This window comes from Scatophagus argus, chromosome 12 (genome assembly GCF_020382885.2).
Source record: "Scatophagus argus isolate fScaArg1 chromosome 12, fScaArg1.pri, whole genome shotgun sequence".
Taxonomy (NCBI): domain Eukaryota; kingdom Metazoa; phylum Chordata; class Actinopteri; family Scatophagidae; genus Scatophagus; species Scatophagus argus.
The window spans coordinates 15,086,475-15,158,397 of record NC_058504.1 but is presented as its reverse complement, the minus strand read 5'-3'; the positions used below and the strand labels follow the sequence as shown (position 1 = coordinate 15,158,397).

Below are 71,923 nucleotides of genomic sequence, written 5' to 3'. Positions count from 1 at the left end.
TAAAAGCAGCCGACCATTTGCCCTCTTCAGTAATAGAGGAGCAGGTGTCATAAGAACTCTGTCAAATTAGCCCACTCTGGTACAGGAGTTCTTGAGCTGACACAGTAGGAAGTCATGTTGAAGTAGAGCTCTCCTCTGTCTATGTCTTAACTCTTGAGGCTCACACCGAGTGCCATTTAAACATGCCTAAGAAAGACTTTTTGATGGGGTGGGGTCAAAGAGACTATTTTGTTCAATGATGTTGAATTTACTCTGTAAATGATTTTTTTTTTTTCCTCAAATGTTTTTAACCCTCAAGTGCGGTTATGGCCAAAGTTGAATATATTTTTTTGTAATAGCTTATGTTTATTTGATCAGTAAGATGTTTGTAATAGTTTGTGTACTCACATTTGATAAACCAGAACACCATAATGCACCCGTTGTCAACTGCATTGTGGCCTTACATTTAAAGTCAGTAGACTGTGACCACTCCATAAATAAGCAAAGCATATAATACCAGAATATGTTTTAACTGGCTTGTGCTAGGCTATATACATTTATTTTTCTATATTTTCTTCATTAGTAGAATATTATTTCATCTTGGAGAAAGCACAGTGTCATAGTTGCATAGTTAATATTTAAGTTAAGTAACAACTGTTAATCTGCAATTTGGAAGGAAGGCTTTTTATTTGGTCAGGTGCCTTATCCAAACCAAAGACCTTACCAGTGCTTCTTTGTCAAACCCAAAGGTTTTCATTATAGTGATGCAAGTATCATCAGACCCTTTAGATGCAGGTTTAACTAACACTGGGTTTCGTGTCATCTTCAGAAGCTTTCTGCCTTAGTTCCTGCCAGTAAAAACACTCCTTTTGCAGCCCTCTTTGTAAGACACAGGTGCTAAACTGACATCTTGCGCGGCAAGTCTGTGTGCATTTGTGAAACGGCACATGAAATGGAGTGCTCGTGGCCCACGGCTCTTGACAGATTGTGGTTTACATCCCTGCATTGCATGTTGCAGTGAGGGCAAGGCACAAGCACAACTTGCACATATGGTTAGCAAGAGCTGCGTTGGTGGAACGTGCCTTGTCACATCTGAAGACTTTTATACATTTTAGAAAATATTTTTTCTTTTTTTAAAGTAATGATTGGTTGCTAATTTGTGCCAGTAATACCAGCAACCCTTTTACTATAGTTATTTTCATTTACTCACTCGAGTGGGGTGTGTTACAAATCAGCCTAGATTGTGGCCCATGTAAAGTCTAAAATAACTGAAGCGCAACAGGAGCAGGAGATTATGTGTAACAACAGTGATGCGGTTTTAGATCTGCTAAAGGATGTGTTAAAATTTCCCAGATAGATATGTGGAGGGTTGAATGTAAGTGAAAATGTCAAACTGTCAACTGTGGTGAGTTTGTTGTTGTTTTTTTTTTTTTTGTCCTGATTTCACTCAGATAATGCTGTTGAAGTGGAACATACACCTGTGGGCTCTCTGTCTGCACCTCAGAGCTGTATGCTACCGTGTGCGTGGTACTACGCCTTTACACTGGGAACTTGATTTGTAGAAATCTGTAATTGTTTTATATATAACAAAAGCATATTTGTATAAATGAACTAACAGTGAAATGATTTTAAATTATGCCAAATAAAATGGTGGTTAAAACCAGACACTGCTTTATGATGATTGTTTTCCTTGTGGTTTTGTGATTTGACATAAGAGTTCCGCCCATCATCAGCACATTCCTGCACAGCTATGATCTAACAGTTGATGAATTAAGTCATAATCACATGTACAACACAAATGAGTCAAATTTCCACACGGCTACTTGTGTTCTTGGTTACAGGAAACTACTACCTACTTTCTTCCTGTAGCACACATTGTTACATGGTTTTTAATTTTTTTTTTTTTTTTTTTTTATCATATTAAAGCTACTTCAATTACCATGTCCGAACACTAGATGGACACAGCCCTCTAACTCAGCACCATCTATCCAGAATGAGTGCCATTCTTCAGGGACTGATTTTTTTTTTCTGTACATTTGAAGTTAATGGTCTATACCCATCTGGTTTTCAGGGCCATCATTCAACTTAGCAGACACCCACAATTTCAATGAGTTGCAGGGGCTTAAAATTCTTCGTGCTGCTTACTCTGAAAAATTCCCTTGACCTTTATGGATGGTGGCTCTGACAAATGACAGATGTGTTGAACTCCACCGAAGACTCATTACAATATCACTGCAGCATCATTTAGAGGCCATTTCCTCTGTGATCTGTCTAGATGTTTAACAACCACAACAATGCTGAAGATGTGTTTGCACCCTGTAAAAGTTTTGTTACAGCCTGTGTCAAGACTGGACATATTGTTTCAGTGAACTCTGCCGAGAATGAATTGTAAAGTCGTTCAGGAAAACAGTGCTTGGACTAGTGTGATGTTTAAATGAAATGAGAAATCATGAGCGAGTGTTGCTGTCTACAATATGCTTAACTAAGGTAGGTGGCTTAATGAGACACGGGTCGCTTGAGGTGACCCGTTAGGTAAGAGGACTACAAAAGGAATGATGTGTACATCTGACTCATGGACACATTTCTCAAAATCTCTTTCTCCATATTCCTTCCTTTTTCTTTGTAGTGTTTAAATAGGCATGGATCTCTCTTCGCACGTGAACAAGTAGTGAGCTTGATCTCAGCATTGATGATTTGAAACAAGCCTGGATTTTCCAATTCTTTAAAGAAGGATGAAAATCGTGTACAGGATCAACAAGACCTTAGGTCCAAAACCTACAAAAGTAAAGACAGAAAACACCCATGCATGAGAAAATACACAAAAAAGTCAGTTTAGTGTGGGATAGTCTGTGTACCAAGGCATAAATTCAATAAAAGCTTTCTGACTATGAGAAAACTCAACAAGAAAGAAATGGCATATAACTATGGGTTATGATGGGAATCTGCCATTTAAATACTAAAACAAATAACATGCACTTGCAGACTAGGTCAAAGAATTAATTAAATGTATATTGTCAAGTTTGAATATGATTGATCAATCGAGGTGTAATTCTCACTGCTCAAGCAGAGTAAAGGTGATCTAATAGGCTATGGCTATCAAGGCTTATCAGTTGAAATTGGTTTTATAATTAATAATGCTGACTCATAATGATTACATTGGAGAGAACCCCAGCTTTTGAATATAAACACCATTGATGACATTTGCTCATAAGAATTCAGGAATACACATGAAGTTATACTCATGTCTATGAGTCTGTTGCCCTATTGCGTTCTGTAAGGCCTCCATAGGTGAAAACCTCATTTAAGTACTAATAAAGATTTTAACTTTTCATGCATGTCACCTTAATTTCAAAATAAGAGCACACAGTGGTCAATTTAATATTATCCAAAAAGAGCTAATCAAGCAAGACCCCAGACGTGTGCTTACTTTACTGTATATGATGTAAATGCAGGTATATTTTATGCTGCATAGTCACACAGCCAAACCCCACGCTTTAGTGGAGCAGGAGGTGAGATCTTCACCAGCAGATAGCCCTTCAGTGAGTCATCAGTGTGGAGAGAGTGGGAGTACTGTCCTCCGCCGGGACCTTGATCTCAGCGCTGTCTAACTCTCCTCAGTCTCCCTTGTTCCTTTCCTCTCTCTCACTGTCCGTTTGATGATGTGCTGGGTAAAGCCAAAAGGCCAGGCAGCTCCAGGCACTTTTCAGTCAAGGAACTGGGGAGATTCCTCTTCTTCTCCTTGTCTAAAGATGAAAAAGCAAAAGGCCTTGATCTAATAGGCGGCCCGCAGCTAGACCGAGACTGAGAAAGCTGCAGTTCTGCATTCAAATCAGAGTGTTCCAGGCAGCAGTAGGAGAGGAAAAATGAGATTGCAAAGGAACACAGGGGGGAGTGAAGGCCGTTGGCTGTGTTAGCAACAAAATAGGATTCGTCAGAGACGAGAAGAAAGACTGTGGTGGTGAGACAGTAATGAAAAGACAGAAAATGGGCATGTATCGAGTAGAGGGCACAAGTTATTTCAAAAGTTAATTGAAGTAAAGAGGATGGGTGAGAGGAAGAAAGACTGATGGTTAGAGAAAGAAGGAGCAAGGTGACCTGACATATGACACCTCCATGGGTTCTTTCACACACCTGATGGAGGCAGACTGAAAGGACACCCATCGACACCTTTTACTTTAATTTCTATGTAACGATGCTATAGCATAACATAACATAACATAACATAACATAACATAACATAACATAACATAACATAACATAACATAACATAACAGTCAGCCTGACTGGCTATACAATTTGGGCTCCTAAAAGCTAAAAAGGAATATAACATTGTTATTTCATTCTTTATTTTAACTTAATAGCATTAAATAAGAATGCTGTATGGCTTTTAGCAAAGACCTTTGAATTGGCATTTACTGCCAGTCAAATTAGTGGGGATCTCTTTGCCAACATGCTGCAGGGGTACGTAAGTCTCATCTATGGCACATAACCCCATGAAACTACAACTTGTTGTTTTTACTCCTCAGTTCCTGTACAGATTTGACAAACAAGATATTAAACACAAATTATTGAGCTTTAGAGGTTCTTACATGCAGGTTTTGTTATCTTTGGCCAAAGCTGGGATAGCTCTTTTCCTGTCATGATAAGCTAAGCTATGTTAGCCAGCTGCTGGCCAGAATATTGAAGGCACACATATGAGAGTTGTATTAATCTTCTCATCTAACTTTCACAAATGCGAAAAAGCATGTTTTCTAAAATGTTGAAATGTTTCTTTAAATGAACAGTTTATTTTATTATTATTACTATTTTTATTTTGCTTATTACTCACAGCTCTGGGGATGAAGTGGAAACAGCCCAAATGGAAACCTGTAGGCACTGAACTATTACGGGAGTGTAAAGAGAGAAGCAAACACAGGAGCAGAACACAGAGAAGAAAAGAACAGGCACCAAGCTCTACTCCAGTATTAATTATGTAGGTTTGCAGCTTGGAGGTGGGAAACAGCTGCCTGCGAATCAGTGAATTTACACCACTGAGAACAGAGAGTCCTCAAGTGCCCTCCTCATATTCTGGGCAATCAAACTCCTCTTCTGAGTGCCTCTGAGGAAACAAACCAAACAAACCAATGAGACCAGACTGATACGATGTCCTGTGTTATGTGACCACCCATTGTTGATGCTCCACAAGAGGCTGTTCACACGCTGTCATTCACTGATGTCTGTATCACCACAGTGGGGAGAGGCCAGATGGCACAGGGTGCCAAAGCAACTCAAATATGGCTTTTTTCAGAAGCACGCTCACACCACTGCAGTGGAGTGATGAAGTGAGAAAAGGGAAGAGAAAAAAAAGGAAAGATCATAGTGGGACAAGCTGTGGTTGAATGTAAGCGAAAGTGATTGATGAGATGACTTTGAGCTTTGTGGGTTTTCATTAAGATTGGACCTGACGTATAACAGACCAGACACAGAGAGACCTTTGCCCCTTCCAATTACCGGCTATAACTTTGGTTTTATGCTCTGTCTGAGCTGTCATAACATTCCAGTGACAAGACAGCATGAAACCAAACATTGTTAACTCAAAACAAGCCACATTTTTCACATTCCTCTCCATTTCCCCCTCGTTTCTTTCATCCACTCCCTGCCTTCATTTTGCTTTCTGGTGTGCATCAGTGTCAGAGATCACCTGGGATCCATCAGCAAGAGAGGGGAACCTTTTGACAAACTTGTCAATCAAGGCAGCCAACAAAAGGTCACACAGCAATTTAGGCCAGCCCAAATGCTGGCATCTCTGAATGCATATGCAACCTTCAGCCCCGATGAGTGTGCAACCTGAGGGATGGAGTCTTGATGCTTCATTTCAACAACATGTATTTCTGCCATAGAGTGAGAGAGAGAGTTGCTGTTTGTGGGACTGTGGCCTCTGTGTGTGTCGAGACAGAACATCCTGTGCTGCCTTGCTCTCCTGCAGCGCTGTGCCTGCTTTGATCTCGCTCTTTTAGTCTTTGAGGAGCAGGTTTTGCCGTTCTGCCCACATCGGAGTAGATTGTGTGGCCTAACCAGGTGGAAAATGCTTTCGAGAGGAGAAGGGAGCAATTTTTCTACCTATCTGGACTTGGGGTTTTCTGTGGTCAGAGGCAATCTCTTTTCATTATGGATCTCTGCTCTTTGAAATGTACATCTGTCATCAGTTCAGTTTCATTTGTTAGGGTTTTGTTGTCATAGAGGATGATGGTGTTACAGAACTTGCAGGTGCTGTGAGCTGTAAAGGAAAGGGTCCTAACAGTCCCAAGTGATAATCCAGTTGTCTTTAGTCCCATGTGAGGAAAAGGGGATTGAGTTCTCCATGTGCGTGTGTGTGTTTGTGTCTGAGATGTTTATGGATTACGGAGAGGTCAGCCTTTGGTGTTGAGCCTCTTCTGGTCAGCTAACACGTCATTGGCGTAGGGACTGTTGTACTTGGCTCTCAGTATATAAACCTCACAGCCTGCTGATAGTGCAATGTGGACTCTGCATCTCTACAAAAAGACAAAATGAAGTATGAGCTGCTGATAACAATCCACCCCCCCCCCACACACCCAAAAAAAGAAAAAAAAGAAAAACAAAATGGTTTCCCTCAAGGAATAATATCCAGTGTGGTCTTGTCGTGTTGAGAAATAGCAGTTAGTGTTTCAACTGTGACTATCATTAGTGTATTTTTAAGCTGCGATTAGGTAGCCAGTGAAAATTAGTTCTGATAAGAGGAAAAATATAACTTTCTCAGGGGTAGCAGCTTCTTTTAAAGTAAGTGAGAAGTTTAGATTTTTTTTTCCTCCCTTCCTTTATTCTTGCTCCCTTTGTTCTTATCTCTTTGTTTATGTCTCCAATGGATGCATTTACAGTTGGCTTTGTTCACTGTGTTCATGTCTGGTTGTGATTTTATCACGGAAGCCCAAAGGATCCAGACATGAGTGGATATTTTTATCCTCCTTGGTAGAATCAGCATTCATATTTTGAGAAGTGTGGGGGATCCGAACTATAGACTAAATAAGTCAAAGTACAGCTGACATACGTATAAGACAAAGACAAAAGAAAGCTTCTGAAAAGCTAATTGACATTTTGAGTGTTTTTTTTTCACTGTTATTTTGAAGATGAGGAATAAACATTGAAATCCAACTTTTGGACAAGTCCACAAATAAATTCCACAACAGCAGAGAAAAATTCATGTGCTGCTGCAAATCATGTGACATGATATAAAGGTCCGGTCCAGAACAATTATCTTACACAGAGCTAGAAAGTTTAGTCAGAATTAAGCTATCCAAATGAGTACTTGACTTAGACTAAAGACTTGACTTGATTTGAGATAATCTCCCTGCAATAAAACATATGTAAAAAAGGAAGAGAAAAAACGTTTTAAATAACAGCTTTGATGAGAAAATCTTCATATTTTAATGGTCAGCATTCAGGGATTTGTAATTTGTAAATAAAGACTTTGACTTGGACATACCTGAAAATACTTTTAAACTGCTCTGATCTTTGAAAAGGTGCAGTATGAGCCTCATGTCAAAAGTATGAGGTCACCCAAACTTTACTACCAAATGTGTTGAACGCAAACCAGCTTCAGAGGATTTGCTCTCATTCAACCATAAGAGCATTAGTGAGGTCCACCATTACTGTTGTGTTATAAGACCTGGCTTGCAGTTTCAGGCCCAGTTCATCCCAGAAGTGTTGCATTAGGTTAAAGTCAAGGCTTAGTTCAGCTTGCCTCAAAACCTTTTTTAAGGGTTTTGTGAACAAGGGAATTTGAAACATGGTATAGGAACATACAGTCTCATGAAACACGGTACCTAAATAAAATATTCTACTATTATCCAAACCAAGCTGGTTGTGGTTTCATCACTAAAAAAAAAAAAAAAGGAAAAAATCTCATATCTTGGGCATGTTTGTTCTGATGTTTTTTTCTGTACACAGATACTAAAATTTTATGCATAATGTCATGCTTCCTATGCATATTTTTGAACATAATGTACTCCGATGTCGTTATCTTTGCACAAAATTGGTTTAGATGAGCTCAGTTTAATGTGCATCGATTTTGTCAGTGTTGATGTGTGTGCCTGAAGTTGTGTGTAGATGGTATATGTCTGAGGTCTGTAATAGATGGTTTGCTTTTATAACATCTGACATACTGAGACTGACAGCTTTTTCTGTGACCATGGAAACAGGAAATTAGCCCGTTCATTACGGCTGAAGCACCAGGAAGAGGGGTTACAGCAACAAGGCTACGGTAATCTGCACGCTGACACTCGCATCCTGAGGAGCGTAACTGAGGAGAGGAGAAAAATACAAAGATGAGAGATAACACTTCACATATTGACATTTCAGTGCACTTACAGCACTTTTCCCTTAAACCAAAATTTGTATCATTACCCTCAGTTCAACCCTTGGTACAAATCACAGCTCCATTCCTGATTGAGCTTCTCCTCCTCTATTTGCGATCTTGTTGGCTAGACAAGTGAGACGTCTCCTCCAGATGTGGTATCTGCAGCTTAGTGGTGTGCATTTAGGCTCCCTCGATGGCTTGGGAAGCAAGCTGTGTACAGTAATTGAAGCTGGCTCCCCGTGGGACTCTGTACTAATCACGCATAAAATAGACCTCCTCCCCAACTCTGCCACCACCGCCAGGCAGAGTGTGTTTGACCCCTGCCTGTCATCTCTGTGTGGCCCCATAATGACGGTCAGGATGACTGTGTACACTCAAACACACACACGGACAATCATATAGTAAAGAAAAAAAAAAGAGGCCTCATTAAAGCACACAAAAATACCACTGTACATACTGTGTAATGTAATTACAGTACAGGATCATGCAATGTAAATGTTTGAATGTGCTCAGACACAGACATGTTGTTTGTGTATGCATCACTGCACACAGATGTACATGCGCACATAAGGTCAGCCACACATTTACCCTCACAGCATTTCTGCAATGCCCTCCGGGGCTCCTTTTTCCCACAGTTTTAATTTCACAGCTGAGGAGAGGAGACAACTCTGTCTGCTTGGCACAAAGCACATTGGTAAAGGAACAAGATTTGTACTGAATAAAACATCTAGTGAGAATCCCTAATGCCCAAAATGCTGAGCTGAATGTAAGCCTTCGAAGTAAAAAGTGGACCACAACAGAAAGCAATCTGCTAACATTGTTTAAATCAGTTTCATAGCATTGAAGCCATGGGCACTGTGACTTCTGCTCTCATGTGCTTTTAAGGTACTATAAATGTATATGTATATAAATGTAGGATGTTTCATTTCATAGATATTCTATAACGAAGATGACTCAAAGTCAGCATAAAGTAATGCACACTTGGAGTTGCAGCTGCTGTCACCAAAATAAAGTGAAGAAAGCTTAATAACTTTTCCTCTATATGTTCTGTGTTTTGGGATAAGCAGTCATCAACAATTAAATTTAGAGCAGAAATCACATCATATAGTGCCTGGTGCTGGGTTCCTTCCTTTAAAGGAGCACTTAGACCTAGAAGTAAGTCTTCAAGGTGAATAACTTGACCACCTCTTCGAAAAAGATTGCATTCACACTTAAAAATAGCCTGTATTCTTTGATGAGACATTATACTAATCTCTGTTCATCAGAGAGTGGTATTTGTCTGCACATCTTTGATAAAGTTGTGCAAAATGCAATGCAGTGTGTGTCGAACAGTGTGGATGAAACTATCATGAGGCCTACAGTGTGATGAGGGGAGATGTAGTTCCAGATGACTGTAATTATGGGCTCAGTGTTGCCTCTCTCCAACACCAAAATAGATTTCTGATTCACCAGCCCACGCAGTGTCCACACATGTACAGACACGCACTCACAATCACACACGCACTCAACGTGCAGCCACACAAACAAACATGCACACACTTCCCTACTAATCAACTCTGATGGAACACAATTAATATCCAATTCCGCCAGCCTTTGTTTTTGGCAGTGGATTTAAAAAGAAATGAGGAGCTCCTGAGGGAGTCGACTCATGAAAACTAATATTTGTGGTGACATTGTCTGCTTGAGGTCAGGGTTAAAAGACTAAAGAGCTCAGGTCTCAGTAGTCTTTGTGAGGGAACAACACTGACTGGGTGCAGCACAAAATGTAGAGTATAAGAAAGATAGCACAAAACACCCTTGAAGGTTTTTATTAGGATGTGAGAGGTCTTTAGTATGCTGGAGGGCTCAGGTGTTGGGCGACACAGAATATTCCAATCTTAAGCTTCCCGTCTGGCTCTCGATGACACACCAATGGATAGCCAGGCGATTCATTCCCCCTGCTAGTCTTCAATCAATAGCAGAAGCAGCAGGGGAGGGAGAGGTATGTTGGCTTCTCTCTGTTTCCCCTTTAAATCAGACTTACTATGCAGGGATGGAAGACAACCCTTTCATCCTTTATCTTGCTGGAAAGACAAGCCCAAGGAATGCCTCAAGGCAAACTGTGTGCTCTGCACTCTCCTGCTGGGCTGCCTCAGCGATAAACTGTGTCTTTGTAGCCTGCAGTAGAGTTATGTATGTGTCAGTATTTGGCCACTGTGGTTAGACATCAAGACAGACTGGTTTGAGTGTGAAGGACAACGAAGATATGAGCTGTTTAAAAGGCCTCGATGGCTGTTGAAGTCCTCCTGTTCAACTTCAAGGGTGTCCTGACAGTTGAATAGTTGCTGAGGTATAACTTCACTTTTCTCTAATGAGAGCACCATAAGGTTTACTGAGGACAATGAATCAGAAAGAAGGATGAAAACCTTTGGATTTTAATCAGCAGTCTTAGCAGTTTTAGTTATGCAGGCAGCATAGCTCTTGGGCTGACATGCTGCTCTGTTAGTCATTCGGTTAGTTCAGCACCTCAGTCCAGACTGACTTCTAAAACTAAGACCTAACGTAGCATCATATTTCAGCAGAAATGTTGCAGCAGACTTTTACTCTTTGTGGTTTGCAAGCATTACATTTTGGGTGGTGTTCTATTTTTTTCCGCACCCCAAAGGGAGATATTAGAGAAAATGCAAAAATAGTTTGTTACAAAAAAGCATAGATTCTCTATTTCACACTCTCAACAAGGCTAATTCAGCGAAACTTTGGTCTAGTTTTAAAGCCAAGCCTTTAGTTCTTCTTCAATAACTCTGTCTGCTTTAACACCCACTTTTTACTTTAACATCCTGCTCCTTCCTTTCCCTTTTGCCAGAGAGAGATGGATGGCCACAGATCAGGATGGAGGTGGCTGCCTTGGACAGCTTGATGGGGAGTGTGAGTAAGCCATCACTCTTGTAATGAGGTGTTGGGACAGAAACTAGGTTGAGTGGGCAATGAGGATCAAGAGTGTGGGTAAAGGTGGTGGTGGTGGGGAGGATCCTCTGATGAGGTCAGCCTGAAGGTCTGAATGGAGATGTGTGACGGGACAAGTAAGCGCATAAACACTGTGGTATTAGTGGGAGACAGAAATGCAGAAATGCTACAGGGGACTTGGTAACAGATAACAGGTTATTTGGGTGTCTACTCTATCGATGTGTGTTTAACACAAGGTGGGGGAGGGTAGGCAGGGGGCAACAGTTAATGCAGGAACCCTTCCCAGGCGAGCGACTTAAGGGCAAAACCTGTTGGTGTTATTGTGTGGATATTTCAGAGTCTTCAGGGCCTGCTGCGATGGGAAGGGTAATGAGAGCAGTTCCAGTGTGGAGATGTTTGTTTGGGGCATCAAGAAATATCTAATTAATGTCATCCCAGTGGCCCTGGTGAGGCCTGACCTTCTGTTCAAAGCCCGGAGCTGCCTCCACTATCTCACCCTGGCTGGGCTGCCATCAGTGAGGCTTGAATTATTGATAAGACTGAGAGGAGAAGCAGGAGAAAACTGGGGGGTATGGATTAGGATTCCTCCATTGCATGTGCATGTGGGTTGGTTTGCGTGTGTGCAAGAAAATGAGCTCACAGGAAGTTGAACAATCTATAAAGAGAAGGAGGCTAGATGAGACTAACCCTGAGAGCGGGTGTCTACATGGGGAGGAGTATCCTAAATGACATGCATTCTTGAGGGATCAAGTTTAGAGGTGACGGGAGTGAGGAGGATGGAGGTGGAGTAGAGCAACAGGAGTGTGATGAGTGAGGCCAGAGGATGAAACATGCATCCTAGATGAAAACAGGAAATGACAGGAAGAGACGAACAGAGGAAAAAAGACATGGGAGAAGACACGAGAAAGAGAAAAAAAAATTATGAAACATTTGTCTAAACATTAAGGAATGTGCTTGCGTGAAATGCAGCACAGTCAGACTCAACAGGACGGAGAGTGGAAAAGGGGACGTTGGAGGGTGTGCTGCGACTCCTAAATCAGGCTGATGCTTTTCCCAAATGCACCGCTGTTATTTTGCTACAGCTGGGGCTCGCTCACAGGAAACAGATGGAGATAATAAAGCCGGGAGTTGGGTGGACTCTGCGATCCCACTGGGCTGTCTGCAAGCAGCCACACTCCATCCCAGCCCTGACACACATAAAGCCTGCTGAGGACTGAGTAGGGCAGGAATGGCCGATGGGCAAGGTGACGAGCGAGGCAGGGATTCAATCTAGAGGAAACAGGCAGTGTTTAAGATTTAAGGTCTAAAAATGATTAAAGAATGGACTCTAAAAGTAATAAGGCCTGCGTGTGAAATATCAACAATGAAGTCACAGAGAACAGGGACTAGAAACTTGGCTCAGGGTGGGTTTTCAGTTGCAGACATTTTGTTGCATAAATCAATGTACTGCACATGTTGAATCTCGACTTGTAACGGAATAGTTTGACATTTTGAGAAAATCTGCTTATTGACTTTCTTGCCGAGAGTTAGATGAAAAGATTGATGCTATTCTTGTATTGGTAAACATGTAGCTGAAAACAGCAGCCAGTTATTTTAAATAAGCATGAAGACAAAATGGGGGACACAAGTCATGTGGACCTGGTATGCAACAAAATCCACCTATCACCACATCTAAAACTCATCTTGTTGTATATGGACTATGTCTTGACCTTCAGGAAATCTCATGGTATCAAAGCTTCAGGGTGCCCTTTTTGCACTAAAGTTTTTGTACACATTAAACAAGTGAAATATTCTGTGCCAATTAGTGAATTTTAGCAGTGCTGGTACCTTTGGACAGAGGCAAAGTAGTCGCTTTACACTATTTGTAGGCTTTTTACCACAGTTAGCCCAAGTAACAAAATCTAACTAAAGATTACCAATTAACACATTGTTTGTTCTATACATAAACACAAGTGTAAAGGTGCTTCGTTGCAGTTTTACAGTGGGCTGTGTGTGTCAGGGTGTCAGAATAGTTCTTAGCAGTGACGCCAGGAAGTTTCTGGGCAGAATCAAGAAATGTTTTTTCACTTTAGTCTTTGTATTAGTCAAACAAGACATAGCAGGTTAAGTAGTGAACTTTAATGGGGCTGTTAAGTGGATTTTGTTACCTTTGAAAATGAGTTACTCTTTCTTTTGGTTAATTAAACCAAAGCCTCAAGCACTATTTTACACAATAAATTCATCATCTGGTCTCAAGAAGTCAGATGCACCAATAATTTGACAGTAAACAACACTGCGTTGAGTTACCTTGAAATCGCACAGATTGCATGAAATCTCTTCAGACTAGAAACCTGAACACGTATGCATAAATTTGAAAGACTAATTAGCCTTTGGTGATTAGCTCCTGCTCTTGCTTTTATCCTTCTCTTTTAATCCCAACCCACCCCTACACCTACGCTCTTTCCGAGCTAAGTCATTAACGGCAAACCTCCCGTGGGAACTGAAGCTACCTGCGTTGAACAAAAACAAATACTAGCTTGTTTCATGCATGAGCCGTCGGAGCCCCTGGGACTGGCAGAGTATGAAGTCAGGAGGCGGTAGCTCTCGCTAATGTATTTTTAATCACTTGTGTACACTTTATATTTTCCCGTCCAGACAGGAGACAGATGCAGTCAGTCCTTGTGTCACCTTCCTATTATCCAACATCATTAAGAAGTATTTTTGGAAATGATCTAGTTGGGAAATAAGCTGTGTTGTTTTCCTGGTTTATGCTAGGTTTTCTGCAGAAACACAAATGGAGGAAACGTTGCTGTCAAAGTGCTGTCATATATTTCTGAGTGCCAAAAAAACTGCACCCTTGGAGTCACTGAGCCTGGCACCAGGATAGAAAAAGGAAAGGACAGTTGTCAGCTGTTCATCCACATGCACTGTCTACTGAGCAAAGAAACGTTAACTTGGCGCGAAGGGAGAAACTTTGCCACCTCAGTAAGATCAGGGGCAATCAGATCCCATTAGTATTATATGCCACTAACTCCCGACACACACGCACAAATCATAGTGCTGCTATCTTTCTTTTAATTCAATAAACCAAGCTTGTGTTTACAGAAGCTTTTATTCTGTCCAAAGCAATTTTTTTGTCTGTCTCTGCAACCTCTAGGCTTATTTTGTTTGGCCAGGCAAAGGCAATTTCACTATATGCACATCTCTCAATATGTAAACATTCTCAGAATACGCAGTTCTGACATCCTGTTTTTGTCTCACCTTCTCCCTCCCTCTCTATCTATGGGGTTTACAAGCACTAATATTCTCTGATCTCCGATTCAAGGTTCAACCTGCGGCTCTTAGTAAAAGAAAAAGACAGAGAGAAGAGATGCGTAGCAGAGAAGCACTCAAAGAGTAGTGAGATGACAAAGATGTCGGAGCAGGCTTGAGATTTTGCAGAAGCAGCAGCAACAGCAGGCGATGAGCCAGATGTGACAGTCTGTATTTTGTCTTCCCTGACAGAGTGAGAGTGATGGCTGCTTTGATCCAGCACAGGATCTGACATATTCTCAGCTTGTATTTGAACACTCAACACATCCCCACCGGCATGCAAAAAGCTCCCAAACACGTTAGTGTTCATAAGCAAGGACAGAACTGCATAGAGCTTCAAACAAAAGTCCCACAAAGCCACCTGTCATGGGGAGGATGTGATGTGATGTGATGTTATTACAAATTGTTCCATTAACTCTCATCTTCTCTGGGGTAGAAGCAGTGAGATTTCTTGACTCAAGGCAAAGCTGCACCAGGAAAAATAGTTTCCGTCCTTCTGTATGGGAAATTTACTGCAGCATGTTCACATCACAATGTTTTGCTAACACTCCACCTGCACCAAAGTAAATGTTGTCATTGCACTAAATGGGCTGGCATGCATGTTCATATGGAGGAGAGCTCCCATGCGGAAATCCACAGTTAAACAGCGAAAAGGGCCTCTGTGTCTCTGTAAACACTGGATATGCGCTTCAGCCTCCGGTTAGATTTGGGAGCTGCTTTCACCTTCTGTTTGTCTCCCGGCTGACAGGCAGTGTAAACTCTTCCAGCCTGTGTGTAAAACAAGAATTGGTCCACTTTTTCCAGAGAGGCGACCCTATAACTTCAGGTCACACACTAGCCCTTCATCTATGACATGGATTTAAGAAAGACTGAACATGGGCTCTGATGCATTTACTGTCTGACACTCTACTGTGTGCTGTCATGTAATAATATGCATGTCTACGCATACATGTTTGTATTCCTGTGAGTGCCCTCTGGTCTGCAGAATACTGACAATGCACACTATCAGTGGTAAAATGTAGAATACATTAATTCCAGGTACTGTACTTAAGTACTATTATAAGGGGTACTTAACTACTACTACTACCACATCAGGTTAAAATTTTTGTCTCTTACTTTTTAAAAAATGATTTTAAAAATATTTTTAATACTTTCTATCATCGGTAACCATTTTGACATTGATGAAGATGTTATTTCTGCTGTGGATCATTCCCTTGAGATCCAAGACATCGACATCTACAAAGAAGAGATCCTGATGCTCCATGACTGCTAAGTGTGAATATATAGCAGCTATGTCGACATGTAATTGTGCTAGTTTTTCTATAGTCGATTCCTTTATCGTGGGCCATGAATGTATCATTGATCGTTAATCATTAATAGACCTAAAATTCTGTATAATGAGCTTTTTTTTTTTTTTAGTAATTATGTTTTACTGATAGTTGGTACTTTTACTTAAGAATGTTTTTTAATTCAAGATATTATAGTGCTACTTTTACTAAACAGGAAGATGAGAAAATGCCCTCCATCACTGGTATCCATGCCGTTTTTAAATTTGTCTGTGGGTTGTTGTTGCTGCGCCATTAATCTGATTAATCTTGTCTTGAATCTTTTTTTTCTCTTTCCAGGAAGCGAAGGTACATTCTGCTCATATAGATACACAGAATTACAAAGACATCATTTTCATTTTAACAGCCGCTGTGAGACTTGTTTGTCTAAATAAAAGCATTAAAGGTGATTTGACACTATAGTCTCTCAGTTATAAAACCCAGCTTTTCCATTTATCTCTTTGTGTATTGGATCGTCATATGAAGACATACAACCTTTGGGCATCTTAAGTACCTCTTATGAGCAGCATTTGCCTCATAAAGAATCAAATTAGGCTGCTGATGCACGCACGGCTGATCCCTCACCCTTGGGGCTTGAACCAAAGAAAATGTTGCATGGATTTAGTCTGGATAGTGTTTATCCACCTATCTGTTTGGATTACCGAACAGCACAGAGGATAATACTCATATATGGTCTCCTGTTGTGTAGAACAGTGCTCAGAATAAGTTGTGTCTGTGTGTATGCTCAGCCCATGTGTGCCGTACAGAGGAATACATATGTAATCCGCCCACACCAGAAGCAGCAGTGAAGAGACAGTTTGATCATGGAGTCTGTCTGAGTACAACATGTTGAAGAGGGAGAAGTGCTATGGGATGAGATTTGTGCCACATGGGAGTAAAATTTAAAATGATGTTGTCTAGATTCAACTGAAATCAAACAATGCCATCCGACCAAGATTTTAACAATAAAATAAAATAAACCAATTTACAAACAATCAAAACATTTTTTAGACTTAGAGAACCTTCTGATGATTATACCTACATGGGGATTTGGATTTGAGGAAAAACAGTTGCTCTGTGTTATAATCAGGCTGAGGCCAAATTTGTTCCTCTAATTTAAAAAAATGTACACAATTAAATAAGTTTTAAATTTAGCTTGAGAGTGAATATACATTGCATCCGGAAAGTATTCACACCGTTTCACTGTTTACACATTTTATATTCACATTCCAAAATAGATTAAATTCATTTTTCCCCCTCAAAATTCGACACAAAATACTCCATAATGACAAAGTGAAACAAGTTTGCTTGAATTTTTCTGCAAATTTATTTAAAACAAAAAATCAAAAATATAACATTCACACCCTGTGATCAATACTTGTTGAAGCCCCTTTGGCAACAATTATAGCCTCAAATCTTTTTGTGTATGATCCTATAAGCTTGACACACTTATTTTTGGGCAGTTTCTCCCACTCTTCAAAGCAGAACCTCTCAAGCTCCATCAGGTTGGATGGGGAGCGTCAGTGCAAAGCCATTTTCAGATCTCTCCAGAGATGCTGAATAGGGTTCAAGTCTGGGCCACTCAAGGACATTCACAGAGTTGTCCTGAAGCCACTCCTCTGTGATGTTGGCTGTATGCTTAGGGTTGTTGTCCTGTTGGAAGATAAACTTTTGCACCAGGCTGAGGTCCAGTGCACAGTGCCTGGTGTCCTCCAGACATGACGCTTGTCATTCATGCCAAAGAGTTCAATCTTTGTTTCATCAGACCAGAGAATTTTGTTTCTTGTGTTCTGAGAGTCCTTCAGGTGCCTTTTGTCAAACTCCAGATGGGCTTTCTTATGCATTTTACTGAGGAGTGGCTTCCGTCTGGCCACTCTACCATACAGGCCTGAGTGGTGGACTGCTGCAGAAATGGCTGTCCTTCTTGAAGATTCTCCCCTCTCCACAAAGCAACGCTGGAGCTCTGTTAGAGTGACCACCTCCCTGACTAAAACCCTTATACCCCAATCACTCAGTGTAGTTGGGTGGCCAGTTCTAAGAAGAGTCCTGGTGGTTCCTTTAATGTGGTAGAAATCTTTCTGTGCCCTTCCCCCAGATCTGTGTCTAGACACAATCCTGTCTCAGTGGTCTACAGACAATTCCTTTGACTTCATGGCTTGGTTTGTGCTCTGACGTGCACTGTCAACTGTGAGGGCTTATATAGACTGGGGTGTGCCTTTCCAAATCATGCCCAATCAGCTGAATTTACCACAGGTGGACTCAACTCAAGTTGTAGAAGCCTCTGAAGGATGATCAATGGAAACAGGATGCACCTGAGCTTAATTTTGAGTGTCATGGCAAAGGGTGTGAATACTTATGTACATGTTACATTTTTTATTTTTCATTTTTAATAAATTTGCAAAAGATTCAAGCAAACTTGTTTCATTTTGTCATTATGTGGTATTTTGTGTAGAAATTTGAGGGAGAAATTTAATTTAATCCATTTTGGAATGAGACTGTAACATAACAAAATGTGGAAAAAGCAAAGCGGTGTGAATACTTTCCGGATGCACTGTATACCATCTGTCAACATTCAGCTTAGTGGTCTCTTTACTGATTCAAGTCCCATTTCTCAGACACAGGAGAGACTAACTCATTATAGTTTCATGCAGTTTGGAAATGTCTTTTAATGAATTATGTAATTAAAAAAAACTTTTTGCTTTCTCTTGCTCTCTTTTCTCATGGGAATATACTTTCTAGAGAAGCTGTGATATGTGTATTATCATTTAACCACAATTAATCCTTTACAATATAAATACATAGTATACTTTGCTGTATTTAGTGTCAGATGTAAGATCCAGTGTCTCACATTTGATGACTATATATTTAGGTTATGGCTCTTGTTCACATTTCTGCTGCTCTGACTAAATACTACATATTCATTTTTTTTTAATTTTCCCCCCAAAATTATTATGTAGTATATTCTAACGTGAATAAATAATTGTTTTTGTTTGTTTGAACTTTACAGTGATCCCTGACTGAAAGTGAAGAACCATCACTGGTTTATGAACCACACAGTTCAGATAATGTTGTGACACCAGTAATGGAAGCATCCTGCTCCCAGCGTGTGCGCTGCACAGCTTGCAGATCTTTTCCTGTTTTGACTTTTCCTGTCTCTGCTCTCTTCCTGTTGAGCACAGCTCATCTGCTGTGTGTTTGTCTACGACGTCTGTGAGATGTTACATTTGCAGAAGTTGGCAGGTGTTGCCTGGAAATAGAAAGAGGCGGGACAGCTATTGATTTTTTCCATGAGCTGGTGCATGTGCATGAAAAAAGTGCAAAAGGGAGAATGGCCAGATGTGCTCATTGCAGCTCATTGGAGCAGAAGCTTTTGTCCTGCAGTTAATCAGTTTCTCTCAAGCTGCTTCTCTAACCTCCAACCCATTCTAACTACACCGAGGTGTGTAGTTTTCTGTAGTTAGTTAACACGATCTGTAGGATTGTAAATATGATTAAACTTGGAGTTCTGCATCACCAAGATGTTTCATTACGGTTGTCAGCTTGTGTTTGTGGGTCTGGGAATTTACTGTTTTGAGACAGAACCTTTGAATTCCTCCATTGTTGTTGCAAAGTTATTAATTCCTGGATAAAATCCTCCTGATGAAAATATTCCTGTCTCCCAGCAGCCTCTCTAGGATACAGAGAGCAAGTTAACAGCCGCCATAGCAGCAACAGCAGCATGAAAGTGTGTGTGTGTGTGTGTTGTTTGTGTGAATTGATTCAGCATTGCTGGCAGTGCAGTGTGGTTGTGTGATGAATCGCTGTAATTTGCACAGCCTGCAGTAGAGGTGATGCCACAGACTATTAAAGACCAGCAGCCTTGCATTGATTACCATAGCAGGTAATTGCTTGGTGAAGATGAAATCAGTGCTAATCCTTGGCTGTTGTCAGGTTTTGAAACAAGAAAAAGTTTTGATCTTCCCAGTGGGTATGTAAAAACCTTGCCATGCCAGAGGAGATAAGCTGAAGTGGACCAAATCAATTCCTGCAGTGGGTTAATTGCTTTTCTGTGCATGTCTAGCACATTTTAAGAGCGAGGGAGGGTTGTTTTTATATTGATTCACTGCACAGGGAAGATTTTAATTTCCCCAAACCTCTCTGGCAGAGCAGACAGTGTGAGGTGAGGAAATCCAATTATCTGGGCTCGTCCCGAAACTAAACTAAAACCGCAAGAGAACCATGATATTGAAATGACTGATATGATTCAATGGACCTTTTGAAATTTTGAATGATGCAAGATAAGGATCAATAGATGAAGGTCACATTCACTGAGGTAACAAACGCATTCAGGAAGGCTTGTATGCTGTGTCCTCTGTAAGAGTCTCGGGTGTGAGAAGCCTGAGGCGTCCTGCGACTCACTGAGATATTCAGTGTTGCATGTAAAAAAACAGAATGTACTTTAGGCCTTTTGCTATTTGTGTGTTGACACTGCAAGGACAAAATGAGAATTATTAAAAATGCAAGCATGCATAATAAAATTGCTAAGTTTTTGAGGGTTACTTTTAAAGATACTGCTTTTCTACTTTGCAAATGTAGAAAAAATCTCCCTGAGAAATACTGGATGTATGGAGGTACTTTATCCAGAAATGGCTCGGTCAAAAATCTGAAAAATAACTCCCAGATCCTTTAAAGCCATTTGATTGATGGGTTTTTTTTCCCGTAGCATCACAAGTAAACATTTAATGCAGAACCCAGTTGTATTGTACTTTAGTGGTGTAAATCCCCCAACAAATTTACAATTTAAGGAAATAAAAAACAAACAAACAAACGACAAAACAAAAAAACAAATGGCATGCAGTGAAGCTGTGGCATAATTTGGTACGAACATTCAAATGTGAATCACTCTTGTATTCATTAAAACCAGGAGTGTGTGTTTAAATTCAGGATTAAAAAAGAGCTAAAAAGCTGAGTCTCAAATGCATTCCCATTTAGAGGTTTACAATAATAACAACAAAAGCCCTAAATGCAGTTCTGAGAATATTCGGAGGATAACCAGCAGGAATTAGCATTTTGCTCTTTCAGCCCTCCATTAATTCATTAATTCTGACTTCCATTAATTGGTTGCATTCAGCTCGAGTGTTTCAATGCGACAGAGTCAGATTAAATCTCAGTAACTCCTACATGTTCTGTTAGTGGTGCTTTATAATTCAATTATTTTTGTGCATTGTAATAGCTGGGACTGCAGGGGAGAGCGCTCGCTCTGCTCACCTTGATGAGTCGGAGACTCAGCCACAGGCAATAACACAGACTTCACAAAACTCTGGGCGAAGAATACAGCAGTGTGATGATCACTTCAAAGCCGTCAGAGGGCCTATACATAATGGATGACACAAGAGTGGTCCGCTCTGAAGTGCGTTGTTCATCTCTCCCAATTAATTTAGAGATAATAACTCCTGAGGCACCTTTATAAGATGAGAGACCACTGCAGAAAGGCTGCTGCTACTGCTGTAATTAGAAAAAGACAATCACAAGCAAAACTGTGATCACAAGCCAGGCACTCTGTCAATCTTATTTTTTTTTAATTTATTATTTTTTTACTTACACTGTAACCATGCATTGCGTTACATTTATTTAACTGATACTTTAAGCCAAAGTGACTTACAGTATGTGTATTCAATCATGTGGATCCAACCCAAAGAACTGCAAGAATCATGCACGTACATTGACTTTATTAAATATGCTGAACTGCTTCAAAAGGTACATTTCACACATCAAGAGATATTTCTTTAGTATGGGCCATGGTACAGCCCGAGTAGATGAGCTCTCTGTCTACAGTGGAAGATGTGTACAGTCTGTACCGTCCCGATGTTGATGGGGACAATCAAAATTGTCTCTAGGTGCTTCACAGAAACCCAGAGCCTGAACCCCTAAGCAAGCAGACAGTGGCAAGGAAAAACTCCCTTGTAACAGGAAGAAACCTTGAGCAGGACCTGGACCTATTCTTTAATGTTATTTATTCTATATGCTGTTGGACCTGGGTGACGAATTTCTTTCCTTCATGTTCTTAACATGTTTGAATAGCAATAAACTGAACCTTGAACCTTGAAATTCTGCCCAAAAGCCAAAACAATGAGCTTGGGGGGGTCAAAGCCACTGGATCCTTTGACTTCTTGATATAAAAATATTAATTATAGTTACTAAAGAACACAGTCTACTTTTTTTTTTTGTGTGAGGAGTTTTCCCATGGCATGTTTTGAGGTGTACCGAGTGAGCAGCATCACTAATGCATGCAGCCCATTTGGATGCAAAGAGAATGGAAGCCGATGATGTTCCTGCTTTATTTAGGAACAACGGGGGGACTCGTGGGCTCTACTGGTGCCGCAGTGTTTTTGTTTGTTGCTTGGGAGTTTGTGAGGCCTCATGAGAGACTTGCAGACAAGACATACACACACACACACACAGTACATAGGGACTGACAATGATATACAGCCTCGGTGTGTTGAGGAGCCTTCCTCAGCATTACAAGATGCCAAGAGAGCACAGTGACTCAGGCTGACACAGCGGGAGTGTGGGGCTGAGGAATCTACTATCAGCTCCCAGTGCACCACAACTCCTCCACTGCCAGAAACACTCCCGCTTTTGGAGCCCAGTCTGACTCCCGGGCCCCGTTGTTAATGGTAATGTTGTTTAATGTCGTCTATCTGCTGCCTGAGTCCCTGCATGTTGAAAATTTGCGGTTCTGAGTTTTCATTTTATATCCCCTGTTTTCCCCTACAAGGTTAATAAGCGCATCTTATCAATTTTCCACACTGTGCTAAATTAGTCAAAAAGTACATTTAGTTCAACAGACATTACCGGCAAAATAATTATTCATTTAACAATAATGACAAAAGAGATTCTGAATTACTGCCTCAGGGTGTAGAGGTGAAAAAATAAAACAGAAACCCGAGGTAATGACAGCAACAACAGTCCCTGTAGTGTGTGCCACAGAGCTTCAAAAATCTCTGACATTTTGATGGGAATTCTTTTAATATATTTTTAATAGTGTTGCACACAGGGGATTTTCTTTGGGAAGCAAGATCAGGATCCCTGCAATGACTGAGTCTGTAGGTATTGTTTTCCATCCCTCGCTTTTACGGTTGTTTTTTTCTGAAGTATTTGGGACAAACTGTCCAGGGGCACATAAAAAATGCATGAATTCTGCTTTTGATTTGAATTAATCTTCACTCTTAAAAACAAAACAAATGAACAGCATTTGCACATTTTATTGTTTCTCTCTTATTCTTTATGATCACGAAATGCTTCACAGCATAGCAATGAGTAGTTAAAAAGAAAAAGAATAATTATGGATTCAGCTACCATCTACTCACAGGTGACAGCATAGTGTTGATGTTGTGGATGGATCTTACTGGTGAAGATCAGAAGGAAACACTTCATCTGAAAGGGGCTTGATGCAGCAAATAAAAATTTCCGATAAGAGTTTAGTTTTCAAAACCTCTTTCAAGTCTCTTTTCTTCCTTTTGGTTATCTATTTTGCATGAATGGTTTTTGCATGCAAAGGAAACTGCAAAAGAAGGATCTTATTATGAGGACGGAATTGCTTGTGTTGTTGCTGAATGACAGATGAGACCGTAGCTAACGAGGGACATGCAGGTGAGGTTTAATGGTCTTTAAAATGTCATTAAAGGTGAAGTCATGTCAAATAGGATTAAAGGCTAATTGGTATTTAAAAGGCAGCTTTCTCTCTAGAAGTCAAGAATCTTTTCCCCTGCTTCCACTCCGTGCTATAGACGTGTTTGAAGCACAGTTAACACAATTAACAAGTTTAAAGTGGTCATGCCCAATCGGATTTGTAAACAGGTTAACAGTCAACATAACACATGTTTTTATCACAAAATACACTAAGACCAGCACAGCAATGTTTTGTATCTTGTTTACAGACGTTTTACAAATGCCTTTGTACATCATCATCACTATCATGAGCTGAATTCCTGCTGTTTCCAGGCACATCAGTAAGAATACATCTTTCTCCTACCATCAGATGTACTGTAAATTGTTAAAATTGCTTCATATTCATCTAAAAAAAACATAAAGAGAAGCTTGAGTGGCAAGATGCCTTGTTTCATTTGTGCACACTGATTGCAGTGATGTCTCTACAGCTCATAGTTCCCACCAAGATCCCACTTAGTTACCATCCTTTAGTTCATAAAACACACTGAAATCAGGGCCAGTCAGAGGACAGTACAAACCAGACACCTCTGATAAAACTCATGTCAAGCTACATTCTCTGCCCCGCTCGTCTTCACGTTGACAGCAGATGGCCTGCAGGGTAACATGTCAGCAGGGCACTCATTGCTATGCATGAAAATGTAACGATCTGTAAAAGACAAAGAATGGAACACAGAGCAGTGATCTGCAGCACGGAAAGCATTAATGGGCAACAAAGCATCGCCGGATGAATGTCGAAATGACATGGCTGAATTTTAATTAATTCAAGCGATGTGCCGTGAGGCCTATAACATATCAATTGCAGTGTTATACACCTATTGCAAGCTCTTATATACTCCCCTGCAGGAGGCTTAGCCTGTATTTGTTTCTATATTTGGTACATTATAATACCCATGCAGAGAGGCTGTTCCAATCACGCCGCGGTCTACGCAAAACAGCAACAAGGCAATGTGCCTCACATTCAGACGAGCCATGTCATATTTTCCACGGAGAAAAATAGCGAGCCAGGCACTTGGCTCACAGCTCGGACTATCAGGCCATCTGCCATAGCATTGCACAAATTCACTTGTCCATGTGATGCTTGGTAATCAAGTCATCTAATGTTTCCATTTACTGCATGCGACTGCTCATCCCCACATGCCTGCTTCCCTGCCGTTACACAGTACTACCCATGATGCTGCTGTATATCCTCTTTCATACCATTAATCACATTGAGTCGTTGACAAGGATCATGGAAATGGCAAAAGCATGAGAAATGAGCCACAGAAACCTCTCCATACACGTTTATCGTGCTGAGGCATATTCATGTAAAGGATTTAAAAGCAAGTAAAGTGATCCCACTGAAATACTGGAAGTGTGTGTGTGTGGTAGAGGAGCTCTGAAAGCTTTCATTCTGAATCCAGTGGAAACCCCATGATTTTAAATCAGTGAGGGAGACAGAGATAGACTGGAATAGCAGTGTACTGTAATGCAGAGAGAAAAGGGTGCAGAATTAGGAGATTAAAGTAGCTGCAGGATTAGGCCCCAGGTTTTAATGATGGAAATGGAAAAGCTGCGAACAGAGTCTGACACATTCTCTCTGGCGCTCCTCTCCTCTCCGCTGCCTCTCTGCAGAGCATGTGTCTCCTGCTGATCACATGGACGACCTTCAGGAAGAAATAAAAACATTCTGCTCTCCGCTAAATAACATTTATCTCTGTAAAGAACATCTATACACAAGCATATGCCCTGAAGCAACGCAGCCACTTTGGTTAACAGATAGTATGTGGACCAGAGTGCACATTTAACTCATGCAAGTTACATCTCATTTGCACTTGCAGTGTTTTGTGCCCTGAAATAACATCGTAAACAACAGGCAATGGTTTGGTTAAAGTAGTACAGTAAACAGATGTCCTGAGATAATATAATCAGTTTAACATCTGGAAGGATGTGCAGCTGCTCACTGCAAACATCTTATCTATTAGAAAATGGAGGGCCTTCTTGCTTTTCTAAAATGACTTTACAAAGCACCTTAACATGATTTATTTATTTTGATCTATGTAAATATAATATAATATGCAGATTGACAACTGTTTTACTTTCAGTCAAAAGTCAAACCTAGCCATCCTATTTTTTTTTAAAAAAAAAACAAGATTATGCATTGCTTTGAGTGATGCACAAACATGATGCACAGTAATAAAGCTGTGACAATGCTTGTTTATTATAATTTAGACTTGTGAATCAGTAGTTTTTCTAACCTGGATTTCACCTGAATGAAGTGTTTAATAACAGTTGCAGTAACTGGAGTGTTGCACCATTTGGTTTTGGTAAAAATGATTCTGTACATGTACCTTTTGATCATTTGAACTGTTTAGGGTCACACCACGCTACTTTTTGTATAATAGTAAAACTGCAGGCTACTAAATTTTCACACCAGTATGAACCTGTGAGTATGTTAGGCAGCTTTACTGCCAGCTCTGCATTCCCATTTCAGGCGTAATAATTAGGCCTCAGTTCTCTTATCTCCCCTAAAGCTACATTTCATTAGTGCTTACATACTGCTTGCACACAACGTTTATCTTTAAGTGTGAAACTCTTTCTGACTGCTGAAATACTGAAATATCCCAAGACCTTTGCTATGGCACTGTATTTCACAAGGATCACTTTCAACTGAGCTTTAATTGTCAGGAGGACTAACTGTACTGAAGATAACTCATGCCCCGAAGAAATGAGATGCTAATGTATTGCTGGCCATTCGAAATAAATCTGCAAGGTGCTCTTTCATGCAAATGAGCGGCGCCTTGTGTGTCAGCAAAAACGATAAAAACGGATGCAATGGAGATAAGAAGATGGAAGATTGTGTTGAGGATGTCTGTGGCAAGCTTTATTTTTTCTAACATCTGGTTCTTGCTTAAGGCTACTGTGGCCAGTAGGGAATTACCTGAAAACAAATGACTTGCTGCCTGTTCTCTGGTGTCACTCTCTTATTCAGAATACTTATTATGATACGTATTTAATCAGATATAATTTTAATGGCACTGACACTTTAAAATTCAGACACTAACAGTTTTGGCCTTGGATCTACCATCGTCACAAAATCATACGGGAAGAGCTTAATATTTTTCATCCTCTGCAACGTGGGTGCCACCCCAGTGAAAAACTTAAGACGTGACTTTGAAGACAGACCCTATGGTTAGCTCTACCTCTGTCCAGTGATGATCACCACAGCTACATTTCAAAGTTTTGATCTCTCATGCTTAAATATTCTGTCAAAGAATTATTTTCTGTCAGTCCTTTTTCCTGTTAGACTGCTTTACCTCTTCATTTCAAAGGATAAGTATTCCCTTTGTTGAAGGTCTGAGCCTATCGACTTCAGAGATCAAATCCTCATAGTGCATCCATAATAAGCCCAAAATCCAGCTTCAGAGGACTATATTGAAAAAAGACAAGGGGTGAAAGAGAAATGAAAAGTGATTCCTGTGGAGATGCCACATGCAAATCAAGGACCTTGGTTTTGGACAGGGATGACTGTTTCGCCTAACAGGACTCCAACACAGCAGACTGTGTAGCTTCTGCTGCAGTAAACAGGAATTTTAATATAGGGAAGATTTGTTGTTTCAATCCTCTGCATGCCTCCTGACTCAGGAACGTTCTGATGACATGGCCTGGAGCCTGGCCAGCCTGCTGTGGTTGTCCAATCCAATGCTGAAAGACGGGAACTATGAGAAAAGGAGCTGATGAGGCAATACTCTCTAATGAGCTGCAAACTAAAAACTTTTCTATGGATTTCTCAGCAATCAGCATCCAGTTGGAGGCAGCCTGAGTGTTGATGTTGGTGTGAAATGCTTCAGCAAATACTGACTGGATAGTATAAATCGTCATCACCATGTAGCTTGTGAAAGGAATAGCCTGCTGTTCAGGCTCTTTAGGACTGTGACAAATCCTAATCTGTTGTTAATCATCTACTCAGACCAAGAGGATGTCTATATTTCTTCTTAGTGGCTAAAACTATTCTACTTGCCTGATGTTTACAGAGATAAAACTTTCCTCTCAGTCAGCACTTGAGCACTAATGTTTTAACCTCAGTATTAACCTGGGACAAACACAGAGCCGAACAGCAGCAGGTTGGAAACGTGCTGATAACAGAAAAACAACATCATTAGGACTGATAACCATGGCCACCGAGCTGATTATGATTAAAGGCAGAGCAGCAGGTTGGACTTTTGGTGTGCTCAGGTCAACTAAGAGAGATAGGCACAGTTTTTTCGTGTCACTTGTGGTGACATTTCAGGTTTTTATGTGCCATATGATGCTACCGATTGTTACTGTTTAGACTTACTGGTAAACCAAGAAGAAACTACAAAAAATATTAACTTCTAGGTAAGAGTTATATGAAAAGATTGGCAGAACTGTCATGTCAGTCCATTTAGTAGCATACTGTGCTGTTGGCTGCTTCCACTTACTTCTAGTTTTTATGCAAAACAAAGGTACGTTATGTTTCAGCTTTTAATATTACATTTCGACAGTGCTATGTTTAAAGTCTGGTCAGGTTTGGACACAAAAAACAGTTAATGAGGGTTAGGAAAAGTTAACGTTTGGCTTTGTCACCAGCCAGCTTGATTCCAGCTGAGACAGTGAAGTTTACACAACTGCAACTTTACTCTCCAGCTTTCTTAAACAGTTTTGTGTATCCATGAATCTTTGGTCTAAACTGGCTTTTGCACTGGGTGCTGCTGAAAACTGTGAGCAACAGATCCAATCAAAATATTTTTGATCGTTATCAGTTACTCTGGTCAAGTGCACTCAGAGACAGATTGGATCTGTACGAGTATAGGCAGGAGTGAAGGTGATCTAAGCTGCAGTTTTTCTTTATTTCTTCTAACACATTATATCGTAATGTTTATTAAATTGACTTGCCTAAAAATATAGGTCAATATGTTAAAAATTATAAATATAAAGAAACATTGATTAGTAAACTAATTAGCACTAAAATAATCATTCCAAAATCAGTTTAAAAATTTGAGAATTAAGATATAATAACAGATTAATAGACTTGCATAGCTGCTATAGCAATCTGCTTTTTTTCCCAGTAGCTTCACACTTTTGCCTTGGTGGGTGCTCTTGGTTTCTGCTGGAACGGTTAATAAGCAGGCTACTTGTCTGGCATTTCTGATTGGCTGCTGTGATCGATAAGAGCTCTAATTAAAGTTTGAATGTCAAATTTCTAACAGTTGCATTTGTTTAACACTCATAAATATATTTTCTATTCACAGGGCTTTTGTGCTCCCTGGAAACTAATGATAATGATGTTCCAGCTGTCCAGTTATTTGGCATTCAATGACATGTTTTTTTTAAATTATGTAACTCAGAATAATAATCAACATTAATATTTAGGGAAGACAGTTAGGCTGCATTTTATTTGATAGCAGGGTAAGGGATCTGGTTAAATGATAGAGGGTGCTGGTACAAAGAGATGTTGAACACCACTGAGGTAGAGGAACAAAAGAACAAATGGCACTCTGCATCGGTTCGTTGTTATTCCTCATTCTGCTATCTGTAATTACCCACTTTGCTTTCCAGTACGCCATATTCTTGTTCTGAATTCTTTCCAGTGCTAGCTTTAATGTAATCACAAAATGAACCAAACTTCAGAGCTTTTGAGTCGCAGGCAGGGAAGAGAGACTTTGAAGTCATAGGGTTAATATTGATGAGGTAAGATATTTTAGATGATTAGCAGCAGAGATTTCTCTTCTTTCTTTTATTTTGCATCAGCAAGGTCAGGCGCATAGAAATTCACACTTAGCTTACATTTTCCAGTTGCTTGATCAGTGGACACAGTACAGAGAGCAAGACAGAAATCTCTAATTAACAACATTATAAATATTATCCTTTGAGAGAGTCGAAAGAAAATGATTCAGTGAGTATTTTTAGAATGTCTCCAGATAGCTGTACGGAAAAAAGTGTCACTATCTCTAGAGGGATGTTTTCTCTACGATGGAACAAATCAAACAGTTTAATTGCGTACGTGTGATTTCTAGAAAAACTCAGCCTAGACTACACTACACTTACTGAAACAGTTCAGTTCTGTTGACATGCAAAAGTTACAACATTAAATATTTAAGTAAACTTGCTGAAAACCTTCACAAAGTTTGAATCCGAGTAACGTGAATATAAAGCTGGAGTCCACAGGTCGTGACATGTTCTCGCCACTGTGGTGCCACAGCAAAGCTCTCTACGCATTGTACTTCTTGAGCAAGTCACTTTGCCAGTGCCTTTTGCGATCTGGAAACACTCGGGGCAAGCGGATCTTTTTGAAATCGTCAATGCATTTCTTAAGATCCTCCTCCAGCATCTTCCTCTCCTCCTCATCCTCATCCGCCACGGGTGGGGGGCCACCGTTCTCCTTGACGGTTGGCCGTGGCAGCGTCTTTAGATTGAGTGTGGTTGGACGCTGGGGGCTCTCAGCGGGAGGCGGTGTTGGAGGAGGAGGAGGACAGGAGGTAGAAGAGGGCTTGGATAATGGTAGAGGTGGAGGCAGGACTGGAGGTGACAGAGGTGGCAGGTCAGGGCTGTCTACAGCAGGAGGAGGTGGAGGAGGAAGAGGAGGTGTCAGAGGAGGAGGAGAGTCCAGGGGCAGTGGGTTTCGCATGTCCAGTGTTGTGTTGCTGCTGCTGGTTTCTGTAAGGCTTTGAGTTCGACCAGTGCTGCTGGGCTTCTCTGTGGCTGATCTGGTATTTGCAGTAGCAGTTTGGGAGGTCGCCACTTCAGTGAGAGCTGGGGGGTCAGAAGTCGTTGCACTGGAAAGCACTGATGAACCACCTGCAGCAAAAAGAAAGCACTCCAAATTAAAACTCTTTTAAAACCACTGGGATCACAGGTGACAAAGCGGCGCATGTGTACTTCAAATTGTATGACACAGTTATTGACAAAAATAGACAAAAAAGACCAGGCGTTTTAATAAACATATTTATTATTATGGTGCTAAAAGGGTTAAAGTCTGTAAAACTGCATGCTAGGTTATGTTGCACAATTACTAAAAAGAATAGTTGAGAAATATGCCAGCAGGTGATTAGCGTAGCTTAGCATAAGGATTGGAACGAGGGGGGGCAGCAAGTAATGTCAGAGGTTCACATTAAGATCTATTTCTTGTTTGCAAGACATTTTCTTATTAATCACTCCACCCCCAAATTTTTTCCTTCCCGTTAGAGGTTTTAGGCAGGCTAGCTGTTGCCCCTGTTTCCAGTCTTTATGTTTCGCTGATCACCTTCTGACTCTAGCTTCATATATAGCTATAGTTAACTATAGCTAATAAATGTTCTTATACAAGAAAGCTAACAAGCAAATTTCAAATGTCAAAAAATGTCAAATTCCTAGTCTATATTCAGAAGATATAATGAAAAAACAACTGAGGAATCAGTGGTTGACAGACATTTAAAAGAAGTTACTTTTATGGAAACTTGCTGCTTGCTTCATACTTAGCATGCAGATGTAAGGGTGGTACCAGTCTCCACAAATCCAATGAGTATTTTATTAAAATGTCAGACTATTCCTTTCAAAATCAATAAATAAGGGGGTAGATAGAGGTGTCTGGTCTGTTTGGATGAAAGAATGAATCATAATTAACACCGGCGCTTTACACAGAACTTTGATTGCATTTCTATTTCATTTTATTTATTTATTGTCTGCCTTATCAAAATGTGTCAGGAGTTTATGACTTGCACAGAAACAAGCACCTCAGCTTTGAACTTTACAGTCTTTGTTTCCAGGAGTACAAAAGTACACACATGCTGGCACAAGAGCCTGTAGTGAAAACAGAAATTAGCAGAGAAAGGAACTCAGCAGGAGAGGAAAGGAAATGAGAGATAAGAGCAAGTGTGGAGGACAGTTTCATTTAATTTCAGAATTCCTTTATACGTTTGCTTGTATGTATGTTATCTTACAAGCAAACAGACTGAACGGATGGTGTGAATCCTCCTGACTGAAGCTTGACAAGCCGTTTTTCACGCTATGTTGATTTTTCATCTCATCTCTGTGTGAGGACAGAGGAGGTTGCAGCGCTGAATAGTTGGAGTGGCACATGCACATTCTGTTCTATTTGAAAGCCCATCAACCATTTTGAATTGCCTCTCCTCTCTCTGTACAAGCAGCCTATTTTTTTTAGAAACCACTGAGTGTGTAATCAGCCCGTCTTTTTCCTTTTATTCTTAATGTCTACATAATGGCACACTTCCTCAGATTAGGTAAACAAGTCACAGCACACTTGTCACCCATGTCCACACCAAAGTGGATAAATTACCAAATGTATCTTTATTTCTTTCTTTTTTTTTTTCACTAGTCCTGAGTTTCTGACCATGGAGAACCCCGGCACAAACTGCCAGTTTCATACTGTAGGGTGGATTGGGAAAACAGAGTCAGAGCCTTACTGTAACATATGATTGCTATAAATTTTCAGGCTCTCTTGTCAAGTGATACATTTCAGAGGTTTGCACATGCCTTCTCTGTAAACAATAAATGGCATTTGAAAATGCCTCTGGAGGAAGCAGTGTAAAGCTATATGGCTGCAATTGTCCACAGAAGAAATCTGAGCCTTTTCTTGTTGTGGTGGTGTTTCAATATGGAGGCTGAACTTTAAGAGAACAATGAGAAAATGCTGTGTGAACATAAAAAAAAATACTCAAATGCAAGTCATTTTAAAATTTAACCACATGAGTTTGGACATGGCCACGGATCAAATTGAATGGCAAAAATATTCCTGCATGAATACTGCTTATCATGCAATGGAATCATTGTCACACACATGCTCACGCTCATTGTGAAGCAGCCACATAGAGTACAGGCTGGTAGAGTACATGAAAATGCATATGAACAGCTAATCTCTCTCACAGCCTCTCATGTGCTCATGCAGAAATAAGCAGGCACAATATGTCACATACTCAGCAGCAGCAGTCACACACAACCCAAAAAGACATACGACGACACACAAGGCCCTGAACTCTTTCCTGCAACGGGACTCGTCACGGTAACCCATCTTACATAACAGGAAAAGCTGCTTGTGTCAAATGGAGGCGGCACAGAATAGTCTCCCACTGCCTCGCCTTTCTAGATACCTGAATATGTGTGTGTGTGTGTGTGTGTGTGTCTGTGCAGTTAAACTATGAGGACCTGCCTGATTTATGGGGACAAAAGGAAAGTCCCCACAATGTAAATAATTAAATATTAGAGTGTAGACTTGCTTTAAGGTTAGGATGAGATCAGGGTTAGGTTAAGGTAAGGGTTAGGATGAGGCAAGTAATGTTTGTTGCAATGGTTAGGTGGTTGTTAAGCCTCCAGGAAATTAATGTAAGCCTATGTAATGTCCCCAAAAGTGATGGAAACACCACTATGTATGTGTGTGTAAACTTGTGACAGGAAGTGCACCAGCCTGTGTGTGAGCACAAATGAGTGTTGTCTCATATGTTGGTGCATGCATGTGTACCGAAAGCACGTGTGGTTACAGGGGGGTTGTGTGTGCGTGTGGGCATGTGTGTTGTTATATTCTGGGCATTAACTGACATTTGAAAGAAAGACAGATAAAACAGAGAGAAAAAAAGATAATATAGGGGAAGGAGGGGTTGGCAGAAACATGTTCTCCACTGATTGTGTTTGTGTGTTCGATGCATTCAAAGTCTCATAATGAATACGTGTTTGAGGGCTGCCTGGACGTGGGAGTATGGGGGCTTAGCAGTGTCAGAGGAATAATCCACTGGGGGATGGGCTCTATGCTTTCCTCTATCACTAAGCCTTATGGAGGAGAACAGTGAAAGAGAGCACTCAACCCTTTTCCCTGGGCCACTTCTCCAGGGATATATGAAAAAGCCAAAACATTTTCTCACATATCCTCTCCTCTCTTTGCTGCCTCTCTCTCTCTCTCTCACTCTCTCTCTCTCTCCCATCTGTTCAGTGTGACGTGTCCCTCCATTGCCATTATTACTGCCATTAGCAACTCTAATATGTCACTGTTGCCAAGGTTTAGTACCTCATTGATGCAAAATGTCTCCGTTGTGTGTAATGTTGTTTGTTTAGCCCACCTGAATCTTTATTTACTTAAATCATCACACACTGTGCGCTGTTATGCACTGACCAAACAAAATCATGACAAGGTATTAAAATAGATGCTCCATTATTTGGAGGGAGTACCCAGATCTTGCACTTAATTAAAAGTGTCGATACCTTGTATGCTCTATTACAAGTAAAAGTCATGCATTTAAATTTTTGTTTCATTAAAAGTACAAAAGAATGAGCATCAATATATATATATATATATATATATATATATATATATATATATATAGAGAGAGAGAGAGAGAGAGAGGTATATATAATATATATAAGTACCTAAAGTGAAAATACTATTATGCATTATGACATGTTATTAAATATGTAAAGTATATTATATAATTAGGTTAGAATTTTTAATGCATTAATGTGTTCACCACTTTAATGGTGAAGGAGGTTTAAATACTTCATATCATTTAACTGCAGGGTAGCTTGTGAATTTCTCCTCAGAGATCAATAAAGCTTTATTTTGATCTATAATATTAGATCCATCCATCCATTTTCTACACTGTTTTATTGGTGCAAGGCAACCACACACACATACACTCACACCTAGGGGCAAATGTAGAGTAGCCAATTAACCTAATGTACATGTTTTGGGATTGTGGGAGGAAACCGGAGTACCCTGAGAAATCCCACACAGGCACAGGGAGAGCATGCAAACTCCACACAGAAGGACCCACACCTGAGCTTGAATCCAGAACTCTTGAACTGCTGTGCGGCGACAGTGCTAACCATCACACTATTTTCTCATTGTATTTTGCATTATTAAATAAAACCTCAAAACTTAAGAACAGTACTTGACTAAATGTGCTTAGTTACTTTCCACCACTGATTATTGGTAGAAAGTTCTGGTAGTGTTGTCATCCAAACCTAAAGTGAACATATAGTGTACAGGAGTTGATTTCATATTACAGCCAATCGCCTGCCACAAAAGCTTGATTTGCTACAGCTGAGAGGACTCCGCGTTTACAGATAAGATAAGATAATCCTTTATTAGTACCAAAAAGGGGAGATTTGTTTCATACCCTTGGGTTGTAAGAAGCTCTCTTTATAAACAGTAGTTATTTAAGATAAGATTGGCCTTTATTAGTCCCCCAGTGGGGGAAATTCTCACATTGACATGTTTTATATGAAATGTTTGGAAAAAATGCTTTGTATATGGACAAGATGGTTCAATCAGGCTGACAACTGAAACAGCAGAAAGAAATAAAGATACTTCTGAGCAGCAATTTAGATAGAACTACAAGAAACCATCAGTCACTGGAAAAAGAAAGTGGAGGCAGCATCAAAATCTCTGGAGATGTAAACAGGAACAGGATCCTGTCTCAGTGTCTAGGAGACGATCATGGAACAAGCAAGCTGGGACAAACATGCATGTTGTTTTAGCAAAGCTGTTCTAAAAACTTCAAAATAGGTTTGTCAAGCTCTATACAAGTTGGATCATTGAACATCAGCCAAACATACTATCAACTGACAAATCGCAGTTTAAACCTATTTAATCCAACCACTAAGCAGACTTTATCGACGGTCATTTACATTTCTCTGCACTAGAAGACAAATTCAAAATCAAAATGTATTTACAAGGGAAAAAAACAGTTACAGTAGCATTCTCTCCTGTCATGCACCAGTGTAGGAACATTGAATAAATGGAAGTTTTATAATCATTTAATTAATCTTCATCTGAGTAGTTCTATTTCAAATATGAATAAGACATTTGGTGTCTGAGTTTACTAAGTCTATGTTTTATCTACTTGTGCAGTGATTGTCCCGCCTACAATAGCAGAGTTTTGTCCTGACTGACTCTTACTGGTACTGGCAATACGATTGGTGGAATATACTTAAGTATTTATATTAATACACAGTGAGTCTGTTCAGTGCAGGGACTGTTCAGAAAGGTGACAGATGTCTTAGATTGCTAAAGGTAATAGGAAAACTATACTTCAAAAGGGAAGAGGCTGTCCAAAAGGCCCAAAATGGTTCAGTCTTTCAGAAAATAGCTGCAGCGTCGCTATCACTGTAGCTTATATTTCCTTTCACAAGCTGCATAGGGAAAACAGTGCATTTCAGTTCAGTGTACGAATGTAGAATAAATCTGTTTGAAAGTGTGTGTATTCGCTGCTTCTGCATTACCTTGAATATGACCAGGTCAATCAGCCTGTGGGGCCTTTTTAAAATTCACTCCGCTGCTGACGGGTGTTGTGACCCAAGGATGGGGAGACTGGCAAACAAGATGACAGCATCATCTCCATGGTAACGTCACACTGATGTGCAGGAGCCCAAGCAACACAAATGCATGCTAATGTCTGAGACTGAGCGAAGCCTTTTATAAACAGGGTGAAGTTGTGCATATGTCTCCATCAAGCTGTTCTAAAGGGAGTTCACGCTACATAGTTTTGGCAATCACAGCATGTTTTATATCTAATTAGCAAGTATTCAGCTCAGATATCCAACATCTGCTTTGTGAAATGATCAGCTTGGTGCCTAATGACAGAGCGAGCCTCTCCACCTACGGTCTTTTCATTCATTGTCTTTTCTCTCTGACTGCCGTCGGAGCAAACACATGCGGAAGCATAATCAGATATGGTAATACTATATTCTTCAGACTAACTTTACAAGCTCGTGCATAAGAGCAGATCCAAAATCACTGAAGAGCGCACTCAAAAGGGTCAATTACAAATCTGTCAATCTAAATAATGTGGAGGAAATGCAAGAAGTAAACAGCTGGAGACTGAGGAGCTGCTGCCAAGCAAGTAAAGCAAAAAGGGAGCAAAGGTTAGAGGAAAGAAAAGGGAAAGAGAAAGAGGTGCTTGAAAGAAAGCTGTGAGCCAGCCATTAATAATTAACTGACTGATAAGGTTATTCAATCCATTTGTGTGTTGAAACATTATAACATGATTTTTATTTGTCCAAAATTGCAAAAATTTTTGCATGAACCAAGTGTTCCACGTGCCTCCTCTTTATCCTCTTCTGTTTAAACACCCAAAGCTGCTTCCTGTCTACCACAGCTCGCAGCCAGCATCCCTGAGCAACCTAAAGCCCATCCTGGCAACCCTCAGTCCCAGCAGAGCCTGCAGCCCCCCCCCCCCCTGCCAAACGACATCTCCTCTCCTGCCTTGTTCCAGTCAGGATCCAACCCTGCCCTGGACTGCAGCACCAAGGACAAGCCTGAGTGTTCACATTAGTGATAATTAGGGGATCAGATTAGAGCCCAAGTCTCCAGATGGCCAAGGTGAATCCCATCCTAACAACAACACATTTACGACTGGCTGCTTAACGCAAGATACATTACATCAGCAGAGACATGATCACTGCTCACCGTCCTGTTGTCACATTGTTTTCACAAAGCTGATGAATGGTGTGATACCAAGTTGGTGTATGTCATAAGTAACTATATAATAAAATATGTTAAGTGAGAAACTTTTTTTTGCATTGGTATAACTGGAAGATACAAAACTTTTCATTCCAAAATTGTATTTACAAACTCTTCAGTGTAAAAATGACCTTATCTCCTCTGTCAATGATTGTTGGCATGCATTTAAGTAATTTTCCATCTTGGGATGTTAATTTGCAAAGACAGAAACATTAGAAGCTGAAATTATAGAAAATATGAACTTAGGAACTTAGAAACGGATTATGAGACAATGGGTACAAATACATAAAACCACCAAGTTCAACAGTTCACTTTATTTATCGATACAAACGTACAGCGTTCCCATCCTAGTCAAACAATTCTGATTACCAAAACATAGGAAAGATATATATCCATAAAATGGATAAAAACGACGTGAAGCTTCTGCAATAAAAAGTGAGGGATATTAAATAGCATTTTAAAGTATCTATAAGGCCTTTTAATCCGTCCATGGAATCAGCACATAATATTAGCTGTAATATTTTGCATTTGTTATGAAATCATTTATATCGTTCCATTCAAGTTGCAGCAGAGTCTGGCAGGGGAAGTTCAACTGTCTTCCAACGGTTTCCTCAGTCAGTTATTGTCACAACTTCAACCTCACTTTGCCCAATTCAGTATTTCTCTTTTCCTTTCAACTGCTCCTGCCCCACTCCTCATGTTCATCTTCACATATTTACAAGCACTATTGCACTGTGTATGAGGAACTTTGCCTCTCTAATTATCCTTTACGTTTTCCTTTTTAATCCTACAACTTGCTTCTGACAGTCACTGCTTTTCTAAGTAATTTCATGCTCCATCATTCCCATCCTACTTTATTCTTTCTGTGTCTTGGAGCTGAAATGGGAAAAGAAAAGAGAATAACAGAGACAACGTGGAGAGAGATGTGAGAAGACACAGTACTGCACATCACTAGTGACCTCATCTGCTCTTTCTCAGCTGCTAGATCTTGTCCCCTGTTAACATCCCTCTCTGTCTAACCCCTTGGGTATGACTGCCCCTCTGACCTTGCGTGGTGGAGTCCCCATGGTGTTCACAGGGCCAATATGTTTTGTGATAGCTACTCTCTATAGGAGATGTGTGTGTGAAGATGAATAGGAGGAGGAGGAGGAGGAGGAGGGGCAGTGGAGCATGTGTACCTATACTGGAGGAGCAGTGGCAGCACACAGCTGACTCAATGCCTGGCACACTATAAATAACCCAGCATACAATGAGATAAAGACGCCCCGAGCCAGCGCTACTGTACTCTGTGCGTATAGGCTTATATGGAAGTGTGGGCGAACCGTGTTGTCGTCAAGGACAAACACGAACGCAGTAGGGACTGAGCTCGCGTACGTATTCATGTGCAAATGGTAAAAAGCATGCAAAGCTCTTGGCCAACGTTCACACGTAACATGCCCACTTTCCCTTCACTCACATATTGATGGAGAAAGCAGTGGCAGGCCTCAGGCTGCCGCATGCTCTCTCCACTTCCCCACTACATCCTCTGTTTGGCCAAAGCTACTCTGAGATAATTAGCAGCAATGATGCTTTTCTGTGTTAGCATGGACTTTTCCTGCTGTTGCTATCAAGAGAGAATGAATGAGGCAAATGACATAAACAAATGGCTTGTTTGTCTCCTAATGCATTTTAACTGATCACAAAGGCAACCAAACAAATCCAAAACATCACAGCTCCAAGTCATTAGCCTCGCACACGAAGGCTGCTGCCTGTCTTCTCCTAGCAACTTCTGTCCCTCTGTGCATGTGTGCGTCTGTGTTTGTGTCAGTGAGCGTTTGGAGATGCCAACTGTCTGCTCAGCATATTTGTGAGACAGGGAGCGCGCCTAGTTCATTGCCCCCACGTGGCTCCCATGCCAACCCAGCGCTGACCAGCCCAACGCAGAGGCCCAAACACTCGTCCAACCTGCCCTTCAAACCTCTACATCAGCACATACAAAAACAAAACAGAGCCAAAGTATATTGGCATACAGATCCAAAAGTAGACAAGGCTTTGAGGCTGAGACAACATGAACAAGCGCAGAGCTACAGATAGTTGCAGCTGAATAAACAGAAGCAGCAGTACGCAGATGACATCTGATAGTACGCTCAGTCAAAGATGTTAAGAAAATGACTCAGTTTAGCTCTCCGTGTTGTCACTCTAATGCATGTGGCATGTTTATTCACAAAAGAGGATGCAGTCTGGGAATTGGGGCTGGTTGTAGACAATTTAAAGGCGCAGCTCGTGATTCACATAAACATGAGAGTTTTTTTTCTGTTGGAAAATATCAGTTTCATCCCTTTCTATTGATGTAATCGTACTACGAATCAATAACAATCCCATCGTCCTGTGGCTCTACATCAGTCTGGTGTAACTGAATCTCTCTGTGATGTTGACAGAGCAGACGGGCCACAGAGGAGCCTGTTACAGCAGAGTCCAGCGAGGGTTTGTCAGGGTGATCAGACCTCACCAAATAACAGGACACTTCATGCTGGAGTTGCTCAGGAAGGGAGATAAGCTGGGAACACCAAATCCTTCCCACTTAAATACTCTCCTCTGCCAGGTTATCTGTCTCACTGCGTCTCTGCTTCCTTGCCCCATTTTCCAAATTTCCTTTTTTTTTTTTTTCCTTTGACGTACATCCGTTCCTGTTCTCCTTCTGCTCTCTTCCTTTTTTTTTTTTTCCAAAAGGGGGAAGCGATGACCCAGCTGGCTACAAGACAGGGGGATCATTCTGAGAGAGAAAAGCCGACCGAGCCAAGGCATGCTGCCATGCAGAGTCGTGTACAGTAGCAACAGCACCACAGGAAGACAACATGGGTCAAATCTCTGCCTCAAGGTATAGACAACAGTCTTATGCTGTCAGGATGCATTACTTTTTGCCTTGTGCTTTCATGACAAGCGTTTAATGATGAATTGCACAAGCTCACTGAACGATTTTATTAAATCTTACTTAAAACCCCAAAGCTTGTGGAAGGAAAATAAGCTGAAATAAAGGATTGAAGGTGTACTCTGTGGTGAGGAAATAAAGCAATCTGGTATTTTGGATTTTTCCAATAGACAGAGAAGCAAAAAATTTCATGGTAAAATATCTTTATTGTAATGCTCTGGGCGCGACAGACATACCACTATGACTGTGTGGCACAAGTGGAATCTGCTTCTTGTACGGCCCACGTGAAGGCATGCTACACTTTTCAGCCACAGATTTCACAATGGAACGTTATGGAAAAAAATAGGACAGAAAAAAAATAAACCCAAGCAGCATTTCATCACAGCCTGGACTGTTGACTTTGCTGCTGCTGCTGTTGCTGCTGCTGCTGCTGCTGCTCAGTGTCAGAGTATCATCACTTTTCACACATTTACTGTTGAATGTTGAGACTCATGGAGCTAAAAAGCAAGAGTGGTTTGGGACGCTGATGCCTGGAATTTCACACACGAGGCGTGTCTCTCCATGCTTGTGCTAATGACTGACCTTGGCACTCCCATGTTGCGGCAGTGTAGCCGGAGCACAGGAATGCTGTGTGAACGTGTTTGTTTGGGCTGGAGAGACACTGCAGGCACAATATTGTCATCCTCTCTGAGGATTTGTCATGCAATCCAGACCACAACAGCAATAATCTGTTTTCCAAGAAGTGAGCCACATAAATGTTTCAGCAGTTTTTGTGAAGCTCATACGCTACGCTTTTATCTAGGCCAGACTGAGATCAGGTTTAGCGACTTATACTAAGGTAATTAGCATGGGATAATCTCTTGGTAAAAATCTTAAATGAGTCAGAGTTTATAAAACAACACGTGACTGCCACACTTACATAAACATTACCCTTGTTGTTGTTCAAGTGTTAATTATTCCCACTTTTCTATCTGGGGGAGTGTGCAATAAAAAATGCTGTTTTTACTGACAACAGGAAAAACAAAACATCTCTAATATTATAAAGTCTGCAGAACTACAGTACTTCACAGTTCTGGATTTTAGGTCCAATTTGTTGCAAGATTAGTTATTGTAAGCAGTAATTAAGTCATTTTTTTGTCAGAAAAATAGATATATTGTACTCTAAAAGCATATTATATATGCATGTCCTCATTTCTATCTCGGCTCTGCTTTACGGTCAATCGCTCAATATAAAGAAGTAGGGGAAAAAATATGGAGAAAAAGTGGAAAAGCAGATGGGAGGATGGAAGGGTGGTGCCTGGAGGCAGACTGTTAACATGAAGTAGAGTTTATTTCCATGGATGTTTCAGTTTAATGGGAAACGGTGAGATCAAAAATATGAACTGGTTTGCTTGTGGTTGCGTTGTGTTGTCAGTAAAAATAAAAAGTGCAGTAATATGAGGGCATGCACCCCTTTCAGGTTTCTACTGAATGCCATTCAATGCTGAGAAACCATTTTTTTTGTTAGGAATGGAAAATACAACCCAAATAGAAAGAAAACATCTTTTTATTATTTGACAAATCAATTTGCTTTTTGCTGAACACTTTTAAATTCACTCTAGTCTATGCCTGCAGTGACACACTGCAGCAGTTCTAACATATTGACTCAGATGTCAACAGCACTTCATCACACTGAAACACAACATTGCAGTTTCTAGACATTTGCGAAAACATTTATTGTCACTGTCAAGACGTTCTGCCAAAACTACAAAGTGACACCTTCTAGCTCAGGAGAAATTCTGCACTCTCCTGGCTCGAAAGCAGTTTAACACAATACTCACTTTATATTCCACCTCTTATTCATCAGTCTTACTATAGCACTTGCTCCTAACTGTGCGTGCATTTTCACATCATCCGCTGGATCTTTCATCGGATCTAAGTGCCTTCAGTTTATGATTTAGTTGGAGGTATCATGTGCAGACCTGTCCTGAGGCTGTAACTGGAAAGGACCCTCTTTCTTAACTTACTCCTCTATAACTTAAGTTATACATTCTCACTATAAATTTCCCTTGCAATGCCCTTGCTACAGTGCTGAAAAAAAAAATGTGTTTTGGCTGGCTACAGCATAATCCTACCCTTTCTTAGGGGTATTCACTTACAGTAAGTGAGAGCTATCATCAAATATGCAAGAGCTTCAACTAATACTGAACTGAGTATTAAGCATGACATTATAGTTTGCAGAACATGCCAAATGTGATCTGATAAGGTGACTACAACATTTTTTTTTTTTTTTTTTTTGGAAACAGCATGAAAGTCATGGTATAAGACTGATCCAAGAGGAGCTTCACTAAAAAAACGCTCTCGAATATCGAATTGAGCAAAGAAATGTCAAAGAAGCACAATGAGCAAAAAAATGAGAGGTGGCTGCGAGTGATGTAACACCTCCCATCTCCCCTGTCCTCCCAGCGTGGGCGATTAAATACTGAAAGCTCCCTCGCACAATCAATACACACACTTCATCTGGCAACCTTTTTTTCTTTCTGTCTGCAAGATCTCTTGATTTTTGTGCTTTCGTTGTTGTTATTATTTTATATATATATATATATATATATATATATATATATATATATATATATATATATATATATATATATATATATATATATATATATATATATATATATAAGACTGTTGCTTGTTCATTTTCCACACAAACAGCACCTTCTTGAGAGGGAAACTCCACACACCCACAACCTATATTTCCCTTTTAAAATAACAACTTCAATGTATTTCTCCTTGCCCGTGTGGCTGTGTTATCACAACCCTCGTTCATTCATAACAACAGCTGATCACATTTAATAATCTTTTTAAAAAAACAGAGAGAAATTTGATTTTTTTTTTTTCTTTTTTATGTTACGCTTCGTTCTTGTGCTGGGGGCTGCTCACGTCCCTCAAGGCTGATAAGTTGTCCAATTATTTGTTAAGTTAGTTCAGAGGAGCAGGAGAGAGTCCAATCTGCAGCCAAAGTTTAGCACTGTACATCACAGCCACTCTTTGAAGCCCTTTCCCTTATGCTGTTGTGACTGGTTCAGTACTCACATAGACATACCTGGGTGCTTATTTAACAAAAATTAGTTCTTGGATACAGCATTGTGCTTCACCAAGGCAGATGCAATGTAAAGATTACAAAAGGGAAGTAGTACATTGAAGGTATCAGTCTTTGCAGGAGAGGCTGCAGTTGGGATGCTGTGGTTGAGGACTGCGGACTACAGCTAAGCAAGGGCAAAAGCTAGACCTGAGGATGGGGGGAATGGGTCTGGGGTTCAGGGGGCAGGCTGCAGATTAGACCTGCAAAGAAGGTGTGAAGAGTCAAAGCAGCTGCGGGGTACTGTTCATGGGATAAAATCTGGAGGCTGCAGAGAGACATGGAAGGGCACAACATCTACAGTGTTATCTACTGGTGCAGGAGCCATCAGAGAGAGATGGACAGGATGGCTGGAGGCTGGAAGAGGGGGCACTTGGAGACAGGGTTGGGGACCAGGGGAACAAAGCCAATAGTCTCACTCACGGTAGAACACATATTCAGTGTAGCTGGTCCAGATCTTGTCGTCTGTCTGCTCATGGGCAAAGGCGCAGGTTCCTGTGGAATTACAGGCCACCATGTGGAAGCCTGCATCAGCCAGCTTGTCAAAAGCCTGCTCCAGAAAGGTGAACTTGAGATAGTAGCGGGATGTGTAGCGCTCAGGGGGGCGGTCAGGGTCACGGCTCTCGTTCAGGGTCTCCCCAAACACCTCTTTGGCCAAAGAGGTTTTCCCACACACCATTATCCGTGCCACCCGGCGGAATTTGGCATCGGTGTGGCTGTCACGGCCCAGGGTGTATGAGCCTCGGTAGCCAATAGTGATGAACCCGGACCGTTTGCTGTCCATGGCACCGGGCACCAGGCTCGCACAGGCAGCGGCGGCAGCACCCAGGGAGCTGAGGTTACGGGCCGTGTCAATCCCAGGTGAGGAGTCCTCTGGGTCGCTCTGACAGCCCTCATCACCAAGGGAGTTCTGCTTGCTGATTTTGGGCGCCAGCAGCTTGACAAGTTCTGGCAAGTTGAAGAACTCAGCCTCTCTCTGCAGACGTCCACGCTCAGGGAAGTGGTCTGGAAGAACCAGCTGCTGGTCCCGCATGTAGTCCAGGATGTAACGGAATAGGAAACCATCACGGTCCACAAAGAAGCGACCCTTGGTATCCCTGGCCAGTCCTTTGGCTGACTTTCGACTGAACATTTCCCCTAACAGAGAGTCTGGCACACTTGTGAGGGTAGAATAGCGGGTTATGTACACTTGACCGCCAACGTTGAGCTCTATAATCTCTGGGAAGGGTACCTCCTCCCCAGATATGCCACTGTCTGGTAAAGCCATGGCTTACTTCTGCTCAAAGGTGCACTTGGATGCAGCTTTTTCTTTTTTAAAAGAAAAAATTGGTTCTAGCAAAAGCTGAAATTACAAGACTTTTTGTGAAACCTTTTACAGCGGTTGGTGAGGTCTGTTGCCTGTCAAAGACTGCAGGTCCTGTTGCGGTGGATCGCCTGTGGTAACGGAGCGGCTCAAGTGCAGGGCACGATTGGTACGCACGCAATAAAAGCTGGCCGCCAGTCTCACATTAAAGCCGACAGTAATACAACAGTCAATGAAAAACACCCGCTACTCTAACTAAAGCTTTCTCCCATGGTTACTAAAACATAGCGCGGAGTATTTCAGGCAGCGTTCAATGGAACTGTTCTGTCCGCGTACTTTACGCACAGGCAGATGTGGTACACTGAGACTGAAAGTCTGCTTTTTACACCAGTTCCTTGAGCAGGAAAAGCAGCACGATTGGCACAACTGTCCATAACGACTTCTCTTACTCTAATTTTGTTCGGTTGTCCTGGCGCAGACGGGATCAGGCGGCCCACCTTCAATTAAGCAATCCATAGTTTGTAAGTTCTGTGGGTACTCCGTAGACGAAAAGCCACGAGATGAAGAGGATGGTGAAGACGTAGTGCGAGACGAGGAAGATGTACAAAAAGATCTCCGTCCCTTCCATCAGCCGAGGTGCGAGGTGGTCAGCTCTGCAATTTCTCTGCCCGTGTCTCGTGTCAGACTGTAACTCCGCTGCAACGTAACGGAGGTACGGCTTTCGCCCCGGTTAGCCACGCCCACCCCCGGTGACGCGCCGCTCTCCTGTGACCCAGGTCCAAATCTCGTACCCTCAGAGGTCAGTGCAGATGACCAGGCTCTTTACTGTGTTTGCTTGAGGGTGCATATTTGACTATTATCCCTAAAATTTTAATGATCTAGTCGCCCCAAATACATACAGAACCAGTTTAAAGGAGTCTCTCTCTCTCTTTTGTTTGGAATTTTTCCTATAAATATCTAATTCATACATTTCAACAACATAACTCTCATAAATAGAAAAAAATAGCCAAACCTGTAGTCCCAACATCCATTCATGGATTTTATTATCAGCGTGCTCACTTGACTAAATCGTTGTCTCAGAATAAAATAACAGCAGCCTCCAGGGGTTGATTTATTTTTAGTGGAGTCTCATTAAAATCCAGCCACTGACTTAGACATGGGTATGCATTTAATTCTGATGCATTTATTTTTGTGCAGTAGGTGTCTCTCAGTAGGATGGGATAACAGTGACATCTAGTGAACACTCAAGAGGAAATATTAATTCACTCTGACAGAGATTTACTATAGTGTTAGTTGGTATATGGTATATATTTTAATTAATGGGGGGCCCCATTAATCACCTTTAAATCTGACTTTAAGAGATGCAGCCTAATGACATGATTTTGTGACATCACAACAAGCCAGTCATGGCCCATTATCCAACATGTACAAGTGTGATGGGGAAGCTTAAAAGTCCCCAAATGCACATACACTGAGATTGGACCTTCAGTGAAGTATAAGATGCTTTCTGTTCAGCAGGTTTGAAGCAATATTGGCATATTCATAAATTATGGACTTTTAAAGGGGAGAGATGTGCTCGCTGGAATTTTAAGAATTTTAGCTAAAAAAAACTGTTAGATGCAAATTATACATGTCTGGATGGGGGGATCTAAAGCCCCATACCTCACTAAATAAACATGCAATAAATGTTTTTTTTTAACAAACCATAAAGGACACAAATACAAGCGTATTTGTCAATAACTATAGCTCCTCTGGTTATGAGTGGAGGCTGGTGTACAAAAGTGAATGAAAGTTGTAGGTTTTTGTCCAGAGCTTTCAACCATATCACGCAGATGATTTTGGCACAGTTGTCATGGTGACGTGACTTGAGTAGCTGCTATGATTCCTTTCATAGTACATTTTGGGCTTAAAAGTTAAGCATTAAAGTTCATCCCTGACCTTTAAAATATCAGCCTGACAAAACAATCCCAGCCCAAGATCCACATACTAGCTGCTGGACATACTTGCACAGGCTGGTTATGCTCTGCGTCTCGGTCTTGTTCTTCTCGTGAGTAGCCCACCACACCGTTCTTTCTCTGACTGATCAGTGGGCCAGTTTTACCCATCTCCGAGCATCTTGGCACTGATTTCCGTGAGGGCCACGCAGTTTCCAACTGGCTTGCAGCACTGCAGCCTGGTCGTCGACACTCTGGATCGGGCGGCTCTGGTTATGTGGGCCACCACAGGATCTGGGAGTAATATGGCAGAGCTGTCTGCCAACGAGATAAGTCGATGACACAGTCCCAGCTCCGTTTGCCTTTCCCTCCACTGAAATATGCAAGAGCAATATGCTGTGTAACACCAGAATCTTGTGCAGCCTAAAACAAAATATCCAAAATAATCAACGCTGATGTATAACCCCGCTTACATATTTGGAACTACTGTCAACAAATATCCCTTGCCAGTGACTTAAAATGATTGAATTAGTGAAATGTGTATTTGTGATAATAATAGTAACGATAATTTGTGTATGAATTGTGACCTTTTCACTTATCAGCACGTGACTGTGGATTTTTACTGGCAGTTTCATCACTCTAATCACATCCAGACCATAGTCCATTGATCCTGGACAAAATGACTACATAAAATAAATTAGTTTGACCTTCTGCAGCAGCTGGATTATCTGTGTACGTCTGTCAGTTCTCATCACAGTGATGGCCTTCCGAGGCGTATTGCGGTGTCGGTGTCCCGCGTACATTTGTGTTTGATGCTTTGCTGATTCAAAACAGGCAGAGAAGAGGCTTGCAACCCGTGGGAGAGAAAGTGGTTCAGCACATTGAGACAGTGCTTAATGCTACCACTGTTGCTAAATCTACCTTCAGAGGAAAAACAACTAAACATGCTACTCGTACCGAATGCTTGAATCACACAATGAAAGTGAAGGGTTACTTAGGGAGGATTCTGTGGGTATGTCTGCATATTGATCTCAACATTCTCAGCGGTTCGTGCTGACAGCTGCACCAGTAAGTGATTTATGAGATATTCTGTGGGATCAACAACATTGAACAGGCTGTTGTTTCTTTTCTAAGGTGTCTGCGGTGTCCATGAGAACCCATCTGCACAGCCTCATTTCCCTCAGTACGAAGCATCATACATCATTCAAGACAGATGACACGGGAGTGAAACCAGACACGACTGCAACACATCTTGTTGAAACAGTCAACCCCGCAGTGAGTCTCAGGGTAGAGGAAAAACATGTTAATGTTTATTTAATAACAAGACTGAGCCCGACTATCAGGCACCTCGGGACCTCCGTCTCTTTCTGTCCTGGCTGTCGGTACCCCATCCAGTCATTGATCTGGATCTTTACCCCCACCCAGGAGATTCATCCTCTGCCCATCTCTCCCTCTCTGCATGTTTGTCTGTTTCTCCCCTCGGTGTGGATACTCTCATCGTCTTCAGTGTTTGCATGGCCCGTCAGCTTTCCAGGTGGATGAAGCCGTGTAGATGGTGTGGCTCAGGTCCTCGATCAATGCACTTCAATTATCCTGGGAGAAGGAAGCTTTTCCTTAATCCATTTAGGGTCAGGGCGGGTTTCTAAAGCCCCTCTGAGACCACCCCAAAGCAATGATATCCTTCCTATACAATAATGTATACAACAAATGCAGTTTTACACTCATTACTATTTCTCACTCTCTCATACTGACCTTTCCCCTCTGACTACTAACAATTCTGATGTTTGTGGTCTAAAATTGAAACTGTAGTATTCTAAATAAATCAGCAGCCTCTTTCACTGCTTGCCACCTAAAGTGGAACACTTTGATGTCTACTGGGATAGCATTCACAAGACTGGACAGTACAGTACTCATTCAGCTGCCTCGTTCACTAAAACCTACATGCATGCACAGGTGTGGAGGAGGATGAGCTAGTGATCAACTCAAATGTGGCACTGCCTTTTACTAGATGACAAGATGGCCTGTTTGGACTGAAGTTGTACAGTCACAACAAATGCTGAAGCCGTGCTGCAGGGACAACGGAAACTGTCAGCTTGACAGATAAGTTAAAGAGCACTCAGTGTACAAATATTCCTGCAAACCCATGAATCGGAACAAGTGAATGTTTTCTGTTTGTTTTTTGAGAAAATTTAAGAAACGTCCTGAATTATCAACAAGAGCTGATGTTGGTCAAACATAATACAGATTTGGTACAATCAACCCTTTATAAATCTGCGTGGCCATAAACAAGGGTTAGACGGCGATAGAATTCCTGACTGGGTCTTTAAGATGTCACGTAAAGGTGACTCCTTTTCGCAGGACAGAAAATACAAAAAGCGTAAAAAGATAATTGTTTATTTTGGTTCTTCCCCACCAGTAGTATATCCACAATCAGACTGAAAGAAAATATAGACTAAGGTACACGAAATGCAGGAATTTTTAATATATGCCACAATTAATTTCATGGAGACAGCATATGTGCATACTTTAAAGACTAATGCCAATATGATGACCACTGACATCAAGGGAATAATCCCATGTTTGGGATTGGGTTGGGTTATTTAGGACTGTAGGAAGAGGGTCTGGGAAACTTGTTAGTGAGCACAAACAAAACACAAAACCCAATCACTTTTCCATAGAACAAAACAATAAATGGTTTCACCCACCACTGTCACTGACAATTCAGTTTTGATGTGGTAATGGATCGTGCCCACTTGCTAACAATAACACTCAAAACAATCTTTACCATTACCAACTCACAAAGCTCTGTAATTGCTCATTATGTAGAATATATATATCTATATCCTACATAATGTGTGTGTGTGTGTGTGAGACATGTGTAATTAAAATACACAAAGATTTATTAAAGTGCTTTCTACTAACTCAAACAATCTCTGAGAGAATGGTATTGATACAGCATGTTTGAGAGTTAAAATCACTTATTTTATGATTAGCTGTATTCATCAGTGCTTCAGGAATAAAGATCAACAGATGTAAGGCATGGTTAGCTGAGAGAGCACATCTGTGTCATAGGTAACATCACATATACGCAACTTACAGTGGCAGTCAGATATAACAACTTCAGGGGTTATCAAACATGAAGAAAACCATCTGTCAAGTTAATATAATAATAAATCTGTTAATTATCGGCACCATCGCAGCAGACAGAATAGCAGATTTCTGTGTCAGACACGTGCTGTGCACAACAAAGGGATTTTCTACTTATATACCATGCTGCAACATTTCTCCTCCTTTTTCGACACATCTGATCAGACCGGAAAAATTCTGATTCAACTTTTAAGACAAATTTAACGGAATATAGCCCATACTATGCATGATTCATTTATTTAATGGAACAATGTGTGTGCCTAATGTGTTTCAACATCACTTAAAACAATTTATGAACTCTTGAATGACCAGATGGCGTTGAAAACAAGTGTCAGTGTAAAAGCTAGTTAATAAGGAAAAGAGACACTAGTTGGTACTCTGGGCACAAACGCCTCCCGTACTCCTTCCACAACATATGAAGAACTGGCATGACGTTTGCAAAGCACCACTTTCTGTTTTACAGGACACAGTAATCACCTTGCAGCATTTCAGCTGAGTGGGTATAAAAATATAGACATTTGAGACCCTGAATATATGTTCATATGTGATTTTCTGCAACAAAACAATTTACAGCTGTCCCACTCAGTGTACACACTGTGTTTTAGACTTCACACCCATCTAAAATGTGTTCTTGTTTTACCCCTGGGGAAGGAGTTTTACACCCACTACAACACAGAACACAGAATGGCAATTATAATGTCGCTGTCTTCACTGACAACCTATATCCGCCATTTCTTTGTTAATACACTAAAATTACCTCTGGGTGTGTGACACAGATTCATTCAGGAAAGAGGAGTGTGTTTGTGTGTGTGACGACATTACATCAACATCTCTTTGTGATGCCTGGCTATGTGCTGGCTCTTCTCCGAAGGCCTCCTAAAGCCCTTGGTGCAGTAGTCGCAGCGGTGGGGATAGTCCTTAGTGTGAATGGAGATAACGTGGCGTTTGAAGCCAGAAGCGTCCGTACTGTTATACTCACAATACTGGCACTGATAAACCTTTCTACCACTGTGTGTCTTCATGTGCTTCTTCAGCTCAGCGGGCTGCCGGAAGCCCCGCCGGCAGCGCTTGCACTTAAAGGGGAGATCCTTCGTGTGCAAGGACAGGATATGGCGACTCAAGGTGAAGGTGTCGGGTGCATTGAAGTTGCAGTGCCGGCACTGGTGCACCTTGTTGCCCTTGTGTGTCTCTGCGTGTTTCTTCAATTCTGAAGGCCTGTGAAAGCCTTTCTCACACACGTCACACTGATGGGGGAAGTCCTTGGTGTGAACGGAGATAATATGTCGTTTCAGGTCACTGGAGTTGGTGCTCTTGTGCTCACAGTGTGGGCACTGATGGGTCTTGTGGCCTTGCACCATCTCTATATGGCGCTGGAGTTCCCGTGCGTCAGCGTATGCTTGAGGACAGTGGCTGCACTTGAACGGCAGATCTGCGCCATGCTTGCTCTTGATGTGAGTCTTTAAGTTGGACTGATCTGCACAGCGGAACTCACAGTGCGGGCAGTGGTATGGCTTCTCGCCTGTGTGGGTTCGCATGTGCTTCTTCAGCTCTGATGGGTGACGGAAGCCTTTGGCACATTCAACACACACATGTGCAAAGTTCTTACTGTGCACAGCCAGCAGGTGACGGTTGAGCAGGCCCTGTTCAGCTGTCTCGTAGTCGCAGTACTTGCAGTGATGCAATTTGGGCTCTCGGTCTTTGACAATGAGCTTGTCAGAACCCAGGGGGCTGGACTCGTGGTAGCGCCGTGTGTACTCAGTGTATTCTGGAGAGCGCTCACTGTTATGACTCAGCAGCTTGTGACTCTCCAGGTGGTTGTGGAAATTGACCTTCTTGTTGGTGGTGAAGTCGCAGTCTGTACACTGGTACTTCTTCTTAAGCAGATGGTCCGGGTGGTTCTTCATGTGGCATTTGAGGAAGCCTCGTGAACGAAACTTCTTCCCACATATGTGACAGGGATAGACAGTCAAGGGCATACCATCTGGTCCAATGATAACAGCTGGGAGAGAGGGTTGAGAAAGAATGGAAATGGAAGTACTGTTAACACCCTTCTGAAAATGTGAAATTCTTATTATCAGATCACATAAATCTGTTGTACAAACTTATTATCTTAGCATAAAGCATTTGGTACTGTTCATACCAGTCTGACACTGCCGTGTCTCTCCTTTCTTCTTTTTTCTGGCTTTGGGTTTGAGGGCACGGTTAGCACCCAGCCCCTCTCGGATTTGCAGAAATGGTCCAGAAGCTCCATTCTTCACCTGATCAATGGTATTACCTGCAAATACGGTTTACATTTACTTATCAACTGCACAGAAACCTTACATTGTGAAACATGCTAACTGCTCGATGGCACTGTCATATTATCTATCCAGATTGTGATATTTCTTAAACAAACTGCACAAACACAGGCAAAAACATCTTGGTGAGTAATTTGTCTAAAAAGGATGCCGATGTTAAGCAGCGCCTCTTACAGATCTCATTTCAACAGTCAAAGGTAGAAGATTCACACCTTCTACTTATTTACAGTCACAAAACCTGTCTCATGAAATGGGTCAAAAGCTGTTTCACAAAGGAACATACTGATGTCATCATCGTCATCATCATCACTGTCATCTTCATCATCCTCTTCCACTTTTGGCTGGTGCTTGACTGCCATGTAGACCATCTTGTCGCGTCCAACTCCCAGTCTACCTGATGATGCAGCTTCCAGGTCAGGATGGCCATTCTGGTAGTCATCCTCTGTGATTACCTCTGTTCCACCTGGGAGGGAAAAAACACAGTTTAATCAAAGTCATGATCTACATTCAGTTTAACAGGCAAGAATGCACAGGTAAATTATATTGTTGAAACAACTGAATTGATTTTTTTTTCAGTCACTTGCCTAAATCGTCATCTGCTTCAGCTTTGAAAATGTAGACTTTGATGACCTCTGACCCGTCCTCCTCTTTAGACTCCTTGTCTTCCATTACCTCAGTGCTGATCTCAAGTGGAGTGTCTCCAATGTCCAGCTTCTCTCCCACCTCATCCACTACAGTAACATAAACAACCTTAATTATCAGAAATCAGCAATTATAAAGCTTTGCATAAGAACAATGTTTATTAATATAAGTTAACACATGTCAAGCTGTCTTACAGGAGATCATGAGGTAATCCTCAGAGCTGCTCCTTGCATCATCATCCTCATCTGTCTGAAGGGGAACAGCCTCAGTTGGCAGCTGTTGGTGGATTATGGTCTCAGAGTTGGCCTCTGTCACCATCAAGCCTTCTGACACAAGCTGGTGGTCTAGAGTGTTGTCCTGATGCTCAGACAGTAACTCTGCCACAAACACCTGGTCTGACATGTCATCATGGTGGTGGTTTGAGTCCTGGATGAGGTCTGACGTTAGCACGTGGTGATGATGTGGGTCGAGTGCTTCCTCTATCGCAACCTCTGTCCCAAGAATATTCTCAGGCATAATGACACTATGTTCTGAGGACACCATGTCTTCACTGGTCATTTGATGGGCCTCTACCCCTTGAGTTTGCAGACTTTCAACATCTACCTCTAGGCCTTCGACAACTTCAGCTTCTAAACCCTCAACTTCTACCTCCTCCTCAAGGCCCTCAACAACGTGAGCTTCCAGACCTTCAACATCAACTTCAGTTTCTAGGCCTTCCACCACTTGTGCCTCGAGACCCTCTACTTCCACCTCACCCTCTAGTCCCTCAACAACCTCAGCCTCCAGCTCTACCACCTGTGTCTGCAGCTCTTCAACTACTTCTGCCTCCAAGCCTTCTACATTTGCATGTAAGCTCTCCACTACTTCTGTTTCCAGTCCTTCGACCACCTGAGTCTCTAGGCCTTCCACCTCAAGCCCATGCTCCAGGAGGATGCCCTCATCTGTCATCACATCAGAAAGAAGCATACCCTCAGGCACAGACACCACAATGTGCTCCCCATCAATGTGAGCCAGACCTCCCATGCCCGCAACTGAAAACAAAAGATGGAAAAAGAAGTGCATGACAGAGAGCTTCAAATGGCAAAATGACAATCAAAACTACAACCCACTTTTTTGCACACTATAGCGACAGTAGAGATAGTGCAGCTTCCCATCATATGTTTGTGAAGGTAAATCTCCTTTATGTTGTTATGCAGTGAAACTGTTATGAGTTAGAGATGTCATCTTATGAATTTATCTTTTTGTGAAAATAAGACTGGGATTACATGTTGCATGCTGAAATTCATTTCAGTTGCGTCATAATGATTGTCATTTTGGTCTATGTGACCACTTACCAAAGTCTTGCATGATCATAGCATGGGGCATCTTTAGCTCCTGAGTGTGCAGCTCTAACACCCCTCCTCCTTGATCCATGTCTTCACTCAGAAAAAAAGGCTGAAAAATGTAGTACTTTGTGAATTACTTCTTTCACATTATTCAAAGTGAATGCAAAAACTGAGAAAATCACAATGGCTCGTATTCAACACATACCTTCACATTTGATGACAAAACCCTTAGAATAAAACCATTAAGATATGTGATGTGCTTCCTTCCATCAAGGCAAACGTTGCCTCTGACAATGAAAAAAAGACAAGCAATTGGTACACAGAATCAAATAGAAAGGGAGTAATGAGTGATTATCTGCAATTTTATAAATATGTGTAGTGTTGTTAAGATGTTTAGATGTATAATAATGGTACTGGTGTTGCCACAAATAATGGTCTCTTTCCAAGTAAAATACATATCTATGAGGGCCACAGCTAACAATTATTTGCATTATTGATTTATCATTTAGTCTACAAAATGTGAATGTGAACAAAGTGAAAAACCTCAGAATTTCCAAAAGTCAAAAGTGACATCTTAAATTGCTTCTTTTGTCCAATCAACAGCCCCAAACTCTAAGACTGAACATTTCATGTCATAAATGACACTTAAGAGGCTGGAGCCAACAAATGTTTTCACGTGTATTTTTTCCCTGGATAATAACTAAGCAATTAAATAGCGTGAAACTAATTTTCGATCACTAATCGACTGACAGTTGTCTCATAGCTGCACAACACAACTCTGCCACTGAGGGTTGTTGTGTTGATCACTGGCTCCATCTTTTGTCTATTAAGAGTACTACAGGCTGCTTCAACCTGAGCATACTATATAGCTATACACCTGGAGCTGGTTGTGCCTGATGGCAAGAGCCCAGTTAAGACAAAAGGTTGTACCGCTCAGTATACAGGAGGACGAGCACACATGCAACGTCTCTGGTACCTCTTGGAAAACGAGTCCTGTCTGGTGTTGTGAGAGGAAATGCACTGTTGTCAAATAAGGGTCCATAATAAGCAAAATATGTAAAGTCTGCAATGGTCTGTTGTGGGTCCCTGGTTTTCACGGATCTATTGTGGTATAAAGCTAATACTGTGCTGCACAACTGTCGTTTCTGTAAGAGGAATAATGTATTGTGCACTCTGTACAAAAACTACACATGCTCAGAGTTTATGGCCGCCATTGAAAGTACCGCAGACGTTATGCAATGCATACCAGGGCGGCTACCCCCTCCACCCACCGGAGCTAACTAGCACGAAAGCTAGGACGGTTCCTGCCAGCGCCATTTTGTTTTAGCATACTGGCTAATTCAAGGACTACAACAGCCGATCGTATTTAATAATTTAAGCACCACTTTTACATAACATTACAGCATAAGGAAGGTCGTTAGCATATGCAACAAAACCATATACCCCATAAGAGTCTTTATTAACATGTCAGCATAATTCGCGCGATGACACCCGTCCATTCGGCTAGCTAGCTTGCTAAGCTAGGTGAGGCCGCTTGTGCCGCATTATCTTCCATGTTGTTTTTCGACAAGGCTGAAAGAGGCCCGCTACGGCCGACTGGGCCCTTGCGTCTTATTCCACATGCCTTTCTAACCGATTCAAAATAATTTTACCTGATAACGTCGTCTTCAGACTCTATCGGTGTTTCTCCCCCTTCTCAGTTTTGTCGATTATTGTTTTGGTTTATTTTTAACGGTAAGCTAAGTGCGGCCTGCAGTTTTGGATCCCCGGGCACCCTTTGCTAGGCCTCGGCCAATCAGCTTGCTTCCTGACAAGCAGAGGGAGGGCGGGGGGCAGACAATGCGTGGCCTCGTTTACCGCTGATCCCTTACTATTTGCGTCATGCATAGGAGAGCAGAGTTACATTAACACATCTATTTTCTTACTGGGAACACCTTTACCTCCTACTCTGGGACACAGAATTCACACGGTATCACACCAACAAATAAAAGTTTTATTGTGATTGCAGACTATGCTCTCGGACTTCATGTGCGTAAATGAGGCCTGTAGGCCATTTTGTCAAGGGGGGCGGGTAGCGCGAACACTCGTGTGTGAAGCGTTTCGTCATGCACCCAGCAAATATCCGGCAGATGATGACGGTAACATCGCACTACTACTGCCGCGTATTGTAACTTATAAGCCTGTGATGCAAACAGGTATCGATTTGGCATGCACGGAATAATAAAAATAATGCTATAATTGTAGTTTCAGGGTAAACTTTATTATCCATTTTTACTAACAACTCCAAATTTTCAGAGGCACTCTGCATGAGGGTGCATAGCTGTCTAAGGCACACGGCCTTCGTGCATAAACATTTCATTACAGTGGTATCCAAAGCAAACACTCCAAACCAGCTCTGGATATGCAATAAAAATGCCTGGAAAGCACAGTACCTTAAATGAATCAAGATTACTTATATTAGAAAGAGTGTTGCAGCTGAAATGCACCTTGGCACAAACCATGTTTTTTGTTTTGTTTTTTATATATATATATATAATTTAAAAGGGCAGTGTGGTTTACAGGAGTTTTGCATTGTTGCTTGATTCAAAGAGCAAAACATAAATACAACACAAATCCCATGACAATTTCACAATGAACCAATCAAGCATTCACACACATTATGGAACACATGGAAGATTAGTCATATTCCAGTTATGTAATGGTGGAAACGGTGTAGGGATGGAAGGATAAAGAAAAACAACATGAAGCATGCAACACTCAAAACCTTCATCTAGTAGGAATTAACAAAAAATAAACAAACGAGCAATATCTTCATTTAAACTGTCTTCATATCAATTACATCAGTAGAACAGTAATACAACCCTTAATATTCCAGCAGTTTCTCATAATTACTATAGAAAAATAAGTAAAACTGACAAACAAATCTTCTGGAAGCTCTGAGTTGGTCCATATCACAAACTGAGTGTGCATGTGTGCCTTGTTGTCTGCCTACACATCCTCTTCGTGTGGGTTGACAATGTTTCATGCGAAGGAAAGAGATGAGTCTTAACTACGAATCCAGTGCAGCCCAGCACCACAGTCTGAAACGGGAGACTGAAAGGTTGTACGACACATTTGTGGACACAGTGGCTGTCTTGTTTGTACTAAGAGAAATAAAGGGGGGAGATCAGGTGAGGGTTGCAGCAGTGAACATCCTTCATCACCGGCCAGCCTCAGTAACAGCCATCTTTCCAGGATTCATCTGTGATTTTAGTCATGCCCAAAGACCTGTCAACATAATAGGAAATGTTTATTCACACAAGAGGTCAACTATCAAATTGCAATGATCTCAACAGCCTAAAAACAAATTCCCCATTATTAGTAGGACGCGTTTCTCAATAGACTTCCACTTAAGGACTCACCTCCTGGTGGGCTGTGAAAGTTTACTCCTGGTGGATGCTGATGGCACAGCCTGTCCCCGGCCCATACCAGGTCTTCCCACTCCAGTGGAGGCTCTCCCGGGTATATAAGCTCCTCCATTGGCAGAGCCTGGCGACTGGACCCTGCGACCCCCTCCTGCAGGCGGCGCTTGGACAACAGGCAGACCTCTAGAGGACTGACGACCAGGTGCCATGGAGCCAATGGGAGTGACAGCTTTAACCGGAGCCCTCAGGGAGAGAGGTGACTGGCAGCTGCTACGCAGCCGACTACTAGCCATGCCTTGAATAGAAAAAGGCACAGAGACATAATAGAATCTCCACCAGCTATTTCTTTCATAACAGTTCGGAAGTCACATAAATATTACTATATACAGAAAAATTGCAGTAGTTGAAATCCAAACCTCACTTGAGTCATGTAGAAGTTGTAGGCAAGCTGGGAGGAGCATTAATGGATTCTCACAGATACATTTGGAGCAAGGTAGTGGAATAATCAAGTAGCAGGTGAAAGGAGGATTACATGTGCAATACCTGGGGTATGTTAGGGAAGACGAGTGGTCAGGGAAAGTGAAAGGTAAAATTTGGGATTGGTTTGTGGAACTCAAATGTAGCTGAGGCCCATATACTATGAGTGTGTGGTTAGTGTTAACATCAGATCCATAGTGCTGTTTTGATATATCAGTAGATATGGACAGATATATCTGTAGATATATCTACAGATATATCTGTAGATTTTTTGGGAGATAATATCAGTGTGTCAGTGTGCTTTACAGACCTATATGTTGCATTTTTTTAATTTAGGAACTTACTTACAAGTGAAAAACCTTTCTGTTTTGTTTGTTACTGGACGAGATTTATTTGTGAAAAAGTAATAACTGCGCATGACATCTGTATGCAGTATATATTGCAGTTTTTCTTGTACATTTACATTTATTAAAATGATCTTCAGTTAAAAAGAAAAACACTCTTTTTCAAACGTCTTGAAGGTTTCTGAAACATCTACAAAACAGTAGCCACTGGCAGCCTCACTGTAAAAAGTTTGATACCGTCTTGTGCCAGTGACAGATGAGTGTTACTCAACACAAGTCATTATGTGTATCCTAAAGATCTAACACACGTCGTATACATTTTTTGGCTGGCGAGCAGTCACCTTCTCCTCCGCCTTTGTTGGCACATTGCTGCCACCTGTATATCCTCGCAAAAGTATGAAACCATTGCCAGGAGTGTGTATTGTGTGACCAAAGTGTCCTCATAAGATATGACCCCACAGTAACAGTAGTAGCTGGATATTACACAGGGTACCAAGAATCTTCCAGGATACTGATCAAACCTTGCATGTGGTCATGCAGAGGTTAAGGAGAGGTAAAACTGTTGGATAAGTGAAATTGCAAAGGGCGATGTGCACATGTTTTTTACAGGACAGGTGTGGACCAGGTGAAGAGGGTAGGGTTACCTGTGGAGGGGGAGTGAGTCAGGTGGGACATGCGATTGCCAGAGCTCTGGAGGTTAGCCTCCATGCTGCGGCTGTTTCTGACTGCCTCCAAGGAACGTAGGCTTGTGCGAGGGGCCAGATTGGGCATGCTGTGCCTCAACTCCTCTGGAACCACACATACACAACACATTCAGCAACAACTTCATGTCCATCATTACAGCTTTGGTGCAAAAGGAGTCTCAAACACTCTGACCTTCTCCACCTAGGGTATGGAAGGTGAATTGTCATTGGTTATAGCCTACCTTCACTCTTAGCAAATTTTAGAAGTTCTGCACTTGGGCCCTGGAGTGACCGTCTGGGTGTTCTTGTGCGCGGGGCCCCGGGCCGGCTGCTGTATTCCTGACCGTAGCTGGAGGTGGAGGGAGACAGGCACCGGGGTGAGCCTAAGGGTGAGGGGGTGAAGCGATGTCTTCGCTGGGGCATGGAGCAGAACTCATCCTCTTCATCCTCCAAGCTGTAACTGTCAAATTCCTGATCACTGTAGGTGCCACCCCGGCGCAGGGACTGCAGAGAGGCTGTGGAGCTGCGACGCGATGCAGACGCTGAGCTTGAAGCATAATCTTGCCTCAGACCTGATACCAAAAATACAGAGTTCAGGGAGTCATGCAAACACACTTGCATGCACACACAGATTCAACGTTAGATAGTTCATTTTCATTTCTATGTTACACCCATCCCACATAGGATTACAAGACACCATCATACAAAAAAAAAAATTCAATTCTTTCAAAAATATTTGAAATAATACATTTCAATTGAACTGTACACTGAAAAGAACTGCTACAAACTTTCACAGAAAAACTACTCAGAGCTTCGAAACACAATCAAAAGATATTCTTGATCCACTGAAGTGTAAGAAAATGGTCTTAGTTGAACTGTGCCAGCAACGGTCCCTTTCTTCATCATCCATCATAAAGAGTGGATGAATTTGGAAACACGTGATGTCCAGTGCATGTAAAGTCCACAACACCTCTACTTACTCTCTTCCTGTAGGCGAGCCATGATCTGGACATCAGTGAGATCCTGCAGCTTATAGCCCATAGAGATGGAGTCATCAGAGGTGCTGAGCTCACTGTCTATGGAGGACTGTGAGCTCAGAGCTGACTGCATGCTTGTGACACCTGTAAACACAGCGGGATACCTATTACAACAAGGTGCATCTCATACCTGAATGGGAGTGATATTCTTCACATTTCTCCCAACTTTATAATTCGGAGATTTTTATTTAGATTTTTATATAGATTTAAAGGTGTCTTAAGGCTGGTACTGAAACAATAGCCATGTGGTATGTTTTAACAAATCAGACCAGTGGAAAAAGAACTTGAGGAAAAAAAAAAAATAAGACCAGGACCTGTATTATCCTGGCTACAAGGCAGTGTTCCATTAACACTATGGTGTGATCATCATCATTCGAAACATTTTTCAGACTAGTGCACATTAAAATTTTTAAATTAAAAAATAAAACGTTTGCATGGATATTTCCTGTGAATAAAGAGTGACATGTTTTTCCCCGCAGAGCCACAGGGCAACAATCACAGGATGATGGATGAGGATGTCAGCAGATGTGAGTCAAAGTCTCACTCATACATTTGTATTATTGCTTTAAGGTAATTAAGCGGCATATCACAATATTGAGAGAAGAATTTTTTTGAAACACTTTAAGTTGGGAAATATTAGAGAAAAGAGAAGGTGTGTGAAGTATAAATGACCCCAACTCAGCAAACACACATAGCTCTGCCTGTCCCAGCACAAATTTAGATTCAAGTTTAATCTTTAACAGTTTATCAGACTGGCTTAGCCAATATTTGAGAATTTAAGGTTTGAATGAAGACAAATCTTTGTTTGACAACCGCATTTGATGCATTTAAATTAACATGTTTCTCCACTCCAATTTTACCACAGCTTTGCCCAGCAGCAGTAGCCTTGAAAGGACTGTCTGCTGATGATGCCCAGAAAAGCTGTATGCAAAGTTCCCCTGCCAGACGTGTCTGTCTGACACAGGCCTAACTCTCAGACTTTGACAAATGAGAAATGACAACATCATCCAAGGGCATTTGGTTACGTAAAATAGTCTGGGATTAGATAGCGAAGCATTTACAAGTTCATGCAAAAGTTCGTTATTTACAGGGTTTTCACAGCAACATCAGCAGTGTTGGTCCCTGCACAGCAGAGTGTCAAGTATTGTGAGACAAAGTGAGGAACAACAGGAGTGCAAAGTAACGGTAAGTGTCACCACAAGACAAGCTCACCAGCATTATACATTTCACACATGTTAGCATTGTTTAACACCTTTAATGCACCTTTTTACCATCCCATGAATTGTAAACCACATATACTTCACATAATTGCTGACCATCTTCCAAAGTATCTTATCACAAATGTGTTGTTTTCGTCAGCAGGGCACTCACATTTTTCAACTCATTTCAAAGCAACACGAGGATCAACTCAAGCTAACATGCTTGAAATAGACAGGTCACCACAGAGAATGTTATGTCTGTTTTCATTGTAAAATAATTAAAGTGAATGCTGTGGAAATGATGTAACCTAAACCTAAAGATCTGTGTTTGTGATGTGTTCACGCGCTGGGCCCAAATTTCACCTTCTACCACAAACATTTGTATTAACAAAGGTAATCCTGGATTCACTGCTGTTGAACAGACAACAGACAGACTGTTGACCTTTGTTCATTTTACTTCAGGAAGAAAATAAATGCTAAACAATGTCTGTCAGGTAGAAGGAGAAAATTAATTTGGAAAAGATCTGAAATGCTGTTGAAAAATGGTAATAATAGTCCTGTGCAGTATATGTGGCATACAGTACACTGGGTAAAACATGCAATAATGTCAGAACAGCCTTTAAAAAACATTACCATTCAGACCTCTGAGAGGACACATTGTTGATGCATCGGTGTGCACACATATCAACTGATCTACATCCTTAGAATAACTGATGTCAATCCCACTGTTGTGTTGGGCAGAAACTGAGCAGCATTGTTAATATCATGCCATACCTGAAGTGCCACAGGTTAGTAGGGATTTGTTATTTGATTTGTGGTACCCAGGAGAGATCAGGCCTGAGCCTGCTGAGCCTGCATCTGCTGATGGGCTACTGTACATGTTCCTCCATCGAGACGCTGCAGGGAACAGGAGAGGAGAGATCAGACATTCTCAGAGAAGAAATACACATACCTTCAGCAGGGTGACAAAAAGAGAGAGACATAAAGAACAGCCAAGCATGGCTAGAATCCATGTAATTAACATTAAAGCCCTCATTTTAATGATGCAAAGACAAGTGGAGAGCAGTAGGTCTTGAGCACATGGACTGTGGGTGTCTCCAAGTGCCACTGCTGTTTTGGTTCATGCAGGTACAGCAGCGTAAAGTGCAAAAGGGCTGGGTGAAGGTGAATGTAGATCGGAGGGTGTGATGATTCATAAATAACTGGTCTCATTGCTCTGAAACAGCTGGGCCAATCACAGTGACGCACGACAACAACAAATGAAAACTCATCACCTCCAGGAAATTGTCTGGATGGTGCAGAGAAACACAATATGAAAATGTGGCACCGCATATCTGTAACCAGAGGCAGGTAGTGTGGGTTCTTCCATTAAGAGTTAGTTAGATAGATCTGTTGGTTGGACAGCGTTTCCATAAAATAGATCATTTATGTTAACCATTAGTATTTAAGTATAAGTATTTATTTTACTCTTGTTCATTAAAATCACCGGACCAGTTTAAGCTCAGTTTAAAGTTTGAGTTTAATGTAAAAAACATATCTTGAAGTTGTCTACACCTATACTGCTAATCCTATAGTTTCTGCAGTTTGGCAAAAACAATGTCTCTGCCACTGGGCAGTTTCACAGTACAGTGCTGCCATTTAAAAAGAAGAGCTGCCCTGAGGCAAAGGAGGTAATCCAACCCAGCCTGTAGCTTCATGTAGTCATTGAGCCCCGGTGTGAATGGCTTTGCTGTTCAGATCCTGCAGTGTGCAGGAAGTAAAAGCTGCAAGCAGGATAAATAATGCATGGGGTCTGCTGGATCGGACACGTACACGGCACGTGCACATCATTCGGGCTTTGTCATACGACTTTGTCACAGACACTGGGCGAGAGCAGTAAATAAGAACAGTAAATTCACAGAGGGAGGTAAGACTGTCTCCCTCACCTGAATTAGGTACTTGATTTAGGCTGACCACGCTTACTGCAATGACAAACATTTGTTTATAATTTACCGTGAAACCTCTCGTTGTTTTGCATTTTATGATGGACTCAAAGATTGTTAGATCTTAGATAGGTAATGAATTACAAACGCAGGTTAATACATACTTTGGTTTAGGTATTTATAGAGTGGAATGAAAATAGGAATGTATGCATTTGTTAAATGCTTACTCTGGTCCAAACGGCTGATTAGGGTCCGACAAGCAATTTCTGTCTCTGGGCTGCGTTGGTCAAGAGCCTGCCGACACCACTTCAATGGAGACTCGGGGCCTGGATCTGCTACTTGCTTTTTTGGAGACACATACAACCTGTGGAGGGGAGACAGATAAGAAGAATCAAAATATATTCCCAGGCAAAAGAAATCAATGACAAAGAGTAAAATGCATTGGAGGAGTAAAACACAGATTGCAAAAGTACTACTACTTTTTATTAAACATGTTTGTCAGAAGTTCCAATTACTGCAGAGCAGAAGATTTAAAAAACAAAGATTAGGTTGAACTACTGGTCTGTAAGGTATGCACATAATAATATTTAGCATGCCATGCACAGTAACAATGCTTTTCACACTATACAACACAGGCATGACTGAGCACAGGCAGAATTAACCATAAATCGTCACATCAAACGAACAGCCAAGCAGGTATGTTTAAAATGACTGATGTAATCAGACCAAACAGTCAGTCAGCAAATACCTGAAGGGAGTGCTGCATCTTTGAACATCATTATCACAGCTTCTTAAACACTTAACAAATGCACATTTGCCTAGGCTGCAACTCATATCAAGCTCACCCTAACCTATGTAATGACAGGTTCCACTCACACTACATGCACTGCACAACCTGAAAAATACACTGACTTCTGTCCAAGCCAAAACACAGCCAAACAGAGAAATTTAGTGTTGTATTTGGCAACACTTGTACATTAACTTCCACTGCTGGAAAGCTCCAATCACATCTACAAACAACCAGCCAAGGTGTTTTTGAATCTGAAATCAGCATGTGACTTGGCGTTTTCAATGCCTCCTCTGAGATGTGTCTGTTGTTGCCCCAGTGAGAGCAAACAGCCATTAGTTCACCACAAGCTTAGAAATTGTGGTGGTAGTTGAGGGGGGTCACAAAAGGCCTGGACTGACTGGTTCTGGGCCAATCAACAACAAATCATCTTCCCATTGGACAAATACAAAAAGACTCATTTCCCACTGGAATGAGCAACAATGCAGAAAGTAATATTCAGGTCACACATCCTACCAGAGAGCACAGCTTCTGTGTGTGGGTTTGTGTGTGTGTGTGTGTGTGTGTGTGGGGAATAATGACTTTCTTCTCGTGTTTGATCCATTCACCCTCGGGTTTTGGTCACAGGTTAACACGCTAATCCTATAGCTGTTATGAAGACAGGTGCTCTGCAAATTCAAATTAATTCTGCAAATTCACATTTATTCTAATCTATTCTAAATTTAATAACCTGTGTGTATGTTCTATGTGTGCAGCAGCAGAAGGGGACTACAAACGTTCATTTCATTGTGCAACCTAGTTTTAAATTAAGATATAAATGACAATTAAGACTGTGTTTGCAATCAAATAGGCCAGAGACACCATTTAGCTAAGCTTAAGAGTCTGAGATAATTGTGCAAAAAAACAAACATAATAAACAAAATGACTACAATGTAAGAACAAGATGAACATTTACATGGCAATCTTAGACTGACCTTGTAGGACTGAAACATTGTCCTAATTTAGTCTAATTAAGTCTGGGAACAACTTCAGAATGTGGATACTCTTTTGCTTGTATATGTAACATTTTCTGTACCACTGGCAATGTAATTTTTCTTTTGCGCGGATATTATCATATGAATCAAAACCCCACAAGAAGAGATCCTGCAGTTGCTCTCAGTTTAAGCGTCTCAGTCCTCGCCAGCGTCTGGTCACATGCTGTCACAATCTCACCCAAAGCAGTTTAGCCATGTGGCAGCATCCAGCCCAGAGCAGATCAGATTATGTTGATGTTAGGATTACTGGGTGTTTTGGCTATGATAACCTCACAAAGCACGTATGGTATGGCTAATAATGTGAAACTTAAATTAAGTCATGAATGGTCTGGCTGTTAAGCTCCATGGCTCAACTGCTTAAGTAGCCAGCAGGAACGCAATATGGTACCTCTTTTAGGCAATACAACGTGCACAGCATAAACAAACATGTCTAGTCTGATATCTGGCATAAAATTAATATGGATTAATAGAGATTAAGTTTCTATTACTGTCACATTTAGGTAATTCTATTCTGCCAACTAAATAGGGAGAATTACGGTAAGCAAAATTCATCTTGTTTCAAAACAAACTGTTTTTTATAAGCTCACCCTGACCTGCATTCAGGAATTATCTAACGCAAATATAGCTTTGTTATTACATTGTGTAACAGGGCTTGGGGAATGCAGATCTATGCTGTGTCAAGTCAGTAACAATAACCATCATTATAATCATTTTCTCATACAGCTTGACAGAGCTCCTCTGGTGCCCACAGCATTTTCATTCATGCATTGTTTAGATGGGTGTGGATAGTAAAAATAATGCTTTGTGTTAATCATAACCTGCAAAACAGGTAGCAGATAGGCCAGGCCTGACGTTAACCACAGAGCCCAGAGTCAAGTTTAAGAGACAATTAACAGCCTCTTGCCTTTGGATACACATGTCAGCTGCTCAAGAAATTATTCTCACTAGCTGGCTGTTCTCTCTTTTCTGTCTCCTCGTCAGTCCAGAGTCATTCTTCTCTCCCTCTTCTCCATCTCTAACATCTCTTCACTTGCTCAAGTAATATGAAATGTAGAGTTAGTGATCAAAAAGTTGGCTAAACTTAAACAAACCTTTAAAAGTACAGTGTGAATGATCAAAAAAGACAGTCTGTATCACAGCTGTGCAATAACTCTAATTTGAAATCTGTAGAACCTGCAGTACAGAATGCAGTAAATGTCCCATGGGGGGAGTAAAGTGAAAAAGCACTAATGACTCATCTAGCTGAAGCGGCTCCTCTAACTATCCACATGCAAACTTTAAATGTGGCATCCCTGTAGCCTATACTAACAGAAATAAACCTCCCTTCAAATTGACTCACTTGCACTGCTACAAATTACTGACTGGACATGTGACCTCTCTCCCATTTGCAAACTGTATTGTGCAGTACCTATAGAAATATAGGCTTGATAACACAACCATGTGAGATAATGGGAGACAATCAAAGGCTAACTACAGACCAGAGACAAGCAATGCAAATAACAAAACATACCAACTGTCCTCGTCCTCTACTTCCGCACACTCATCCTCCAAATCTAGGACATCCACTTCATCCAGTGCAGTTTGGTCCAACCCTGAGTCACTTTCTGCAAGTGTTTCAGACTCATAACTTTCTTGAGAGGGGCTCTCCGGCGTCTGGCTTTGCCCCCGGGACTGCCCCCCTCCGTTGCTGTAGGTCAAGGTGAGAAAGCCCCCGGATGGACCCTGTTCTTCCTCTTCTATTTCCTCCTCTTCATCCCCTTCCTCCAACCTGTTGGTCACGGGCAGTGGGGACATCTCTTCACCGCTGCTGTTGTCCTGAGGGGGAGAGAGTTCAAAGTCTGCGTGGCCCAGCTTGCTACTGTTCTCCAGTCTGAGTTGGGAGTTGGTCACCTCTTCACAAGACAGCCTCTCATTGATATTGACAGCGGCTGAGAGATTTCTGTTGCTGCTGGCTCCTCTGTGGATGACAGCCTTCTTGCTCCCCCTGTTGCGTAGGGTCTCATTCTGGACCTCCAACCTACGAACAAGCTCCTGCAACTTTCGGACCTCCTCCAGCTCCACCCCTGCCAGGTCTTGACCCCCCTCCACTTCTTCTTCTTCGCACTCGGGCTTGGAGCTCTCCATGAGGCCAGTGGGACTGCCGCTGCCAGGCTGGGGGACCACGCTGGCACTGTCCGGGACCACCATGCTCCTTCTCTGTTGAGAGTGAGAGTAACATTAATATTTACATAATGACAATACCCAGTAGGTCTATATAACGCATGAGCCCAAGCCTAATATGACTGTAAACCAGCTCATGTTACGTTACTGAATACACATTACATTAGTTTATGGACAACATCATGTCAGCAATAAAACGGCAACTACAGCAAAATATACCTACAACCCATGCAAACCATTTGCAGTCACGCGCCTCTTGTGCATTAACTAGCCAATTTCAGCTCACAGTCACCACTATTTACATGTCGCCGATCACTTTTTCTCGTCATAACGATAACTCTGCAACTGCAATTAACGCTACGATTCAAGAGGCTAACTACAAGAGGATGCTGTATGCCATCAAACCTTTCCCGAACTAAACTGTGAACCCACAGAAGCTATTTTTTGCTATACCTCGACCTAAACACATTCGAGCACTCTAGTTATTGTTAGCTCGGCTAGCATGCTATCAGCAAAACAATCATACCGGTTAGTGAGCCGTGTTATCCCAGCGAGCTGATGACTGAGCTTGCCCGCCACTTAAGACCTCAAACTCCTCTGTGCAACTGAGACATGAATGAAGCAGCTAATTATAACCACCTGAAATGGTCCTCAGATTGATAGTGATTGTCAAGGCACTGGATTTACTCTCAGTTAGCTAGTCCATGTCCTCTTGTTGCTGGAACATCACCGACAACGTTATCGTATCGTTCACTGCTAACTAGCTTGTTGATGGAGTTAGTTAGCCCTGTGAACAGACCTGCAGCAGCGCTCGCCCCTCCCCCTATGGATTTTCTCTGTTATTAGGCGCCCCCTACGGGAGTGATGTGGTACTTCAAAAACATTTTTGTAGTCTATATTTTAGCCATTAGGTGTCGCTGTTTATGCAATGTGCAACACATTACTGTATTGAAAAATAAGGAACCCAATGCATATTTTATCTGCAATGATTGCAGTGATGAATGGCACTCATTCTGATAGATAATTAGACGGATGGAAATGAGTGTCTGGGCCATTGTTTCTTGTAAAAAGGCATTGCTGTTGAGTTTTTAATGTCATTATTCCATACGTTGAGTGACTTTATTTTTTCTGTGCATATCATATCATATGCAGGACAGTGAGACTACTGCTTATCCCAGACAAGATAAGTGGAAGAAAACGACAACTATAACAATGAAATAAATTATTAATTGAGCTATTGTACACTGTAGTTTATGTAGTGATTGTTTTATAATGGCGGTTTACTTCCATACATAAGAAAGGGCAGTTGATAATCTGTATGAATAAATCCCAACCAAAACCAGTAAGATGGCATAAAGAATGTCTTTGCTCACAAGTACATGCAAGAAGCTGTATGAACATGTTTCACAATCCACACGATCTTACAATCTTAAGCAACTCACACATACATAGCCTGAGAGAAAAAAAAAACAAAAAAAAAAAACTTAGCCACTTGATGCATTTCTCCTTCCTCAATATGTGTTACACGAAGCGTCTTTGTGTACTGCAAAGACACAAGAGTTATCTGATAATTTAATACATGAATTGCATTTAAAAATGGGTACATGTGAAACCTCTGCATGTGAAAACTATACTGAAAGTAATCTTTGTATCATAAACCAAATTTCATGTCTGCAGTGCATATTGTGCAACACCTGCAGCCGGTCGACTCCCTTTTCTTTGGCAGGCTTAGACCTGTTGTAACTCTATCTGGAGGGGGTTTTCACAGGGCGAGCAGGATTTACTTGCTCGCACTTGAAAACTGAGATCAAATATATGTAGCTTGTGGGTAGCCAACGCAAACTAAATGTGCATCCTCACAAACAGCGATCAGAGTTTTATTATTGAAAAATGAGACTTGGATATCACAACTGGCTTTGATTTCAGACCTTTTTTTAGCCAAACATTATGCAGTAACAAGAGAGTGAGTGTCCTTTACTATGCAAAAAAATCTGGCACCATTATTGAGCATAACCTAACCTTTGCTTATGATAGTAAAACACATAAATATATAATATATATATATACATATATATATATATATATTTGTACCTGCTTTGTTTCTTCATTGTTTCTTCATTGTGCACACTAGGGCACTCAAGCCCCTTAATTTTGAGCATCAAGGTATACCCAAGTTTTATTGGCATAATATGCAGGAAGTGGTGATTGCAGTTTGTTGACACACCAGTAAGCAGTTCCAGATAGTAGATAGTAAATGGTTGAGTCTCAGTCCCAAGTAGGCAAATAACTGCAAACCCAAGATCTTCATATCTGATGCCCAGAAGCGGCCTGGATACAGCAAGATAATGAAAAAATAAGAAAATACAGGCAGAAAGCACTGTGCAGGAAGGTCATAAGTGATAACTGAGAGCAGCTATTTTTGTATGAGTCCCTACGTTTTTCTGTTTAGACATATCCTGCTTGGTAAACCTTTGAATGTTACTGTTTTCATTTTTGTCTGCCACTCATGGTTTTTATTTACTGTAAGTGTCCAGCTTACATTACAAATAGTCTCGTCCTGATAGTCTGTCTTCATATGCTTTGAATAAACGAGATGGTTTGGCAAGACAGATTGACAAAATATAAACAAAGACAACTCAAGCAAATGATTTTTGACACATCAGTTTTTTATTAAATCAAAAATATTCTTTGTGTTTTTCTCAGACATGTCCTGAATGGCACCACTTACAGGCATACTTATGGTATCCTTTACAATGCAATATTGTTGTTTATTTTCCATTGATAGAATTATTTTTCTCCTTTTATGAACCTACAACCCGCCAAATTGTTATTTTGCTTTCTCCAGCACTTTCTAAAAAAGAAAGCACGGTAATATGCATCCATTGTGTTAATTTAGTTGGTACTACAGACAGATCTCTCAGAGTCTAAACACCATTCATTATCAAACACGGCAGCATGGAAAACAGGAAGAGATGATGGGCAGGATTCTCAGTTGGAGGAAGAGCAGATAATAGGCAGGACTGAAGGAGAGGAATCATGACAGGAGCGTCTCAGTTATTTCCCTCCTTTATGGCTTTCTTCTCTGCTTCAATTTCTGTGGGATCAGAGAGAGACAGACAGAGAGAGATGCGGTGGTAAACCTCTGAGTCTGGAGATTAAGAATTTGTCTTAAAGTGTTGCCAGGACAAGAAAACTTAGGGTGCAACTCTATTTTTAAACATTATCATCTTATATCAGTCGATTTCAAGAAGCCACTGAGGACACACATCTGTTTTCAAGGGTTGTATAGTAGCCATCATTTTACCTTTAATATATAAAATCTATGCAGAGTCCCTTTAATGAAATGTCTGTGATTTCTGCAGAGACGTCCAACATAAAGTTAAATGTAGAATATGTCAGGGTGTGACACAAGAGTGAAAATGAACTTTGAAATGAATAAAGGTTTTATTTTAGTACAAACTTGATTCAGTTAAAACAGGTTTATGCAAATTTTACTGAACAGTGTTGCTTCCAGGTTAGGGGTGGATGCTAAAACGTGGTTGCTCAAGTAAAAACAAATCATTAAGTCAATGAACTCGAACGTGGATTACACAGCAACATCTGTCTAAAGTTTGTATACACTGGACAACATAAGCATCCAGTAAAGATGTTGTGAAGACGTCTATTGAGTTGACCAAAGTATTATTTCTTATTTTCAAGGTTACATAGTGTCTCTTTGCCCACACTGTGAGGCACGTTTGCACCAGATGACACACACTGGATAGCACGAAGCTCCATTTCCTGATGACACCACTTCATATATCCTTTAGAAATACAGAAATGATAAACAGCCGGTATTGGAATTGTGTGCTTCTGCTGAACAGGTTGGCATTAAGCACAACAAGGATGAACCCCTAAGGTAGCTGGGCGTGTACCTGCAGTTAATCAGTAATGCGATGTTTGCAGTTGCCTTTCATAATGTCAGGCGTCGAGGAAGTGAACTCAGCACAAGGAGCTAAGAGAAAAGTGAAGCTGGGGGGGGTTGTTTATCTGTTGAGAGCACGCCTTTTTTCTTAAACACCTACCCTCCTTGGTTGGCATATGGGTTTTTACTGCAGTTTCAGTCTTCTTTAGACTGCGCCTGTTGAACTGCTGCACCTCCTGGTTGACTGGGTTGTCGCTCATTTTGGAAGAATTCTGTAAGGAGGGAGAGAGAGGGAGAGAGAGAGAGAGCAGAAAATAGTCATTCGAATCAAAACAAACATTTTTATCTATTATAAGAGCCTGAGAAAAATGTCAGCAGAATGCATGAGAAAGTATGAACACATGGTCCCATTCACCACTTGAGATACTGTCTGCAGGACAAGCCCGTACAGGTATACAAATCAAACCCCACCTCAGTTAAGGAAGACTGTTCTGGGCTGAACTCTGGAGTTATGTAAGTCACAAGAATCAACATGCAGAGCCTACCTATTTTACTGTGCACCCGCTCACAATGAACAAACAGCTCTAATGCGGTGTTGTTACGTTGTACTGTTACTTACAACTCTGTTATTAAGTTGGACGACTGTACTTGTACATTGATTTGCATTTATGTACGGTCATTAAAGAAATCAGGAAAATATGAAATGCAAACCGGAAACATAAAGTTCAGTTTTTGATGAGGATATAGTTTAATGAGGACATATCACCTTTTCCAGGACATCTAAGAATATTTTCTGCACTCTTGCTGTTTGTAGACCTACACTGTTAGAGAAATTCAATGTAAAACTTGTAGAGTACCTGATTCAACAACATCGTACCGTCCACAACTACAGAATGGACACTTTGCGTTTCGCATGGGGCTGCACATTTTAGTATTCAGCGTCACAGCAAGGATGCGACAAACTGAGCATTCAAGGAAAGTGAAGTAACGATGAAGCTATGCAGTGAAACAGCTTGCGTAAAGAGGAACGCAGTGATGGCAGGTATCTACACACCATATAACGGAGTCATCAGCCTAACAGTACACTAACCTGACTAGTAAGAAATGCTGTACAACACCTCTAAGCCTTTGGTAGCCTACAAAGAAATCATTTCCTGTCATTAATTACGACGTTTGTGTTACACAGCATTATGATTAAGTGCCTTTGCTGAATGTAAAAGCTATTTTAACAAAAAAAAAAAAAAGAA

General features: G+C 41.3%; 5 protein-coding genes across 6 annotated transcripts in view; 1 reads left to right on the top strand and 4 right to left on the bottom strand.

Moving 5' to 3' along the window:
* rhogd (ras homolog gene family, member Gd) overlaps positions 1-1,644 on the top strand; it is a 3,805-nt gene extending 2,161 nt beyond the window's left edge. The window contains exon 2 of the mRNA XM_046406497.1: positions 1-1,644. This exon is cut by the window's left edge and continues 1,370 nt beyond it. The gene's annotated coding sequence lies outside the window, so the exon portion shown is untranslated.
* A 27,347-nt stretch (positions 1,645-28,991) lies between these two features.
* On the bottom strand, positions 28,992-45,678 carry LOC124068312 (proline-rich receptor-like protein kinase PERK13). The gene is made up of 2 exons (XM_046406466.1): positions 45,393-45,678; positions 28,992-30,396 (listed from the first exon to the last, which is right to left on the bottom strand). Exons 1-2 carry the CDS (start codon positions 45,409-45,411, stop codon positions 29,810-29,812), a joined length of 606 nt encoding a protein of 201 aa, XP_046262422.1. The 5' UTR covers positions 45,412-45,678; the 3' UTR covers positions 28,992-29,809.
* On the bottom strand, positions 42,506-45,090 carry kctd12b (potassium channel tetramerisation domain containing 12b). Its single transcript, XM_046406465.1, has one exon. It carries the CDS (start codon positions 44,342-44,344, stop codon positions 43,493-43,495), a length of 852 nt encoding a protein of 283 aa, XP_046262421.1. The 5' UTR covers positions 44,345-45,090; the 3' UTR covers positions 42,506-43,492.
* A 3,016-nt stretch (positions 45,679-48,694) lies between the features above and the next one.
* Positions 48,695-55,763, bottom strand: znf711 (zinc finger protein 711). The gene is made up of 8 exons (XM_046406025.1): positions 55,378-55,763; positions 53,931-54,012; positions 53,735-53,834; positions 52,595-53,431; positions 52,343-52,489; positions 52,042-52,221; positions 51,602-51,736; positions 48,695-51,460 (listed from the first exon to the last, which is right to left on the bottom strand). Exons 3-8 carry the CDS (start codon positions 53,811-53,813, stop codon positions 50,280-50,282), a joined length of 2,559 nt encoding a protein of 852 aa, XP_046261981.1. The 5' UTR covers positions 53,814-53,834; positions 53,931-54,012; positions 55,378-55,763; the 3' UTR covers positions 48,695-50,279.
* A 200-nt stretch (positions 55,764-55,963) lies between these two features.
* On the bottom strand, positions 55,964-67,594 carry zgc:66447 (SLAIN motif-containing protein-like). 2 transcript variants are annotated; one of them, XM_046406026.1, is made up of 9 exons: positions 67,299-67,594; positions 66,123-66,808; positions 63,019-63,155; positions 61,644-61,766; positions 59,614-59,754; positions 58,876-59,205; positions 58,595-58,738; positions 57,127-57,424; positions 55,964-56,992 (listed from the first exon to the last, which is right to left on the bottom strand). In XM_046406026.1, exons 2-9 carry the CDS (start codon positions 66,797-66,799, stop codon positions 56,938-56,940), a joined length of 1,905 nt encoding a protein of 634 aa, XP_046261982.1. In that variant the 5' UTR covers positions 66,800-66,808; positions 67,299-67,594; the 3' UTR covers positions 55,964-56,937. The 2 variants fall into 2 exon arrangements, with proteins under 2 accessions (XP_046261982.1, XP_046261983.1); XM_046406027.1 differs by having other exon boundaries at positions 67,412-67,594.
* Between the last annotated feature and the right edge of the window lie 4,329 nt (positions 67,595-71,923).

Coding starts and splice junctions, on each gene's coding strand:
- kctd12b (XM_046406465.1), bottom strand. CDS start 44,344: ATGGCTTTACCAGACAGTGGCATATCTGGGGAGGAGGTACCCTTCCCA.
- znf711 (XM_046406025.1), bottom strand. CDS start 53,813: ATGGATCAAGGAGGAGGGGTGTTAGAGCTGCACACTCAGGAGCTAAAG. Junction 53,432..53,734: donor TATGATCATGCAAGACTTTG/GTAAGTGGTCAC, acceptor TTTTGTTTTCAG/TTGCGGGCATGGGAGGTCTG. Junction 51,737..52,041: donor TGATGACGATGATGACATCA/GTATGTTCCTTT, acceptor CCGTATTTGCAG/GTAATACCATTGATCAGGTG.
- zgc:66447 (XM_046406026.1), bottom strand. CDS start 66,799: ATGGTGGTCCCGGACAGTGCCAGCGTGGTCCCCCAGCCTGGCAGCGGC. Junction 59,755..61,643: donor ACTAACCTGTGGCACTTCAG/GTATGGCATGAT, acceptor CTGTGTTTACAG/GTGTCACAAGCATGCAGTCA. Junction 58,739..58,875: donor AAAATTTGCTAAGAGTGAAG/GTAGGCTATAAC, acceptor GTGTGGTTCCAG/AGGAGTTGAGGCACAGCATG.